The sequence below is a fragment of the Rhamphochromis sp. 'chilingali' genome, assembly GCF_963969265.1.
Source record: "Rhamphochromis sp. 'chilingali' genome assembly, chromosome: 14".
Classification (NCBI taxonomy): domain Eukaryota; kingdom Metazoa; phylum Chordata; class Actinopteri; order Cichliformes; family Cichlidae; genus Rhamphochromis; species Rhamphochromis sp. 'chilingali'.
This window is the reverse complement of record NC_137941.1, coordinates 14,114,721-14,185,579: the sequence shown is the minus strand read 5'-3', so window position 1 is coordinate 14,185,579 and position 70,859 is coordinate 14,114,721. Positions and strand designations below refer to the sequence as shown.

The 70,859-nt window shown below is 39.9% G+C and overlaps 5 protein-coding genes across 6 annotated transcripts in view; 1 reads left to right on the top strand and 4 right to left on the bottom strand.

Moving 5' to 3' along the window:
• Positions 1-20,966, bottom strand: part of LOC308409991 (sacsin-like) — a gene marked incomplete at both ends in the record, with an annotated part of 26,192 nt that extends 5,226 nt beyond the window's left edge. Inside the window, 7 exons of the mRNA XM_080903033.1 lie at positions 1-5,732; positions 5,845-5,933; positions 11,805-13,236; positions 13,320-13,466; positions 17,546-17,657; positions 19,610-19,697; positions 20,938-20,966. The exon at positions 1-5,732 is cut by the window's left edge and continues 5,226 nt beyond it. Of these exons, the coding sequence (XP_080759159.1) occupies positions 1-5,732; positions 5,845-5,933; positions 11,805-13,236; positions 13,320-13,466; positions 17,546-17,657; positions 19,610-19,697; positions 20,938-20,966 (7,629 nt within the window). The remainder of the gene's footprint in view (positions 5,733-5,844; positions 5,934-11,804; positions 13,237-13,319; positions 13,467-17,545; positions 17,658-19,609; positions 19,698-20,937) is intronic.
• Positions 20,967-29,133: 8,167 nt separating this feature from the next.
• On the bottom strand, positions 29,134-49,041 carry LOC308409785 (sacsin-like). Its single transcript, XM_080902762.1, has 8 exons — positions 48,987-49,041; positions 48,382-48,427; positions 47,079-47,166; positions 42,514-42,625; positions 42,148-42,294; positions 40,627-42,058; positions 40,359-40,447; positions 29,134-40,247 (listed from the first exon to the last, which is right to left on the bottom strand). The coding sequence occupies exons 2-8, from the start codon at positions 48,408-48,410 to the stop codon at positions 29,278-29,280; spliced, it is 12,867 nt and encodes a 4,288-aa protein (XP_080758888.1). The 5' UTR covers positions 48,411-48,427; positions 48,987-49,041; the 3' UTR covers positions 29,134-29,277.
• Positions 49,042-49,830: 789 nt separating this feature from the next.
• On the bottom strand, positions 49,831-56,414 carry prmt2 (protein arginine methyltransferase 2). The gene is made up of 9 exons (XM_080903404.1): positions 56,163-56,414; positions 55,869-56,066; positions 54,944-55,105; positions 54,444-54,608; positions 54,123-54,298; positions 52,378-52,507; positions 52,155-52,291; positions 51,896-52,070; positions 49,831-51,691 (listed from the first exon to the last, which is right to left on the bottom strand). The coding sequence occupies exons 1-9, from the start codon at positions 56,241-56,243 to the stop codon at positions 51,659-51,661; spliced, it is 1,257 nt and encodes a 418-aa protein (XP_080759530.1). The 5' UTR covers positions 56,244-56,414; the 3' UTR covers positions 49,831-51,658.
• Positions 56,415-57,234: 820 nt separating this feature from the next.
• On the bottom strand, positions 57,235-63,511 carry ercc1 (excision repair cross-complementation group 1). The gene is made up of 9 exons (XM_080903405.1): positions 63,319-63,511; positions 62,643-63,056; positions 61,880-61,983; positions 61,522-61,621; positions 58,613-58,689; positions 58,357-58,456; positions 58,075-58,146; positions 57,785-57,853; positions 57,235-57,696 (listed from the first exon to the last, which is right to left on the bottom strand). Exons 1-9 carry the CDS (start codon positions 63,376-63,378, stop codon positions 57,634-57,636), a joined length of 1,059 nt encoding a protein of 352 aa, XP_080759531.1. The 5' UTR covers positions 63,379-63,511; the 3' UTR covers positions 57,235-57,633.
• Positions 63,512-64,355: 844 nt separating this feature from the next.
• sona (SON DNA and RNA binding protein a) overlaps positions 64,356-70,859 on the top strand; it is a 13,788-nt gene continuing 7,284 nt past the window's right edge. The window contains exons 1-5 of one of the 2 annotated variants that reach the window (XM_080902666.1): positions 64,356-64,513; positions 66,699-66,794; positions 68,658-68,865; positions 70,055-70,128; positions 70,239-70,859. The exon at positions 70,239-70,859 is cut by the window's right edge and continues 1,191 nt beyond it. In XM_080902666.1, the coding sequence (XP_080758792.1) occupies positions 66,767-66,794; positions 68,658-68,865; positions 70,055-70,128; positions 70,239-70,859 (931 nt within the window). In that variant the 5' untranslated portion in view covers positions 64,356-64,513; positions 66,699-66,766. Of the gene's footprint in view, positions 64,514-64,590; positions 64,732-66,698; positions 66,795-68,657; positions 68,866-70,054; positions 70,129-70,238 lie in introns of those variants that run through there. The other variant, XM_080902667.1, reaches the window with a different exon arrangement.

Genomic DNA, 70,859 nt, shown 5'->3' with positions numbered 1-70,859 from the left:
TAGTCCTACAGGATCTTCAGACAGGGCAGAGCACAGTTCTTTCATGTCACGGTCAGTGACTCCTTGCTGTGATATTTTGGAGGCATTTGCATTTGTACCCATTCTCAGAGGTAATCTGAACATGGTGCCGTCTTTAAGAGAAAATTTGTCTGGAAGAAATGATTTGTAGACATCTACGTACATTTCTTTGAAAGTGTCAGCTAGTTTATAGCCAATGCCATATCGCTGGTTATTTGAATGATTTTCAATGTATTTTTGATTGGGGTCAGAAATGCAAAGTACTTCATCTCCTGTAAGGATCGAAGGGCAGTCAGTCAGATGGTAAACAGAGTTGAATCCAACTCCGTACTTGCCTATCTTCCCTGGGGTGCTGTGCTTTCCTCCCTCTCCCAGCTGTTGAATTCCCTTAATGTCAGCATCAGAAAACACTTTGTTGTTGAACACACAAAGTGCTGGACCCTGGAGATTTTTCCATTTCTTCCCAAATGTTTTTTCTTTTCCATGTTGTCTTTTGTCCCAGATGAAGTGAATTTCTGTTGCTTCTGCATCATCAGCATTTTGGATGAGCTCTTTAAGGATATCCTTCTTTGATGGATAGGCTGAAATTATGTTTTTAATACGAACAGTCAGCTGTTCCTGCTGTTCAAAGTCAAAAGCAAATGGTGACATGTCATCAACTATGTGGTTTTCCAGAGTATGATGCCTTGTTGTTTTGATTCCAAGGTGGCGAGCCATAACACGTGGGATATTCTCGTGACACAATGTGACACCTGAAGTGAGTGGCATCCATGGGCTGTCATTGTAAAATAGCTCACTAGCAAACTGCAAAACTCCATGCTCATTGGGTATCAGAAAGTCATCCGTGATTTTCAATTTGGCCTCAAAAATCCCTTTATTTAAAATTGTGAGGACAACTGAGAGATCACTTTTTGGTAGGGGCTTATTTACATGTTGAGCTTTTAATTCTTGCAACACAGTTAGGAATTGAATTTTTGTGAAATGTTTTTCAACACCTATACATGTCCAGAGGTTCCTGAAGCTTGTGAAGGCAGCTGGAAGTACGTGGAGATAGGGCTTTGCTTCAAATTGCCCGTTCTCAGCTACACGGTCGACATTCACAAATGTATCGCCAATGAGGATAAATGGAAATGAACTTGCCCAGTGTGGGATGCAAACTTTTCCAAAATGAGAGATCCACTGATCCAGAAACTTATAGCACTCAGATGCTATTTTGTAAAGCATGGATCTGTCAATAGAGTGTGCTTGTTTGCTTGTTTGGTGCAACTGCATAAGAACCATTTCTGGTTTCGGAGTGCTGTGAACTCCTAAAATCAGTAGAACTGGATCTGTGTTGTGTATGTTTAGATTAGTATGATCCAACACTGGTTGTGTCATGTTAACGAGAAGGGAGCATTTGTCACTAAAAACATCAGTGGGCCTTTTAAGTGATATATTTCCTTCCATTTTTGCATCACCAGGTGAATATGCTGGAAGAAATGCAGTTGTCCTCAGTGTTTTCCAGTGGTGAGACTCTATATCATAAATGTGATTCTTCATCAGTTCAAAAAGGCACCTCAAATGCACAAATGCTTTCTTTTTGTCAATGCTCCAGGTTTTATCAATTGTGCCCGCTTTCTCTGTGATGTCTTCCAATGGGAGATGGTCATTTGCCATACCGAGTTCCAACAAACGCTGAATCCTTTTTGGAGATCTGTAGTCATTCTCAGATCCATCAAGCAAGCGTCCCTCTTTTGGTTCAAAAAGACAGGCCACTTTCCCTGTAGGATTCACAAGTTTCCTGACATGTTGGAGCTGTCCACCCTTTGTGGGTATGCATGAATAGCAGAGCAGCAGATTGTCAATTTCTTTGATATGAAGGTCAATAGCATGCAGCACAAGGGTATCTCTACTCTTTGAGTCCATTGTAGTTAGGTTACTGAACACTGCTTCTCTGTAGAACTTCTCCCAGTTCCAGGTCCTGTTTTGTAAAACCTTTTCTAGGCCAGCCTGTTTGAAGCTATTTCTCAGCCAAAGTGGAAGAGGAACAACATGATTGGGTCCTTTTGCATATTTCTGACAAACTTGCACTGCAAGGTCACCAATCTTTTCATCATTTTCAATGCTCTCATGAAGAAATATGGCATTGTTCATTGAGAACCATTGTTCTCCATCACTAAAGAGCTCTGGACCAACAGAGTCATCAACAATGGTTGAGTAAAGTGCATCCACTAAAGGCTTGAAAGTTTCACTCACTTTCTCTCTATCAGGCCAAAATGTGTGATAACAGTAACTCACTAGCTGTTTATTTTCTGACATTTTCTTTAGTGCCTTGAGTACAGTAACATATGCTGTCACTACTGGATCCTGAAGGAGAGCTTTGTTCCAGTCATTTTTCACTCCAGTTTCCCACAGACCTTTTCGGTTGCTTGTCACAGCAAATGTGCCATTTACATTGACAGGAAGACCTGTGTGAATGGGAAGAGGAAGGAAGCAAAAGGCCTGTCCAACAAGTTCTGTTTGTAATGTGGTGAATTTTCCAGTTTCTGGATGATTTTGCAAGGGCACAGCAATCCCTCCAATGGGCAAAGAGAAACTGGCCTGCTTGTTTTTGTGAATGGCCATTTTAAAGGACTCATCTGTCCCAAAGCAGTTGTACAGGAGCCAGAACTGAAGTTTAGTTTCATTAGACTGCTGACTGGATATTTTCACAATGCTGATTTTGCAGCAATTGATCACCTCTTTGCATTTACCATCAAGTTTCATTAGTGATTTCTCAGCATGACGTTGCTTGGACACACTGGTGTCATCAGGAATCTCCATTGCACTCACAGTGGTTTTGGACACAGAGAAGATGGTCTCCATTTCATTTTCTCTTGGTGGAGTTGATCCATTGTGTGGGATATTTTGGAGGGATAATGTAATGATGTTCTTTAAAAAGAGCAGATGGGTTTGTGAATTCTTAGAAAAGAGATGTTGAAAATCAAGGATATGGGGTTTTTGATACACATTTGTGCTTATTTCTGATTTGACAGCTTCTTCTTCACTTCGGAAAGGTAATTTGATCAGAGTGCCTGGATAGGGTTCAGGAGGACTTTTTCTGGTAAAATTACAGTCAAAAATGTTTTCATATGATCCAAACTGACCAGGAAAACAATGAAAGAGTCGCTGTTGAGAGAGATCCAGCTTGATTCCAGGATTTGATTTATGTTTGATATGTTTTGTGAGATGAGTAACATTTGGATCAAGTATGAGAAGAGTGTTGCCACTAAGGATGGAGGGGACATCTGTCACATGATACACAGTGTTGAATCCAAGTCCAAACTTTCCAATTTTTTCCACTTTGTTTTCCTTTGAGGCTGAGCCAACTCTGACAATATTTTTCCAATCCTCTGCTGTGAACTGCTCATTATTAAAAGCCCAAAGACAAGGTCCCTGACAAAGAGCCATGTCAGGGTCAATCAGGCTTTCAGGTGCATCTCTGTGTACTCTGAAATCCACCAAGAACTTGCAAACATCTGCCCCAGCATCCTCTGCATTCTGGATGAGCTCTTTGAAGATGTCACTGTCTTCATCGTACTCTTTAAGAATGTTTTTTATTCTCATTGTTATTGGTTCAGATTGTCCACACTGCTCTATTCCTATCTCCTCTGGATCAAGGATGTGGGTGCTGAGAAAACGAATTTCCAGCCATTCAGCCGCTGCTTTTGGGATTTCCTCATGTATGACATAAATTTCCTCTTCTCTGCAGTTTAGTTCTTTCAGTCCATTTTTGCTTACATCACAGAAAAGAGCTGTTGATCGTGGTTTAAGGGTAAATTTTCCTCCCTCAGCAGTGACTGGCACTGGGATGTCATCCTGAACTGTTTTCTTCTCTTTCCAGAGCCAGTTGAGAATTTCTATTGACACTTTGACCTCTGAAGAACTTGCAATCGGCTGTTGTCTTGCTTCAACATTTTGCTGGACGGAGTACAGAATGCCCAAAATGTCTTCATTGGAAAGTACTTTTCTCAGGCCAAACCTCTGGAACAATGTTCTGTATGGCAAAAATTCACTTGGCACCTTCCCAATGTAAGAACTCAGATCTAGATTATTTGGGTATTCAAGAACCAGATCCTGGGGTGCAACAAACTCGTTCTGGGCCCATAGCCAACATGTCTCATTGCCCATCATTGTAACAAATACAAAGAGGTTGTCTTGCATGTGTTTGTAAATGCTGTGCAGCTGTCTTTTGAAGTCTACATCTGTGTCAGGATTAACCATTTCCAGTGCTTTTGATTTCAAGACTGACAGATTTTCAATCACTTTTTCAGGTGGTGGTAGGTCTTTGAGACCAAGTCTGTTGCTAACTCTGTCACTGAGCTTACCTGTTAGTGGCATTACATGTCCAACAATGTCCTTATACACAGAATGTCTTATTTCATTTGGGCAAAACAAACAATACTTCTGAGATTTATCACTGAATTGTTTCTCACTTCCAGGTTGTTCACATGGGATCCATTTTAGCATTTTGAGGCAATGAAGTTGTTTGTGAGAAAACTTTGTCAGTAAATCATTACTTTCCACCATTTCCAACAGAACCTGAGCTCTTCTCAGAGCCTCGATTTGTGAGTTCATGCATAGTTTGTCAGTCAGCGTGGCAGCATGTAGCAAATGTTCAGGTGAGACATCCATCTCTTTATTCAGTAATCCGATTTCTGTTAAGCTTTCCAGCATCTGCAGTGAATGAGTGTATGAAGGCGGTGGAAAGAAGTCTGACTCAAAGATGACTTTAAAAGTCTGAATTCTTGGATCAAAAAAGTCAGATGCCTTTTTCAGCTGTCCATTCACCTCAATGAAGCTCAAGTCCTTACAGCTACATTTCAGGGATTCGTTTTGTGAGAAAAGCACCTTACCATGCTGTAAAATCCAAGTCATTGTTTTGTTAGTGTTGTCACTGCTGCAAGCGCCTTTCCTTATGCTGTCAACAAGAACATTGGCTGCTTCGGCGGTGTCCAAGAGATGAACTTTGAGCAGCTGTAACAGTCTGCGGTCAGTCTCAGTAGAACACTGGATTATGGAATCAGGCATAGGGAGCTCTGTTGGTACTGTTAGGCCTGAGATCAGAAGCACAGCTTGTTTTGATTGAGCTGCAACACTGAATCCTTTCATGGTTTGAAACAAAGGCAACTTCAAGAGAAAATCTTTCTCTTTTTTTGAGAGCGAATCCAGATAAGAAAGATAATCTTTCAGTTCTTCTCGTGCTGTGTAAGAGGCGGATTTGAGTTCTGTGACAAGATGCTGGAAATCTAAATTCATCAGGACCTTCAAAACACTCCTTGGAGATGGGCACAGCACATATGAGTCAAGGTCTACATGCTTGAGCCACTCATTTCCTCTCACCACTGTGCCACCAACTTTGTTCACCAGCTGAGTTATTTGGTCTGGCAAATTCAGCTGTTTATTTTTCTGAAAGATCAGAGTTGTGTTCTGCTGTAGTTTTGCTACTGATACAGTCTGACTGCCAGACAGAGGACTAACTGGTATTAGAGGTATGTCAGTGAAAGGACTTAACTCATCAAAATGATTGTTGAGAAACCTCCAGAATTCTTGAAACCAGTCCAAAGGTGGATGCTGAATGTTGCCGTTTTCCCATGTAACAACGTTCTTCCCTGTCTGCTTCCAGTCTGGTGGCAAATATCTTCTTGTATATTCAGCTACACGGGATGCATCAACATTGATGATCTTGAAGAAATCTAAAGAACAGATCATAAAAATAAAGAGAGATTTTAAGAGCTGTGCTGTTTAAAAATGCATGTATGGTAGGTACAAATGACTTTCAGGTCTCTGCATACTACTTTGACCTACTTCTTCTGGCCATTTTTTTCAGATGGGCACTGCAGTCTGGAGTCAGATCATTTGGGATGAAGAGGTGCTTACAGAAGGGCAACAAGAGTCTGCACAAAATATAATTTTGTTAATTCAATTTAACAAAAACAAAAGTAGTGATATCTGTTGATCAAACTGTTAGGAGTCGTGTAATGGAGGCGTGGTCTTTTGCTCCACAGCAGGGGAGGGATGGTGCAGCAAGCCCGAGGACTAGTGCCAGTTCTCTTTCATAGCATTCGTTTCGTGTCTCATTATGGGGAACGCCTCCTGCGTGACCTCATCAGAAGCTCAAATACCATTACGCCAGCCCTTACAGGCTGGCTAGGTGACGCCCATGTCAGGAGGGGCCAGTGCCTCCCTATATAATAGGCTGACATAGCGTCAGATGCCATTCAAAAACCTCTTCTCGCTTCTCACAGAAGCCTGTAGACAACTGTGCTATTGGGTGCTAAAGCTAAACTGTCTACAGACTCGAGTGAACAACTCGGTCGCCGGCGCTTTGTTCCCAGCTTTTCAGTTGTCCACTAGCATACAAGCAGTAGCAATACTGTTCTGTGACTAGTGCGGGTGCCAAGTAGCAATACTTTCACCCAGCGAAGTAGCAATACTTTCCGAAGGCGAAGTAGCAACACTTTGCTAATAAAGGTACCCCTAGCTTCACTATCAGGTAGCAATACCCTTCGACGCTAGCGGTCTTACACATTAGGTAGCAATACCTGTAGAAAAGTAGCAACACTTTTCACCCCACGTTAGCGAGGAATAGCAATATTCTCCGCTCTCGGTGTCAGCCTCGCTAACTTGCGCGACCCTCTAGCTAACCATGGCTACGAACCCTCAGCCCATCGCGACCGCTTTCCCGTCGCTGGAGGCACACGGAGATCGGGTGTTTTTCCGCGATGCTGGAGTCACCTGGGGAGGAGATGCTAACGAGGACGGAAATGAGTCGGCTGACTCGGAGCTCCTGCTGTCTGACGACGGTGAGGAGGAAGATTCCGCCTCCTTGGCCATACAAACGGAGGTTGTGAAGTCTCGTTTTGACGGTAAGAAATTGCCGAAGGCGAAAAAGACCGGGAAGCATGTGTTGCCTGTTTTCCCTGAGCTACTCGATGAGATAGCGGTGACGTGGAAAGCAAAACCTTACAGCGAGAAACACCCCATCGTGGGGAGCTCCCTGCTGGATTGTGAGGGGATGGAGTCTGTCGGCCTCCGCCAGATGCCACAAGTGGAGCCTTTGGTGGCGAGCCATCTTCACCCGAAGACGTCTCTGTCCCCATCGGCCCCATCTCTCCCCTACAAAACAGACCGCTTCCAGTCTAGCCTTACAGATAAGTGCTACAAGGCAGCGGCTCTGTCAGTAAGAGCCCACAACGCCTCTTCTATGCTAATGGCTTACCAAGCTGAGCTAGAAGAGGACATGACAGCTAACACAGATACCACAGTGTGGGAAGAAATCTGCGTTATAACTGACCACGTCCTCCGCCTCCACAAGGTAGCCATACAGGCTACTGGGAGAGCCATGGGCCTCATGGTTCTTCAGGAGCGAGCACGCTGGCTCGGGCTCACCAACCTGACGACCAAGGAAAAAGAGGAACTCCTCGACACCCCTGTCGTCCCTCACGGTCTCTTCGGTGCGGCTGTTACATCCATGCAGAAGAGATGTGAGGAGAAAAAGAGAGATGATGAGGCTCTGAAACTCTGCCTACCGAGGAGGGCCCAGCACGCCACCCCAGCAGTGCCGCGCCAGTCATTCGCGCAGGCAGAGTCTCGCCTGGTCCCCGCTTTCAGGATTCCCAAAGTGCCTAAGACGCAGGCAGCCCCCCAGGCTGCCGGGGCCCCTAAGAATCCATGGACTCGGAAGCAGCCTCCCCAGGCCAGACCTCAAGCGGCCCCTCCTCCTCCCCCCGCTACCGCGATCGTGGGAGAAGCGGCCGGCCTGACAGCCTCTCCTCTAGGCGGGAGCAAACCCAGTTTCCCCCCTTCATGGGCCACCCTGCCGCCTCCCAGTTCAACGGGACATGTCCCACACTGAGTGCTTAACTCGGGCCGGCGTTCCTGTCACCGGACCCGCCAGAGTGAAAGAGAGCCAAAGTTCGCAGTGTTGTTTCACGAGCACTTCTCTCATGCATTCTGTATTAAAAAAGCCCCGACACGCGCATCCAGGCAGTTTGCCGAGGGCGCTGTCGAGTGTTGCAAAACACATGAAAAAAATCAAACATGCTGAAAAACAGAGCACCGTCTGCCATGACGCAGCCCGTGGAGACTCGCGTTTCCACGGCTGTGATGATGCAGATGAGCCCGTCACCTTGCTCGCCTGTGACAGAGGTGACGGGACGCCGAAATGGCGTATGTTTCGCGCTGCGACCACAAGGGGGCGCCGAAACGCCATATTCGGTGGAGTGGCCAGTGAGCGCTCTGTCTCTAAACATGGAGAGCTGGGCCGTCTGCACTCAGTCAGCATGGGTGCTGAGGACACTGAAAAAGGGCTACAGGCTGCAATTCAGTGTCGCTCCACCACAATTCAAAGAAATTGTTTACTCTTGTGCTCCGGGCGAGTCTGCCAGTCTCCTCCTGGAGGAAATTTCCACCTTGAGAGACAAAGGAGCTGTAAGAGTTGTCCCTCCCGAGGAAATGCACAGCGGATTTTATTCAAGGTATTTCCTTGTGCCAAAGAAAGGGGGGAGGGGGATGAGAGCCATTCTGGATCTCCGTGCCCTGAACCGACATTTGAGGACATATAAGTTCAGGATGTTGACGCACGCCTCACTGCTACGGTTTGTACGAGCGGGCGACTGGTTCACATCGATCGACCTGAGGGATGCTTATTTCCACATCCCCATATATCCCCCACACCGAAAGTATCTGAGATTTGCTTTCCAGGGGATGGCATAGGGGGGTCTGGGGTCCCCCAAGTTACACACACTGGCACACAGACTGATAGTCTGGAGCAGTGTCCACCTGCTGTCACTGATAGCAACTCACGTGCCGGGGATCTTGAATTTTGGAGCAGATCTTCTCTCCAGGGGCAACCCGCTGTACGGAGACTGGAAGCTTCACCCGGAGGTGGTGAAGCAGATCTGGCTGCGGTTCGGTCAGGCGACGGTGGACGTTTATGCATCCAGGGCGAATGCCCAGTGTCCCCTGTTTTGCTCGCTGCACGATCAGAGAGCCCCACTCGGGGTGGATGCTCTGGCTCACGAGTGGCCGAGAACCCTCCTCTATGTTTTTCCCCCAGTGGCCCTCATTTCTCCAACTCTGGCCGGAGTGAGGGAGAGAGGTCACTATATGACCCTGATAGCTCCGCACTGGCCAGGGAAACACTGGCTGACAGAGATTTTTCAGCAGCTGTGCGGCCCGCCTTGGCCGTTGCCACTACGCAGAGACCTCCTGTCTCAGGCACAGGGGGAAATATTCCACCCCCACCCAGGGAGGCTAGCTCTATGGGCTTGGCCCGTGAGTGGTTTAACCTGAACACGGTGGGGCTCCCTCATAGTGTTATCGACACTATTCAGTGTTCCAGAGCATCGTCTACTTGGACGCTATATGAGCACAAGTGGCGTGTGTTTGAAAGCTGGTGCTTAGAATCACGGGCCATCCCTTTTCAGTGCTCTGTGGCTGTGATTCTGTCGTTTCTTCAGGCCCTGATTGATAAGGGTAAAGCCTTCTCCACCATCAAGGTGTATTTGGCAGCGATTTCAGCCTGCCATATTGGTTTTGAGGGTATGACTGTTGGCCAGCATCCCTTAATATGCCGTTTCATGAAGGGTGCACGGCGTAAATTGCCTACGTCTAGGCCGTTGGCTCCATCGTGGGACCTTCCCACAGTATTGGCTGCGCTCTCCTGTTGCCCATTTGAACCCCTGGAACAGGTTGAGTTGAAATTTCTGTCCTTGAAGACGGCTCTTTTAATTGCTCTAGCTTCTGCTAAGCGTGTGGGAGAGATCCACGCTCTCTCAGTGCATCAGTCATGCATTCAGTTCTCCTCGGATAATACGAGGGTCAGTATGCGGCTCAATCCTGCCTTTGTCCCAAAGGTTGTCGGCACATGTTCCCCTATAGAACTGTCGGCCTTTTGCCCACCGCCTTTCTCCTCAGAGGAGCAACGGTGGCTGCATACCCTGTGTCCAGTCCGTGCCCTGCGCATTTACATGGACCGAACCCAGAGTGTCAGACAAAGTGACCAGCTGTTCGTGTCCTGGGCTAAACCACATATGGGGAAGCCTGTGTCTAAACAGCGCCTCTCCCATTGGATAGTAGGGGCAATTGCCCTGGCCTATACTAGCAGGGGCCTTCAGCCCCCTGCTGGCTTACGTGCGCATTCCACTAGAGGTCTGGCAACCTCATGGGCTCTCTTTAGGGGAGTTTCTATTCAGGAGGTGTGTGCAGCTGCATGCTGGACCTCACCTCATACATTTGCTAGGTTTTACAGGTTGGATGTGACAGCACCTAACCTAGCACATTCGGTCCTCGGTGCAGGTTCTTCCCAGGTGGGGGCCTCTCCCCTGTGAAGTGCTGTTGGGGACGGTTGTCTTCTTAACAGGCATGTCTGGCAATCCGGGAGTCAGTATTTCTCCCATAGTGAGACACGAAACGAATGCTATGAAAGAGAACTTAAGGTTATGTATATAACCCCGGTTCTCTGAGTAGCATGAGTGAGTGTCTCACCAGACCGCCCTCCTTGCTATGGAAGCGAGGAAGAGGTGGGCTTGTTTTGAATGGCATCTGACGCTATGTCAGCCTATTATATAGGGAGGCACTGGCCCCTCCTGACATGGGCGTCACCTAGCCAGCCTGTAAGGGCTGGCGTAATGGTATTTGAGCTTCTGATGAGGTCACGCAGGAGGCGTTCCCCATAGTGAGACACTCACTCATGCTACTCAGAGAACCGGGGTTATATACATAACCTTAAGGTAGCCTGGCAGGGCACGTGCATTCCAACTAGAAAAAGCTCCCCTTTTTTAGTGACACTGGGACTGGGAACTGGAAAGTTTGCTGGCCGTTGTCAGAAACGTAAAAACGAAACTGTTCACTGTAAATGAAACTCTTCACAAGCACCCTGTGCCTCACAAGCAGTGTTGGTCAAGTTACTTGAAAAAAGTAATTAGTTACTAATTACTGATTACTTCTCCGCGGCGGTCAGTGGGGGTTGGGGTTCCTGTGAATTTCACATTCCCATGGCAGCTTGCTAGGTGCTTGCTCAGTTTAATTTTTCGCTGTAGAAAGAAGTTTTCATCCCACACAAAGTGTACAGCGGATGCTAATGTTTTTGTCATTCTTTACAGAATCTTAAAGTAATGTCAGTACTTCCAAGTTTTAAACTCTACATGGTCGTTCTCTCTCCTGCATTCCATACTATTCATTGTTGATCTAGGAACGTCTGTTGCTGCCACGGACATCGCACATGCTTACATCATTGTCATGAGACACTCTCACAAACAAAATTACAGTGGTTTAGTAATGCAGTAATGCAGGGTGTTTACGGGAAAGTAACGAATTACTTTTTTTGCAATAGTACTCCTTAAATTACTTACTACAGATTACAGTAATGCGTCACTTGTAACGTTTTACTGCGCATCTCTGCTCACGAGTCATGACTTGGGTTTACAATTTCATTCAATATATGAATATTCTTCGAAATCTTATAAGCCCAGTGGATCTGTCCACCTTTTTTGGTGAACATAGTCGAACAGTAAATCAGGTCTTTTTGGATGTCTAATTACCAAAATTTCTGCTGCAATTAAAATGTGGCACTATGTCACACTATTCAGCTTATGTATGCTTTATTTTGGTTTTATCAGACGTAACAATAAGTGCTAGTTTTGCCTTAAATGTAACAAAACAATGGAAAAACTTGCCACTCAAAATAATAAAAAAAATGACAACTTCAGTTATACTTTATGTAACATTTATTTTAAATATTGATAGATGTATGAAAACCCTACCTTGGAAATTCATGGCTGTCAATCAAAGCAGTGTCTTCCTCTTCGTATGTGAAATATCTGAAAGTGCCATCACTGAGTGGAAGGAGCTGAAGACCCTCAAGTTCTTTGTATTGTTCATCCCCTAAAATGTACTCCAAAAGACTGAGTTTGTCATCTTTAGTGATGTTATCCACACCGGTCCTGTGGAGAATGGCCCTGAGGAATGCTGGAGTCACATGTTTTAGGGTAGTAGGGTTTGGGTAGGCCTCATTTATAGCCTTTGCAACACTAGCTGGTAAAGTGACAAGATTTTCTCCACATGACACTAAAGCCCTTTTAATGGCAGACAATATGTTGGTGCTTGTTGGACCATTGCAGGGGAAAACAGCTTCTGATGGAGAGATAAACTGTCTTTCATCTTTAGCAAGAGAGAGGATGGCCACGTTCTGTCTGAATAAGTGATGAAAAACATCCAGAGTGAGAGCATGCCATTTTTCTTTGTGTTGTATCTGAGTGAGATCTGGCCACAGATTGTACACAGAGGAAACAGGGAGGATAGATTTTTGGGCAAGTTTAATGGCATCTTGAATGATCTTGATGTATGCTTGTGGAAACACCTTCTTCATCAGCATTTCATTCCACAAAGCATGTTCATCATGTCTCTGGTCTTCCTCTTGCCATTTGATGTGTCTTCTATTGTCTGTGAGGCCAAAGCATGCATTGACATAAACTGGGAGTCCTGTCTTATTGGATTCATTGTTTGGAAGGGGGAGAAAGCAGCTCAGTCTGCTCTGGCTACAGTCTCTCTTCTCACCACAGGGGAATGCCAGGTCAACTTGAGGTAAAAAGCTCAACTTCTTTGTAAGCAAATCAAGATCTTCTGCAACGCCCTCTTTCATGGTACATGTTGTCAGAAGCCACTTTGTCTCTTTTTGGTCTTTTGAACTCACAGTTATAACTTTGAACCTTGTTAGACCCTCAGTGACTGACTCCTCTTCTGGCTCCAAAACACCATCTGTGGGGACTGAGGATTTCACTTCAAGTCTGGTGTTAACAGCTCCATCTTCACTAATATGTAACAAGGACACGGAGGTGACATTTTTCAAGAAGAGGAGGCTCAAATCTGCATCTGCAATGAAGCTATCAAAAAGCTCAACCACTTTATCTGAGTCATACAGATTATCAGAAATCTCTGATGCTTCATTACGTAAAGGAAATCTAAAAATTGTCCCATTGAAGTGCTGATCCTCCATGACAACTTTTGACCATCCATGGTCACACACATGTGAGACTATATCTCTAAATGGTTGAAACTGATCATGCATATTCAGCAGAACTTCTTGGTCTTCAGCATCATCCAAAGACCACCAAAACCCTCCATTTCTCTCTCCAAATATTTTTTCTTGGGGATCCATCATGCCAAGATGCTCTGAACTGAATATACTTGGTACATCTGTGGACAAAGTAAAGAAAGATATGTCAATGTCAACTGTTTATGTTTTCCTTGCCATGTGTGCTAATTATAGATAGTTTCACCTGTTGTGTGATAAACGGAGTTGAAGCCGATTCCAAACCTCCCGACTTTGTTTGGGTCATCACGCTTGACACTCCTTCCAGCCATCTGAATTCCTTGCCAGTCTTCATCAGTGAATGTGGCATTGTTGTAGGCATAGAGAGCAGGACCTTTGCAAAAACAAAACATGCTCATGGTGTATGTTTAAGGTATCTCTGCATTACATTGTTTTCGGAGCTGTGGTCTGTGGGTTCAGGAGGTAGTGCCAGGAGGCTGGCAGAGCAGCTGGGACTGATCTGGCAATTGGTTGGGCTATTTCAATAGCTAGCTGGGTCCAGATGAGAGAGGAGTGCCAGGAGCAAGTCAGCTGAAAATCTGAAGACTTGGAAAAACTATAAATGAAACAAGCCTATCCTGACCGCAAAGGGGCATTAAAAAGGATACATCTCTACACAGGTTGGCAGTCTGTTGCATAACCATTCAACCTCATTGTCACACCTATGGCCAATTTAGAGTTGCCATTTAACCCAGCGGTCCCCAACCCCTGGGGCACGGACCGTGAGTCGTTTGGTGAGTTGAGTCTCAGGTGTGAAATGTATGTTTTTCAGGGTTTTAATCGGTTTTATTCATTATTTTTTTTTATCGTTTTTATTGTTAACTCTGTTTCACTGGGTCTTTTCCCATGTGTTATGAACAGTGATGGGAATAACGGCATTACAAGTAATGGCGTTACTAACGGCATTACAAGTAACAGTGTCAGTAACGCCGTTACTAACGCTGTTACTTTTTTCAGTAACGAGTAATCTAACTAATTACTATTTCTATCGTTACAACGCCGTTACCGTTACTAACATGAAAATGTGGTCGGGTTACTATTTGTCAACAAACAGACGGCTGAAGCTGTGTTCAGCTTACAGCATCTTATATCAGTTGCATGGAAGTAGCTGTCTACGTAAGTAATCCGGGCGCAACAGCTTTAAGCAGCTCCGCGCGCCCTCGTGAGTGACTATCACTTTTTTGGCACAACACCTGGAGCTAAGGGGGCAAAACAATCGCATGAGTGCTGCTGTTTGGCTGAGGAAGAATAAAGTAGTCGTGGTAAGCCAATCATATGACCACTTCAAGATGACAAAGCAACAAAGTGATATATACCAGTTTTTAATTGTGTTGATAGGCCATGTAAAACCAGAGTCATGATAAACAATATATACGTGCCGTTTTTCCCCCAATAGTTTTGTCACGTTAACTGTCTAAGGACAGCGCTAGCAAGCACTCTCTGCTTATGACCAAACAAAAAATAGCCCGTTCCTGTTGGTGGAAAAATGCACCATGTCGACCACTCAAAAGTCATATGGCAACATGACATTTGGTTGTTTAGGAAGAGGGGGAAGTTTTAGGAGTGACGGCAGGAGAGAGAGAGAGAGCGAGTTTTGAGTTGTGAGTTGCGAGAGATTTGTGACGTTTAGCATGTTTGGAGTGTGTAGTTAATGTGTTGTCTTGTGTAGTTAGTGTATAGTGTTGTGGATAGTTTTGTGTTGTGTGTCAGAACAATGAGGCGACTGCTGTCTCCAGGTAGAGAACAGGAGTGATACACCTGCTGTCAGGCCTGCAGGTATCAGGCTGTGATGTTCTCCTTTACAGGGAGTGCAGAATTATTAGGCAAATGAGTATTTTGTCCACATCATCCTCTTCATGCATGTTGTCTTACTCCAAGCTGTATAGGCTCAAAAGCCTACTACCAATTAAGCATATTAGGTGATGTGCATCTCTGTAATGAGAAGGGGTGTGGTCTAATGACATCAACACCCTACATCAGGTGTGCATAATTATTAGGCAACGTCCTTTCCTTTGGCAAAATGGGTCAAAAGAAGGACTTGACAGGCTCAGAAAAGTCAAAAATAGTGAGATATCTTGCAGAGGGATGCAGCAGTCTCAAAATTGCAAAGCTTCTGAAGCATGATCATCGAACAATCAAGCGTTTCATTCAAAATAGTCAACAGGGTCGCAAGAAGCGTGTGGAAAAACCAAGGCGCAAAATAACTGCCCATGAACTGAGAAAATTCAAGCGTGCAGCTGCCAAGATGCCACTTGCCACCAGTTTGGCCATATTTCAGAGCTGCAACATCACTGGAGTGCCCAAAAGCACAAGGTGTGCAAAACTCAGAGACATGGCCAAGGTAAGAAAGGCTGAAAGACGACCACCACTGAACAAGACACACAAGCTGAAACGTCAAGACTGGGCCAAGAAATATCTCAAGACTGTTTTTTCTAAGGTTTTATGGACTGATGAAATGAGAGTGAGTCTTGATGGGCCAGATGGATGAGCCCGTGGCTGGATTGGTAAAGGGCAGAGAGCTCCAGTCCGACTCAGACGCCAGCAAGGTGGAGGTGGAGTACTGGTTTGGGCTGGTATCATCAAAGATGAGCTTGTGGGGCCTTTTCGGGTTGAGGATGGAGTCAAGCTCAACTCCCAGTCCTACTGCCAGTTTCTGGAAGACACCTTCTTCAAGCAGTGGTACAGGAAGAAGTCTGCATCCTTCAAGAAAAACATGATTTCCATGCAGGACAATGCTCCATCACACGCGTCCAAGTACTCCACAGCGTGGCTGGCAAGAAAGGGTATAAAAGAAGAAAAACTAATGACATGGCCACCTTGTTCACCTGATCTGAACCCCATTGAGAACCTGTGGTCCATCATCAAATGTGAGATTTACAAGGAGGGAAAACAGTACACCTTTCTGAACAGTGTCTGGGAGGCTGTGGTTGCTGCTGCACGCAATGTTGATGGTGAACAGATCAAAACACTGACAGAATCCATGGATGGCAGGCTTTTGAGTGTCCTTGCAAAGAAAGGTGGCTGTATTGGTCGCTGATTTGTTTTTGTTTTGTTTTTGAATGTCAGAAATGTATATTTGTGAATGTGGAGATGTTATATTGGTTTCACTGGTAAAAATAAATAATTGAAATGGGTATATATTTGTCTTTTGTTAAGTTGCCTAATAATTATGCACAGTAATAGTCACCTGCACACACAGATATCCCCCTAAAATAGCTAAAACTAAAAACAAACTAAAAACTACTTCCAAAAACATTCAGCTTTGATATTAATGAGTTTTTTGGGTTCATTGAGAACATGGTTGTTGTTCAATAATAAAATTATTCCTCAAAAATACAACTTGCCTAATAATTCTGCACTCCCTGTATAGTAGACAGAAATTTTTGGAGTTGCACAAATAATTTGTGTGGCATCTTATTGAAAGCAGAACACCTGATTGTTATGTAAATAGTTTGAAATGGTTATAAAAAAAAGGGCTAAAAGGTAAATAGCTGCAAATAACTTTGTTGTTTGCAAAACTTGTGCCTATGATTTTAAAAATGACAATTTATATTTGCATTTAAAGTTATGAAATATGATTAATTAAACATGTTTGTGGTTGTTACAGTAAAAAATATAACTTTTTCTACTTAGATTTTATGCTTTTTGTCTGATTTTAGATCAATTGTGTTAATACACATGAGGTTGTGCTGAAAAGAATGATACCAAACAAGGCAAAATAAACAGTTTTTAAAGGTGAAATGTAGAGGTCAAATCAAAAGTAGTCAAAAATGGCAAATTATACCCTGGACCCCATGGTTAAACATTTTTTTTTAAATAACGCAATAGTTACTTTTCAAGTAATTAATTACTTTTAGAATCTTGTAACTCAGCTACTAACTCAGTTACTTTTTTGAAGAAGTAACTAGTAACTATAATTAATTACTTTTTCAAAGTAACTTTCCCAACACTGGTTATGAATAAATCTTTTTTTTTGTACCAGTACTGGTTTTATTTTGTTGTATTTATCTGCAACACCTTACTGTCGGACATAAACCAGTCCGTGGCGCAAAAAAGGTTGGGGACCGCTGATTTTACCGATAAGTATGTCTTTGGACTGTTGGAGGAAAACAGTGTGGAGCCCTTCTGGGGCCCTTCTGTGTGGAGCTTATATTTTTCTCTGTGCCAGTTTGGGTTTCCAGAGGGAATCCACACTGGGACAGAGAAAACATGACCGCTGACCACTGTTCTATAATAGGACATAAAAAAAGCCAGAGTACCTGGAGAGAACCAAGGCTGCACAAAGTTTAAAAAGACAACTGAATATTGTTTTTTTTTTCCTGTGAAGCAACTAGTTTATATTTTCTATATTCATCTTTTTAAATGTAGAAAACAAACAAAAAAGGTTTCAAAACTTCAGTTTTCAGTGAATACCTTGGTATTTTCCCAATTCTTCCGTCCAAAGGCTCTCAGTCCCATAGCTCCGCTCATCATGGATGAAAACCACTTCTGTTGCTCCAGCATCATCTGCATTTTGAATCAGTTCCTGATTGACAAATAAAAATAACACAAAAGTGATATGATCGATGACTTTGTTCCAAGAAGTGTCCCATCTCTCCAGTGAATCAGCATACCAAACACTGAGAGTGACTCATCTAAATGGGATCTAGCCCTGTTTTTATTAGAAATTTAGAATTCCCACATTAACATCAAAATATCTAGAGTGAAAGGAGTTTCAGATTCTGTTGTTAATATTTATCTGCTGTGTATAGTTGCACATTATTTCTTATTCTTTATTCTCCAACAATGACAACCAAAAGTGTTTTATGCTTTGTCACATGTTCATTATGTGTATTGATTTAAATCACTGGTAATAATGAAGGCTACATATATTTTATTGTTGAACTCTACTGCATTATATTTTTTCATATTTCACCTACCTGAGTGACATATGAAGGATATCTGATAAAATGTCAGCTCAGTGTGGTCAAATACTTAAGAGTATACATATTAGTATAGTACAGTATTATGTTTTTATTTACAGTCAACATCTAAGTTTCCATTTAACTCACCAAGTCAAGTATCTAAGGAATGTTGCTTGCAATACATATGATGAAGTGCCTTGATGCAAATTTTGGGTTTGCCATTATTTTCTATATAAATAAAAAGGTATTTGTCTGGACACTGTTATAGTTTTTAAGATCTCTGAAACCAGTGCTAATGTCACTAACAAATCATTTTTGACACGTTTTTCTTTTTTTTTATCAACAAGCTGTTTTGCCTGATGAGAACAAGATGATGTCTAAATAAAAACTAAAACCAATCCATCCAATCAGAAGTAAAGTAAAATGTCAACACTTGAGAGCAAGAGAAGAGTAGACATATGGACACATTTTGAATTTGATGGCAAGGAAAACAAGGTGCTTTGTAAACCGTGTAGAGTAACTTTTAGAGGTGAAAACACAACAAACTTTTATACTTTTTTGTTTTACTCACCTTGATCAACTTTAGATTTATACACACCTAAACTCTCTTAGTTTTAGTCAAGACTAAAACTAAGAGAGTTTAGGTGTCTAAATTATCACAACCTAAATGAGGTTTTAGTCAAATGACTATGACTAAAACGAAATTCAAGAATCAAATTAAAATTTGCTGTCAACATGAACAAATTGAAACAATAAAATGAGCATGTCACTTGTGCTCACATAACAGAACACAAATTTGTAGCCTCAACAGAAGACAGAGCTTCAAATATGAATGTTACTGCAAAGTGTTTTTGTCACTGTAAACTACATATTTTGTTTTCTGTTCTCATGCTGACCTCCCATAAGGAACCCAGTATGAGTAGAGGTCTCTTTTTTCCCCTCTTCCACTTGCCCATTGTTTTTTCCAAATTACTACCTGTCTCTGACCTGTCTTCCCACATCATGTCTTTGCTATATATGTATGGTCCGGGGGGTCCAATTTCACTGCAGGTGTAAACATTGCATGTGACAAATAAAAGGCTTGATTGATTGATCGATTGATCGATATTTGATCCTTTCAGTATGAAATATCGCTTCTTTTTAAAACTGACCAAAATTAGTTTATGAATTAAGGAGTTAAAAACATGAACATTATAACATTACTCACTAAAGTCCATCATGAGGCCTTGAGCTAAGCATATTTTGCTATCCTCATTTTGATGTTTTTTAGAAACCGCAAATGGTGGATCTCAGTAGGAAACCACACAGCTGACATTTTTTTAAACACAAGTCATTAGCCAGTTTCCACACCCGAGCCAATCATCATTTATAAAAGTTAGAATGATTATGTTTACAAAATACTTTTTAGTTAGTGTGGTCCAAAATGCTAATTAAGATCATAAACCTATAAGCATTTACTGAGGTCACGACCAAGGGTCTGGTTCCCGCAAATTTCTAAAGAATAAGAAGTTTTTTGTGAAGTATTTTGTGAAGTGGCTGATATGATGGGCTTTTGGCAGAACATTACACCAACCTTCAAAATCTGTCCACCATCTGGATATCGACGTAGAATATCTTTCAGGTAGTCAATGAAGGGTGGTGCTGTGGCCCCAAAAGAAGTCCTAAAAAAAGCAAAATTGATGGTAAGAAACTAAAGAACATATAGTTTGAACTAAAAGTAACCCAAAATGAGTCCTCATACATTATAGGTGTAGATAATATTGTATTACTATACAAGTATATAATTACTACCTAGTATTTAGTATTTTAGGGAATTGGTTACAAATATACTATTTCATGGAGATCATTGAAGTTGTGCACTCAAAGACTAATAAAAAACATTTCATATAGGGGTTTGAATCTTTACACACTGAGCAGTAATTCACACTGTGTGGGAAAACAATTCCATGTCTTATCCAGTCTTATCTCTGTAATTGATTACAGAGATAAGACTGGAAGTGTAGGGTGTAACCGTGCCCCTCCCTATAAACAGGCACACAGTCATTATCGATTGCTTTCACCACGCAATTTCAATAATACTGTCAGTCAAACACTAGAAAACCTCCATGCTTATAATTTCCTTTTACCAATACTGACATGTTTTTTTCAGACACTTTTGCATCACAGAACAATTGTCTCACATTCATGTAATGCAGCTACACTGAGTTTACATTAGGAGGTAATAAAATGTTGCAACATTGGTGAAAGCCTTTTTTTTTAATTACAGAAAACAAACCAGTCACCAGTAAGGCAACTGATAAATAATCTGACCTACAAGCAAACTAAAAAATAACATTAGTGACAAAATCATATCAATATCCATCACTGTTCAAGATGCAGGAAGTGCTGCATACCATATCGTCCACTTTATCTGTGAAGCACTTTTAAAACCAACAGTAATAGGGCAAACCAAAGTGCTGTACAATACCACCAAATATAAAAGACAAACACAGCTTGCTTATATCAGCCTGTTTTTTTAAACAACAAACTGATGTCTGACCTTTGATCTGGCTTCTATGAGCTGTAACAACTTGACATTTTAGGATGTATTCATGAAGTGTGTGATTTAGCAAAGTTTTATCATTGTAATGTCAAAGGTCAACTTTGATCTTGGGCATAACAATAGAGGTCAGGTCAAGGTCAAATCCTTAGCCAACCTAGGTAGTCATGTCCCCCAAGGTCTAGTACATTGTTAAGTTTTGAAGGCGATCCATAAAAAATTGTGGGTAATATAATGTTTTCAATGATTTTCACATTTGCTCCGATCTGATAGACTGCTAACAAACACACAGACAAACAAAAGAGACTTAATACACAATCACTCCCTTGAGGGTGGGGTGGGGTAGAATAAGGAAAACTCACCGAGCTTTCTTCTTTGCTTTCAGACTCATAATTCCTGCTTTGGTCCTTGTAATAACTTCGGGGTATTGTGACACATTCTGAAAAGTTTAAAACTTCTAAAACTTTTGCAATTACCTGCAAATATTTGCAATTATCAAAGGAAAAGAAAACAAAATAATTTGAAAAATTTGCAGAGAGTAACTGTTATTTAAAATAAAGCAAGCAAAACTCTGCCAGGGATTAAATTCTGCAGACTTTTCAGTACTATCCCTGATAAGCAGCCAGCCTCCTGGAAGACAGAAAAACAATCAAATATTAATCACCTAAAAAAAGTCCAAGACTGAAAGCTTGAGATTTTTTTTATTTGTACTTTAAAATTGCTTTTAGACACAAAGAAATGCCACAAAAGCTTCACAATTAAGAGCCATATATTTACTTGTACATCTTTTTAGGAGTATATGGCACAGAGTGGGAAACTGCTATTTACTGATGACATTAAAATATTAAAATTATAGTACCTCGCTCGTGAAAGTGAACGGTCCCATCTGTTTCAGTGATGATAGTGATACTACATTATTCTGCTTTATATAAAGACTGCAAGTGTCCAATCACGACGTCGCACGTTGGCTCCAGTCAAGTTTGGTCCCGTTTTCTCCGTTATTCATTTGGAAACGAAACTAAAGAAACAAAAGGAGCCACTGAGGTATTTTTTTCTCTAATGTTCCAGTGAAACGAAACTTTCTGAGCTCCAACAGGTTACCCTACTACCTGTTGTTGTCCCGCCGCTTGCTAGATGATGCTGCAAACCCATTTAAAAAAAAAATGGGGGCGCTTTTTCAGCTTTATTGGACAGAACAGACGGAGCAGACGGAGCAGACACGCGGCAAACGCGGACGCTCCACGCCATGCGGCATATGTTCGTCCGCTCATCCTAGTGAACTATACCGGGCCCTCTCCTGCTCCCCTTTTTATTATTATTTTTAGTTTTTCTTTTTTTTTAAATCACAAAACGGGCTACAGCATGTTCTTGCAGGAAAACTATCAAATGTAACATTCAATCCTGCGCCTTTATTTTATGGTTTTTTTTTCTTACTGCGTTTGTAAGTACTTACATTCTGTATATGCACGGCTCTGATATTCGCCTGTTAGACCCACTGAGAGCCAGCATCGGCGGTCCAAAGGCGTTACTAGGTTTTTGAAACATTGGGCGCTTAGCCCAGCCCTATAATCTTCTGGTTTTTCACTAACAATGTCATTCGTTAAGTAAATTATTCAGGATAGTTTATCTGAATTTTAGGATCACACCTTTATACATGCTCATTCTGGTTCTTCCACAGAAGTGGGTCGGACTGTACTTAAGTAGTTTTCAGGTATCTATATTTTACTTGAGTACTTATTAACTTTTTACTTTTACTCCCTATATTTTAACACAAATATAATTACTTTCTACTTTTTACATTTTCATAACGGACTTGTTACTTTTGGTTAAGCGGTGTCATTTATAACGGAAATGTTTGGGAATTAAAGTGGGTTGAAAGTAGTTCATATGATGTGCTTTAAGAAATTACACATTTTAGTTAGTTTGCAGGACTGTGGTAAATTCACAGTAAAGATCTGTGTTAGACTGATACACAGTGGCTGTGGTTGTGATGGTCAGACTTATGTTACATCAAGTGTAGCAGGGATGAATTTGCATTTAAACTGGTGATGCTTCGATTCATTCACTGAATTCCAACTTTATACTGTCTAGTGTAAACACTATAGTGTCAGTTTAGGAAATGGAAATCAGTGCATTTAGGCATGTAGACATGGCCAAGATGACCCAGCTAAGTTCAAAGTGAGCATCGGCTGATCTGAGTATTTCAGAAACTGCTGATCTACTGAGATTTTCCCAGACAACCATCTCTGGAAGGACAAAAGTAGAATTAGCAAGCCTGAAAGAACTCCTCTAAAGCAGAGGAAAGCATACAGTCTTTACTTGACTGTGTACAGAAAAAGAAAAGATGGATTTTAAGCCTGGTTACCTCATTTACCTTTTTACTCTGTACATTTTTATGCCTCAACCTGCATAATTTGTGTCTACTACATTAATGTATTGCACTGACCTCTTGTGGTAAGATCGAATCATGTAACTGCTATGCTGTCTTATTTGTCAGTTACTGCCTTATGATGACTCTGAATGTCTCAATGTCAGCGACCTCTATCTCTGTATTTGATCACCGCTCTACAAAGGCACTATATTTTTTTGTACTATGATCAATTTACACATGTACTCTGCATACTGCAACAGAGCATTGGTCTTTTCAGCCATTTCAGAACTGCTGTGTTTGGAGTGCAATATATGATTTTCCATTTATAATATGTTCCATACTTAATCCTTTTGGAGCTTTTTAGGTTGTTAGGCAGGATAATGGTATCACATTGAATTTAAGGTGTTAAAAATACACAGTAACTGATGCTCATGTTAACAAATAAATAAAAATTTTAATGAGGAGCCACCAAATAAAGTATTTGGAGTAATGCTCAGCAGTTATTTAAACAGGTAATAGTTGGTAGACATGCTATTAAACTTGTGAGAAAATCTGTAGCTTTTTTTTTTGGTACAGAGCCATCATTAAGGTTCCCAAATCACTTTTTTTCCAAATACAATTTCTTATCAAAATGCCTGAAAAAAGATCTGTTGCAGTATGTGAGTGCTCAGGGGTAATAAAGATCAGGTGTAAAGAATAAATTAATAAGACCTATTTATGCTTTACTTACAGGGACATTTGACTAGAACAGAGCTGGAGGCAAATCCATGACGGATACTTTTCCACTCTGTGTTTTTCTATCCAGGTATGAATTTACTGCACTGGCAGTGTGTTTGGGATCATTGTAAGGCTGAAAAATGAAGCTGTTGCCAATCAGACCCTTACCAGATGATACTGCATGCTGGAACAAATCTGACAGTATTTTTCTGTGTTGTTAATTCCACAAATCGTGACAAGATTGGTGCCTTGTGAGTTGCCAAAGAGTTTTGAACAGTATTGTACACCCTCACATGAATTTAAGATTATTGTCACTATTTAACTGTTCTATATAAATATGCTGGCTTTTTGTTCGAGAATCTTAAGTTTAAACCTCTTTCAAACTCCACAATCACATAATACAATCATGCATGTTTAACGTATGTAAGTTACATCCAATATTTTTCTGGTCAGGTACGACAAACCCACCTGGGTAATCTGCAGTTTCCCTGGTGGGTTTTCCTTTTCTCATTTGTGAAATATTAAATTGCTGGTATCCGCAGAAAGTTTAAGTTTGGATAAAATAAAAAATTATGAATAAATTAACCAAATTCTATAGTGACTCTATTTCACACATGCGTATAAGCAATTATTAATGAATTAAACTTCAAAGTTATAAAGACATTTTTTTAATCTAAATAGTTATTTTTGTCATGCATTCATTTATGATGGACACATTTTGAATTTGATGGCAAGGAAAATAAGGTGCTTTGTAAACCGTATAGAGTAACACACGGTGTCCTCAGGCAGCTTCAGGTGTTTTTAATGAAGCTTTTCCACCGCTATTTCCGTGTCCTCTCCAGCAGATTCTGGAATACAAGAGAGCACAAGGTTATCTCTCATGCTACGGGCTTGTAAATGATAACAGTCTCTCTTTTTTCTTCTTCTATGTTTAGCTGGGTCACATTTTCGGTAAAAGATCTGACCGACTCCCGTAGCGTGACGTTTTCAGCAGTCTCCAGGGATTCTCTCAGAGATTTAAATTCCCGGTGTGAAATCTCCACCAGGGACATCCTCACATCAAAACTGGACAATCGCTTGTCGATTGACTCCAGGATGTCTGCAAAGTCATTGCCGGTGTTGTGCCGAAAAGTGATTGTCTGCCAGAAAGTGATTGCAGCTGCTTAAAGCTGTAGAACCCAGATTACTCACGTAGACAGCTACTTTCTTGCAACTGATATAAAGTGAAAAAAAAATAAATAAGCAAAACATTTTAAAAAAACGTTCATGCATTTGTTATTAGGCAAAGCTATGGAATTATGGAACTTCTTCTTGTAACCAAATTATGGCACTTGTCACAGGTTTGTTTGCAGTGTATAGCACAGTCATGAATAAATACGGCAGCATGATGTAATAATTAATGAATACAGGTTTAGTATATCTACTCTTGTTGTTTATATTTGTTATGAGACTGCAGAATAGTAGTTAAAACAATAAAGATCTATTGTGCCAATATCCCCATGACTCTATGGGCACATATTGCTCTTGTGGACAATTGTTCTACTTCAGCAGCTCTTCATCAGGAAATGGTCTGCAGTTTTTTCTTACAGGAAAACGGAGCTGATTATTTCATTCCGATAATATGGTGTTGCACAAGGTAAGTAACATATTTTCTCAGTACGAAGGAAGACTAATTAAAATCTATGTTTATCCATGTCTAGTATCTTTCCTCCTGTGGAATGTGGAAGCTCCACATTGTTTAAAGTGAAGTACAGCTTACAGTAATTCATAGGCTGTTCCCCATTTGACTAATTTTACATGTCATGGCGACTGTATTTGATACAGTAACAAAGCTGATTTGTCCATAAGCTGGAGAGATGTGATTTAGCTATATCATCTATGTCAGTCCTAAAAGCTGTATCGCTCTCAAGTAAAACAAAGTCTATGTTATGTTTCTCTGAGATTTTCTCATCAGCTCTTCTGTATTTATGCTTTCTTCTAGATAAAATAAGTGCTGAACTTTCTGTCAATACCCACCCTATTACTGAATATAATACAAAAAAATTTGTAAGACTCATTGTAAACATGTGTTTCATAAAACAAATGACGACTATATGAGTGAATATATGAGTCGCTAAAGCAACATCCTCCTTGTACTACTGTATGGATCTTCTACTTGTACAGGCAAGAGATGTTGAATCAAATGTAGATGGCAGAAAATCCATTCATTTATCAAAGGCTATGACAGACACTGGAAATATGGGCACATATTGCTCTTGTGGACAATTGTTCCACTTCAGCAGCTTTTCATCAGGAAATGGTCTGCAGTTTTTTCTTGCAGGAAAACAGAGCTGCTTATTTCATTCCGATAATATGGTGTTGCACAAGGTAAATAGCACATTTTCTCAGGAAGAAAGAGGAGTAGTAAAAGTAAAATCTATTTTTATCCACTTCTAGTGTCCTTCCTTCCCGTGGAATGTGGAAGCTCCACATTGTTTAAAATGAAGTACAGCTTACAGTAATTCATAGGCTGTTCCCCATTTGGCTAATTTTACATGTCATGGTGACTTTATTTGATACAGTAACAAAGCTGAATTGGCCATTAGCAGGGGAGATGTGATTTAGCTATATCATGTATATCCGTCCTAAAAGCTGCATCACTCTTGAATAAAACAAAGTTTTTCTGAGAGATGTTCTCATAAGCTCTGATGTATTTTTGTTCTCTTCTAGATAAAATAGGTGCTGAACTTTCTGTTAATACCCACCTGGCAACAGAAAAGTTGCCAGGTGGGTATTCAGTAATAATACATGGTGTTCTAGCTAAACCGGTTTTCATGTTGCCTCGTGATCAGCTATTAACAAACTGCAGAGCTCGTGATTCATCACATTTATAACAACTCTGATGTGTCCACCTCAACCTTCACAACTTGAACCTAAGCTCCAAAACCCAAAACATGTCTTTGCGTTAATGAGTTGAGTCTCTTCAACACAAAATATACCAATAGAAGAATGTACCTATTGCAGTTCCCTCCAGGCTTGGATTAGATGTGTCATTAAGGCAAGTGTCTAATATGCTTGTAACACCTTGAGCTCCCATTGTATCGCACTAACTTTGTAAAGATCCTTACTTCTTTTTTCTATCGACCGTGGCTCAGGGGGTTGGGAAGCGTATCTGTAACCGGAAGGTCGCCGGTTCGATCCCCGGTCATGGTCGTTGTGTCCTTGGGCAAGACACTTTACCCTACCGCCTACTGGTGTTGACCAGAGGGGCCGATGGCGCGATATGGCAGCCTCGCTTCTGTCAGTCTGCCCCAGGGCAGCTGTGGCTACAACCGTAGCTTACCTCCACCACTGTGTGAATGCGAGAGTGAATGAATAGTGGCATTGTAAAGCGCTTTGGGTGCCTTGAAAAGCGCTATATAAATCCAATCCATTATTATTATTATTATTATTATTATCTTCACATCCCTTCAGTTACAGGCGCCACCCTGCTGTATGTAGAGATTTAGTGTAAATTATCAGTTGAAGGAAGAGAGAATAGGAGGCAAAACACAAGGACCAAATCTGATATATATGTGAACTTTTTCCTTACAAACAATATATGGAAACATGTATTGGCCAGATATGTTGTTAAGGTGTCATTATATTCATAACATGACTTTACAATGAATAAAAAAAAATGCTTTTAACTTTAACTCGTGCTCCTCTTCACTGACAACTGAACATCCAAATGGGGTCCAATGACATTTTTTAGATTTAGGTTCATTATCTGCTAACACCCAAATTAGAATTTCCTTTGTGAAAACAAGATTCTCGTGGAGACCATATAGACATGTTACGTAGTTGGGTTGATTATACTACTTGTTGGTTTGAAGGTGGTTGGAGGTACACTTGGAATTCTAATTCAGCAAACTCCATTTACTAATATGGATGATTAAGATTCACACAGACAATTTTTGAGAAACTTAAGTACATTTAATGATCATGTACAATCATTTCTTATTCTTTCTAACGGATCTCGTCTCTAATTACGTTTCTTTGAGTTCAGTATATGTAAACGTAATCTTTAAGTGAGCATCACTGTCTTTAAACTGCCCAAAACACTTTGATTCAATGGTTTGTCTAATCTTGTGCAGGGCTGATCTCATCTTAGCATAGATGTCTTTTGTATGTTCATCTCAGCCGCAGCTCATGAATTGCAGAGCTCAAGTAATCCTGAATTTGAGCAATCTTAGGCTACGTCCACACGTACCCGGGTATTTTTGAAAACGCAGATTTTTCTATGCGTTTGCACCTTTCGTCCACACGTAAACAGCGTTTTCGGTCACTGAAAACGGAGATTTTTAAAGACTCTGGCCAGGATGGATATTTTTGAAAACTCCGTTTTTGCGTTTACGTGTGGATGAGAAAAACGGAGAAAACGCAGCATCAAAGGTGTGCGCTGCTTTGGCATGTTCCTAGCAGCGTTTTCCTTCATTTCTGCCTTTACGTGTGGACGGGATTATTTTTTAAAACGAAAACGGAAAATCTCCGTTTTCAAAAAAACCCGTGTACGTTTGGACGTAGCCTTAATTCTACATTGCCATAGATGGTGGTCGAAGTTTAGGGAGAGAGTCAAAGTCAGCAAACTTCAGAGATTTTTTCCTGTCAGATTTTACTGGTATTACCGGGTACAGTTTTTATGTCACACTGGCCACTGACACATTAAAATTAAATGATACAGTGAAAAAGTGAAATCACATTAAACAGACACAGTTAGTGTAAAGTAGGTAATCTTTATTCCTTTAAGAACTCCTGAATATACAGTAAATGAACAAGGAATGAAATGAAGTAATAATCTTAAACTTATTATATAATTATACTTAATTATAGTAATATTAGCTAACCCTTGACCCCTTTTTAGAAATATGACAGGCATTGCCATTTCTTTTCTTTCATAAGAAAACTTTTATTAAATGATAATAATAGGTTGGGACAGATTTCTGCCAATTTCATTTGCATTTGCACTTAACATAACAAAATTACATGCTGAGTGTCTTCTGTCACCAAAAGTTATGGATGTCAATAGTAATAACTGTTTAAAATGTAAGAAAAATAAGTAAGAAAATCTCTAAATACATTAGACAGAACTTCTACAGTAGTTGCAGCTTCAATCAGTAAGTAGTCTTCACATTTGCCTTTTCATAAATGTTATATTACAGTAAGTATATTGCTTCCCAGCAGGTATTTACCAAACAACAATGAAGCAGTCCAATGACCTACTCCAAAGAGTAGTCAAAAATCCCAACTAAGTTGCATACAAAAAATACTTGATATACGCATTTTCAAAATAAAACAAAACACATAATATATCAATATCACAAATGAGCAGCTTCAAAACGAAAGCAAAGCAAAACAAAGTCATACAGTCATTACATGTTTCCTAGGTGAATATTCATGAAAGTGCACAAAAACCTTTGTTGTTTATACTTCATACTAACATCATTCAGTGATCATTACTCAAAAAAAAAAAAAAATACAACTTAAATTCCTTTTTGGTTGTGATGCTAAATAATATTTCAGTTTTCCACTGTGGGAATCATCCTTTTAACATTTAGAAAAACAGTTACACTGACCAATACCTTGTCTTAAATCCTTAATTCACATATGCTTCTATTTTATTAAGGAGCTCTGATGCCTTGTTCAGTGCCAGCATTTCATTCTCTGATCTGAATCGTCCGTTCGGTATGTGAGGATATGGATGGCAGTTGGGATATTGAGTCTTTTTGGGATCCACTCCGAGTGTCTGCAGGTTTTTCACAATCTCAGGCAGATCTCTCAGTTGGAGGCTGTAGCGGGAAACTTGTGCAGCAGTGGCTGAAATTGAGCTGCTGTTGGGGCGTTGTCCATTTCTTTTATAGCATGCTGCTATGAGAGACTTTTCTACTGCTTGATGGACCTTAAACAGACACCACTCTGTGCTCCCTCCACCAGTGTCTTTGTGAGCTGCATTGAGATCGCAGCGAGCCTGTCTACACCAGCGCCTGGCCTCTTCTCTGTCTGGCCTTGGGACATTTTCATTATGGGTCCAGAAGTTGTAGGAATGGAAACCTCTATAACCTCTAGAGAACCTCTCTCGACTATTTCTGTGATACCTGGCCTCCTGATTCCACTGTTGATAGAAGCCTCTGAAATTTGTGTTTCTGCTTGAAAAGGTCGATCCTGCAGCTTTGGGTTTGCTAAGCTCATCAATTTGATTCTGTAAATATTTGAATGCCTCATTGGCGAGAGACTGGCAATCCGGATTTTTGTCAGGGTGCCACCTGAGGTACAGTCTCTTGATGGCTTTGTGCCTCTCCTCCTCAGGAAGCCTCCAGATCTCTGCCAAACATTTATCAATTTCCCTTTTAGCTTCCTCAACAGAGGCTGGTAAAGAATTTGTTGATGATTCAGAAGAATGTGGCACAGCTCCTGTCAGTGGTTCCAGCTCCATGCAAGTGTTTTCTTCTGGTTTTAGCGTCTTCTTCTGTGGTCCTGGCTCCATGCATTTCCTCCTTTCTGTTTTTACCTTCTTTTCTCGTTTAAACTGAAACAGATCAACACAGCTGACTTCAATGGGCTCATCTTCTCCTACTTCTATTTTGTATCTCCATGAATATCGTCCATTGTGACCAGGCAGTTCTTCAACAATAACTGCATAAATGTACTTGTCATAAATGCTGTAACCAACATATTCCCCCTCCTCAAAGTTGTTGAGGACATTCATGTCCAAGCAATCATGCCATTCTTCTGGAACCTCTGTCCCAGGGGCTGCTGGACTAAAAGAGGAACTTTCAGTTTCAGCACTGTCAAGGATCTGATTTTTAGCCAGAGTTTTCCGAACATCTTGCAGATCGTCACACATGAGGAGTTGTCCCAGCACTGGAAGGTGAACCGATGCAATTCTGTTCCCTAAAAGAGCATTAATCTCCTTTGTCAGTGTCATGATGACTTCATTTATTACCTTGAGAGCCATGTCATCATTGTGCTTTAAGTAAAAGGTACACCCTTGTTGCCCTCGTTCCACAGATACATCTGTTTCTTCATCTGTTTTGGGAAGGGGCTGTTTATCGAGCCAGAGTGTTGTTTTCAATGTTTTGCAGCAGATAATTTGTATACTGCCAAAAGTCTTCTCACACATTTTAGTGGCATCCTCTTGTGTTATTTTGCCTTGAGAATTCTCTCTAATAAGACAAATTAATCCATATTTAAAGGCTCCTGAGGAGAGATGTTTATCAAACCATCCACTAAATTTACAGCCAGTCCCAAGTTCACAAAGCTGCATCTCTGATTCCACAACTCTTTCCTCTGTGAACTCAGACAGCATCTTTGGCTGAAATTTCTGAGGCAGCAGTTGCAACAGCTGATGATGCTTGTATTTGTCGTTGCCCAAATGACATTCACTGAGTTTCTGAAGCAGCAGGAACTTGTTCTCCAGCGCTTCTTCCAACCTTTTGGTCTCAAACACTGTGTCGTTGTAGCAGAGTGTGGATGATGGGTATAATTTACCATCTACTGCAGGAAGATACAGAGTCTCAACATTTTCAAGAAGCGTCTGGTTTCCCTGAGCATTGATTAACTTAAACAACTGCTCAACAGCTCGTTTCACAGTTATCAGCTGGTTTGAATGTAGTTCCTGTTTATCACAGGAATCAGCGTAAACTGCTGCCAAAACATTACAATATTGCTCTGCAGTAGCTTCGTTCTTCACACCAATTTTCTGAAAGAACGGTGCATACATTGCATCTTCTGGAGTAATCTTGTACAGATATGGTCTGAAGTCCAGATCATAGAGCGACAGACACACGTCATCAGGCCTCATAAGTTTTGTGTCTTTTTCAACCAACACAACAGGAAGACCAGCCAGCTGGTTTCCTTCAAATCTTTTTGCTTGCAGGTAAGCGTACGAACTTCTGAACACTTTAGCTCGTGTTTTGATCAGCTGGTCAGTTTCACATGGTGACTGACAGATGTTTCTTATGTTACTGGTTACACAGTTTGGAGGTGGTTCTTCATGAGCTCCTGCATTTTTCATCATCTGCATAAGTTTCTGTGCTGTATAAAATGGTAAGTGAATAATTGGCATTGAGGTCCAAATCAAATCCTGATGCTCTGGATTTTTCTCAATCAACGAGCCTCTAATTTTAACAGTAGTTCCTTCAGCAGCAAATGGTTGGTGGTAGTTGGACAGTTCTTTTCTAATATTAACTGGAAAAATGAATTTGATGTCAGCAATGCTTTCCAGCAAACTTTTGTTGTTGTCTTTGACATCACATGCTTTATTCAAGGCTTCCCTGAAAAGTAATGATGATTTCAGTTTCAGGTCTTCAATTTTTCCTTTTCCTTTTGCTTCTGATTCCAGCTGGTACGCGAAATTTATTATTTCATCGTTTGACACAACATGCTTCATTCCAAGTTCTCTGACCAGCTCTTTTGCTTTTTCTGTTGTGTAGTCATCTCCTTCACACAGTTCAGACCAAAATGTCTCAGGAACAAATTTCTCTTGAGGCAGCATTGTTTTGTACAGCTCCACACTCTCATCAAAGTAGTATGATGCAGGCTCTAGTCTACCTTGGGAACTACGAATCAGTTTCTCTGTCTTCAGTGAGGAGATGATAGTTTTCTTGTCCTCTGAAGAGTAATGTAGTGAGAGCAACAGCTTGAGGCTGTGAAGAATCTGTGTCTCTGTGAGTTGGTGTACAGCAGGCAGTATAAACTTCATGAAATACTTCAAATCATCCAGGACCTGAATGTTGACTGTTTCTGACAGTGTGCGGTTCTCAGAGTTGAACTTGAGAAAAATGCTGCCGGTGTTGGGCAGGTTGAACAAATCTGGAAATTTCACTGAATAAACGCTGTTGAGAACATAAACCTGTTTAGTTCCATCAACCCTCACTCGTTCACCTTGTGTTGTTTCAAATATTGGTAAGGATTTAAGTTTCCTCACATACTCTTGATTGTCTTTGGACTTGGATAATCCTGATTGCAGGAACATCTGAAACTCTTTCATATTATCATTTGAAAGGTGGGAAAACTCTGAGCGATTAATGTTGTACACTTGATCCAACACTGAGCTTTGATCATCTACATCAAGAAGTTCATCTTGTAGACATGAATATATCCATCGGTCCATCTCAGAGAAGAAAACATGATCAAACCTCATAAAACCAAGTTTGAAGAGGATGCCTGATATGTCTTTGTGTTTCTGTGAGGCAAACACAACACTTGACATGTGTTTCATTGTTTGCAGGAAGAGCTTGTTGTTCAACCTTGGACACACAACAGGTAAAATGTAGCAGTCGCTGAAGAGTTTCCTCACATCACTTAGTGTCAGACTTGACTTGTCATCGCTAGATGTTGGTAGTCTAATTTCACTTGTTATGAACTTCCAAAGTGATTTCAGCCACTCCAACATTTTCTCATTGGGGACATGAAAACCACTGTGTGGATCAATGTCACAGTCATAAAGAAGATGCTGAATTAATGGTTTCAGATATTTCTCTGAGTGGTGCAAAGTCATATTTCTGACAAGTTTTAATCTTTGAAGAAGGTCAGTGTGCCAAATGTTGATTTGATAATCTGCAAATTGAGCCTGGCAGTCAAAGAAGAGATCTTCATACCTTGATATCCACGTGGGTGTTTGGGAGTTGAAGAGTCTTAAAACTTTATCTCTTGTGAGAAGAAGTGGAAGGCCATTGAGTAAATTCTGTGTGACCTTTTGTGAGGAGAAATCTTTTAAACAAAAACTCAGGAGCTCTGAACATCTTTTCTCATCTTTGATCAAAGTGGCACTTATGGGTAAAGGCAAATCCTCATCTGTTTGGGTTGGATCATTTAGAGGTTTTGCTCGTAGGAAAGTCTGCACAGTGGAGGGACTGACCTCTTTCACTTCAACCCCAGCAGATCTGAAACTTGTCCAAATCCTCTGCATGTTTGTGGAATAAGGAACCAGCTTCATTCCAAGATCTTCCAAAATGTTATTCAGCTTGAAATTTCCCAAGGTTGTCAAGTAAGGTGCCTCAGTTGAGTCTGTTTCGCTGACATTACACCAGTCAAAAGAGTGCTGTTTAATTTCTCTATATGTAGTTATACGTGTTGAGCTCTTCATCACAGGGATTACATCAAGGCCTTTTTCTTTCAGTGATCTGTATACTTCATGTATCATTTCATGCCAGTCTGGGCAAACATCCTTGGACACAGTTGGCCAAAAACACAAATATTCTGTATTGAAACATGAGTTAGTATTTTCTATTAAAGTAAGTTTTCTTACTTTCGAGAAAACTTTCTTGACTGTGATCATTCGCCTGATGTAATGCAGGAGGTCTGCATAAAGCGGAGCAATGACGTTCTGTTTCAAAATCTCATTCCAGTTGGATTTCTTACTCTTCCCATCTTCTTTCCAAAGGCTTCTCCTGGCAGAATCAACCTCAAAGTTTCCATTGACATGTACTGGCAGTCCAGTTTTCCCTGGCAAAGGAAGTGAACAAAAGGCTTCTCCTTTAAAATCCATGACGCTGGATCCTTTTGTGTTCACACGTGCAGCTAATGATGCTTGGGGAAGTTTGTCTGACAGTTTTAAATCGTAGCTGTCTTTGAAGGAGCCAAATTGTTCTGCAACAATCCACTTACTTTGTCTTTTATCTGAGGTGGAAATCACAGTTTCATAGAAAGTCTTTTGTGTTGCTAATTTGTCTGATTGCAGTGCATTTTGTAGATGTTTCACAAAAGCATCTTTCTCGTCCCGACTTTTCTGTGGCAGATTTTTTTCAACCTCAAAGATGGTTTTAAGTCCTCCTGAATAGTCACTGATTTCATGGACTTTGATTTTGCAGATGTTTTTCAGAAAGAGAATTAGTCCTTCAGGATCTTCAGACAGGGCAGAGCACAGTTCTTTCATGTCACGGTCAGTGACTCCTTGCTGTGATATTTTGGAGGCATTTGCATTTGTACCCATTCTCAGAGGTAATCTGAACATGGTGCCGTCTTTAAGAGAAAATTTGTCTGGAAGAAAGGATTTGTAGACATCTACGTACATTTCTTTGAAAGTGTCAGCGAGTTTATAGCCAATGCCATATCGCTGGTTATTTGAATGATTTTCAATGTATTTTTGATTGGGGTCAGAAATGCAAAGTACTTCATCTCCTGTAAGGATCGAAGGGCAGTCAGTCAGATGGTAAACAGAGTTGAATCCAACTCCGTACTTGCCTATCTTCCCTGGGGTGCTGTGCTTTCCTCCCTCTCCCAGCTGTTGAATTCCCTTAATGTCAGCATCAGAAAACACTTTGTTGTTGAACACACAAAGTGCTGGACCCTGGAGATTTTTCCATTTCTTCCCAAATGTTTTTTCTTTTCCATGTTGTCTTTTGTCCCAGATGAAGTGAATTTCTGTTGCTTCTGCATCATCAGCATTTTGAATGAGCTCTTTAAGGATATCCTTCTTTGATGGATAGGCTGAAATTATGTTTTTAATACGAACAGTCAGCTGTTCCTGCTGTTCAAAGTCAAAAGCAAATGGTGACATGTCATCAACTATGTGGTTTTCCAGAGAATGATGCCTTGTTGTTTTGATTCCAAGGTGGCGAGCCATAGCTCGTGGGATATTCTCGTGACATAATGTGACACCTGAAGTGAGTGGCATCCATGGGCTGTCATTGTAAAATAGCTCACTAGCAAACTGCAAAACTCCATGCTTATTGGGTATCAAACAGTCATCTGTGATTTTGACTTTGGCCTCAAATATCCCTTTGATTAAAATTGTGAGGCAAACTAAGAGATCACTCTCTGTTAGGGGCTGGTTTCCATGTTGAACTTTTAATTCCTGCAACACAGTTAGAAACTGAGTGGTCGTGAATTGTTTTTTAACACCTATACATTTCCAGAGGTTCCTGAAGCTTGTGAAGGCAGCTGGAAGTACATGGAGATAGGGCTTTGCTTCAAATTGCCCGTTCTCAGCTACACGATCAACATTCACAAATGTATCACCAATGAGGATGAATGGAAATGAATTTGCTTGTTGTGAAATGTAAGAGGCATTTCCAGAGTCACAGATCCACTGATCCAGACACGTATAGCACTCAAATGCTATTTTGTAAAGCATGGATCTGTCAATGGAGTGTGCTTGTTTGCTTCCTTCATGCAGCTGCTGGAGCACCACCTCTGGCTTCGGAGTGCTGTTCACGCCCAAGATCTTTAGGACTGGATCACTGTGGTGTATTTTCAAATTACTATTATTCAGCACTGGTTGTGTCATGTTAACAAGAAGGGAGCATTTGTCACTAAAAACATCAGTGGGCTTTTTAAGTGTTACATTTCCTTCCATTTTTGCATCACCAGGTGAATATGCTGGAAGAAATGCAGTTGTCCTCAGTGTTTTCCAGTGGTGAGAGCCTTCATCATAAATGTGATTCTTCATCAGTTCAAAAAGGCACTTCAAGTGGACAAATGCTTTCTTTTTGTCAATGCTCCAGGTTTTATTAATTGTGCCTGCTTTCTCTGTGATGTCTTCCAATGGGAGATGGTCATTTGCCATACCAAGTTCCAACAAACGCTGAATCCTTTTTGGAGATCTGAAGTCATTTTCGGATCCATCAAGCAAGCGTCCCTCTTTTGGTTCAAAAAGACAGGCCACTTTCCCTGTAGGATTCACAAGTTTCCTGACATGTTGGAGCTGTCCACCCTTTGTGGGTATGCATGGATAGCAGAGCAGCAGATTGTCAATTTCTTTGATATGAAGGTCAATAGCATGCAGCACAAGGGTATCTCTACTCTTCGAGTCCATTGTAGTTAGGTTACTGAACACTGCTTCTCTGTAGAACTTCTCCCAGTTCCAGGTCCTGTTTTGTAAAACCTTTTCTAGGCCAGCCTGTTTGAAGCTATTTCTCAGCCAAAGTGGAAGAGGAACAACATGATTGGGTCCTTTTGCATATTTCTGACAAACTTGCACTGCAAGGTCACCAATCTTTTCATCATTTTCAATGCTCTCATGAAGAAATATGGCATTGTTCATTGAGAACCATTGTTCTCCATCACTAAAGAGCTCTGGACCAACAGAGTCGTCAATAATGGTTGAGTAAAGTGCATCCACTAAAGGCTTGAAAGTTTCACTCACTTTCTCTCTATCAGGCCAAAATGTGTGATAACAGTAACTCACCAGCTGTTTATTTTCTGACATTTTCTTTAGTGCCTTGAGTACAGTAACATATGCTGTCACTACTGGATCCTGAAGGAGAGCTTTGTTCCAGTCATTTTTCACTCCAGTTTCCCACAGACCTTTTCGGTTGCTTGTCACAGCAAATGTGCCATTTACATTGACAGGAAGACCCGTGTGAATGGGAAGAGGAAGGAAGCAAAAGGCCTGTCCAACAAGTTCTGTTTGTAATGTGGTGAATTTTCCAGTTTCTGGATCGTTTTGCAAAGGCACAGCAATCCCTCCAATGGGCAAAGAGAAACTGGCCTGCTTGTTTTTGTGAATGGCCATTTTAAAGGACTCATCTGTCCCAAAGCAGTTGTACAGGAGCCAGAGCTGAACTTCATTTTCATTAGACTGCTGACTGGATATTTGGATAATTCTGACTGTGCAAGATTCAATTAGTCCTTTGCATTTACCATCAACTTTCATCAGTGATTTCTCAGCATGACGTTGCTTGGACACACTGGTGTCATCAGGAATCTCCATTGCACTCACAGTGGTTTTGGACACAGAGAAGATGGTCTCTATTTCGTTTTCTGTTGGTGGAGTTGATCCATTGTGTGGGATATTTTGGAGGGATAATGTAATGATGTTCTTTAAAAAGAGCAGATGGGTTTGTGAATTCTTAGAAAAGAGATGTTGAAAATCAAGGATATGGGGTTTTTGATACACATTTGTGCTTATTTCTGATTTGACAACTTCTTCTTCACTTCGGAAAGGTAATTTGATCAGAGTGCCTGGATAGGGTTCAGGAGGACTTTTTCGAGTGAAATTACAGTCAAAAATGTTTTCATATGATCCAAACTGACCAGGAAAACAATGAAAGAGTCGCTGTTGAGAGAGATCCAGCTTGAGTCCAGGATTTGATTTATGTTTGATATGCTTTGTGAGATGAGTAACATTTGGATCAAGTATGAGAAGAGTGTTGCCACTAAGGATGGAGGGGACATCTGTCACATGATACACAGTGTTGAATCCAAGTCCAAACTTTCCAATTTTTTCCACTTTGTTTTCCTTTGAGGCTGAGCCAACTCTGACAATATTTTGCCAATCCTCGGCTGTGAACTGCTCATTATTAAAAGCCCAAAGACAAGGTCCCTGACAAAGAGCCATGTCAGGGTCAATCAGGCTTTCGGGGGCATCTCTGTGTACTCTGAAATCCACCAAGAACTTGCAAACATCTGCCCCAGCGTCCTCTGCATTCTGGATGAGCTCTTTGAAGATGTCACTGTCTTCATCGTACTCTTTAAGAATGTTTTTTATCCTCATTGTTATTGGTTCAGATTGTCCACACTGCTCTATTCCTATCTCCTCTGGATCAAGGATGTGGGTACTGAGAAAACGAATTTCCAGCCATTCAGCCGCTGCTTTTGGGATTTCCTCATGTATGACATAAATTTCCTCTTCTCTGCAGTTTAGTTCTTTCAGTCCATTTTTGCTTACATCACAGAAAAGAGCTGTTGATCGTGGTTTAAGGGTAAATTTTCCTCCCTCAGCAATGACTGGCACTGGGATGTCATCCTGAACTGTTTTCTTCTCTTTCCAGAGCCAGTTGAGAATTTCTATTGACACTTTGACCTCTGAGGAACTTGCAAATGGCGGTTGTCTTGCTTCAATTGTTTGCTGGATGGAGTACAGAATGCCCAAAATGTCTTCATTGGAAAGTACTTTTCTCAGGCCAAACCTCTGGAACAATGTTCTGTATGGCAAAAATTCACTTGGCACCTTCCCAATGTAAGAACTCAGATCTAGATTATTTGGGTATTCAAGAACCAGATCCTGGGGTGCAACAAACTCGTTCTGGGCCCATAGCCAACATGTCTCATTGCCCATCATTGTAACAAATACAGAGACATTGTCTTGCATGTGTTTGTAAATGCTGTGCAGCTGTCTTTTGAAGTCTACATCTGTGTCAGGATTAGCCATTTCCAGTGCTTTTGATTTCAAGACTGAAAGATTTTCAATCACTTTTTCAGGTGGTGGTAGGTCTTTGAGACCAAGTCTGTTGCTAACTCTGTCACTGAGCTTCCCTGTTAGTGGCATTACATGTCCAACAATGTCCTTATAAACAGAATGTCTTATTTCATTTGGGCAAAACAAACAATACTTCTGAGATTTATCACTGAATTGTTTCTCACTTCCAGGTTGTTCACATGGGATCCATTTAAGCATTTTGAGGCAATGAAGCTGTCTGTGAGAAAACTTTGTCAGTAGATCATTACTTTCCAACATTTCCAACAGGACCTGAGCTCTTCTCAGAGCCTCAGTTTGTGAGTTCACACACAGTTTGTCAGTCAGCGTGGCAGCATGTAGCAAATGTTCAGGTGAGACATCCATCTCTTTATTCAGTAATCCGATTTCTGTTAAGCTTTCCAGCATCTGCAGTGAATGAGTGTATGAAGGCGGTGGAAAGAAGTCTGACTCAAAGATGACTTTAAAAGTCTGAATTCTTGGATCAAAAAAGTCAGATGCCTTTTTCAGCTGTCCATTCACCTCAATGAAGCTCAAGTCCTTACAGCTGCATTTCAGGGATTCGTTTTGTGAGAAAAGCACCTTACCATGCTGTAAAATCCAAGTCATTGTTTTGTTAGTGTTGTCACTGCTGCAAGCGCCTTTCCTTATGCTGTCAACAAGAACATTGGCTGCTTCGGCGGTGTCCAAGAGATGAACTTTGAGCAGCTGTAACAGTCTGCGGTCAGTCTCAGTAGAACACTGGATTATGGAATCAGGCATAGGGAGCTCTGTTGGTACTGTTAGGCCTGAGATCAGAAGCACAGCTTGTTTTGATTGAGCTGCAACACTGAATCCTTTCATGGTTTGAAACAAAGGCAACCTCAAGAGAAAATCTTTCTCTGTATTTGAGAGAGAATCCAGATAAGAGAGATAATCTTTCAGTTCTTCTCGTGCTGTGTAAGAGGCAGATTTGAGTTCTGTGACAAGATGCTGGAAATCTAAATTCATCAGGACCTTCAAAACACTCCTTGGAGATGGGCACAGCACATACGAGTCAAGGTCTACATGCTTGAGCCACTCATTTCCTCTCACCACTGTGCCACCAACTTTGTTCACCAGCTGAGCTATTCGGTCTGGCAAACTCAGCTGTTTACTTTTCTGAAAGATCAGAGTTGTGTTCTGCTGTAGTTTTGCTACTGATACAGTCTGACTGCCAGACAGAGGACTAACTGGTATTAGAGGTATGTCAGTGAAAGGACTTAACTCATCAAAATGATTGTTGAGAAACCTCCAGAATTCTTGAAACCAGTCCAAAGGTGGATGCTGACTGTTGTTGTTGTCCCATGCAACAAGGTTCTTCCCTGTCTGTTTCCAGTCTGGTGGCAAATATCGTCTTGCATATTCAGCCAAATGGGATGCATCAATGTTGGTGATCTTGAAGAAATCTGAAGAGCAGATTAAAAAGATTTTTTTTTAAAGTTAAGAATAAATGTGTGTGCTAAAATGTGTAGCTGTGTACAAATGACTCTGTATTGTTTAAAATTACTTTCACTTACTTCTTCTGGCCAGTTCTTTCAGATGTGCACTGCAGGCTGGAGTCAGATCATGTGGGATGAAGAAGGGTTTACAGAATGGCAGCAAGACTCTATAAAAAAGTGCAATGGATTCTGTCAAACTGTTAGGAGTTCATTCAGTATAGAAATATTCCTGAACCTTCCAAATATTCAGTTACAATCAATATGTGAATAACACATAAAAATGGCAACTTTAGTCATAATGAATATAACATTATTTTAAATATTGATAGATGTATGGAAACCCTACCTTGGACATTCATGGCTGTCAATCAAAGCAGTGTCTTCCTCTTCGTATGTGAAATATCTGAAAGAGCCATCACTGAGTGGAAGGAGGTGAAGACCCTCAAGTTCTTTATATTGTTCATCCCCTAAAATGTACTCCAAAAGACTGAGTTTGTCATCTTTAGTGATGTTATCCACACTGGTCCTGTGGAGAATGGCCCTGAGGAATGCTGGAGTCACATGTTTTAGGGTAGTAGGGTTTGGGTAGGCCTCATTTATAGCCCTTGCAACACTAGCTGGTAAAGTGACAAGATTTTCTCCACATGACACTAAAGCCCTTTTAATGGCAGACAATATGTTGGTGCTTGTTGGGCCATTGCAGGGGAAAACAGCTTCTGATGGAGAGATAAACTGTCTTTCATCTTTAGCAAGAGAGAGGATGGCCACGTTCTGTCTGAATAAGTGATGAAAAACATCCAGAGTGAGAGCATGCCATTTTTCTTTGTGTTGTATCTGAGTGAGATCTGGCCACAGATTGTACACAGAGGAAACAGGGAGGATAGATTTTTGGGCAAGTTTAATGGCATCTTGAATGATCTTGATGTATGCTTGTGGAAACACCTTCTTCATCAGCATTTCATTCCACAAAGCATGTTCATCATGTCTCTGGTCTTCCTCTTGCCATTTGATGTGTCTTCTATTGTCTGTGAGGCCAAAGCATGCATTGACATAAACTGGGAGTCCTGTCTTATTGGATTCATTGTTTGGAAGGGGGAGAAAGCAGCTCAGTCTGCTCTGGCTACAGTCTCTCTTCTCACCACAGGGGAATGCCAGGTCAACTTGAGGTAAAAAGCTCAACTTCTTTGTAAGCAAATCAAGATCTTCTGCAACGCCCTCTTTCATGGTACATGTTGTCAGAAGCCACTTTGTCTCTTTTTGGTCTTTTGAACTCACAGTTATAACTTTGAACCTTGTTAGACCCTCAGTGACTGACTCCTCTTCTGGCTCTAAAACATCATCTGTGGGGACTGAGGATTTCACTTCAAGTCTGGTGTTAACAGCTCCATCTTCACTAATATGTAACAAGGACACAGAGGTGACATTTTTCAAGAAGAGGAGGCTCAAATCTGCATCTGCAATGAAGCTATCAAAAAGCTCAACCACTTTATCTGAGTCATACAGATTATCAGAAATCTCTGATGCTTCATTGCGTAAAGGAAATCTAAAAATTGTCCCATTGAAGTGCTGATCCTCCATGACAACTTTTGACCATCCATGTTCACATACAAGTGAGACTATATCTCTAAATGGTTGAAACTGATCACGCATATTCAGCAGAACTTCTTGGTCTTCAGCATCATCCAAAGACCACCAAAACCCTCCATTTCTCTCTCCAAATACTTTTTCTTGGGGATCCATCATGCCAAGGTGGCCTGAACTGAATATACTTGGAACATCTATGAACAAAGTAAAGATATGCTACTGTCAATTGTTTATTTAAAAAAACATTACTCTTATCAAGTGTGATAACTATACATAGTTTCACCTGTTATGTGGTAAACAGAGTTGAAGCCGATTCCAAACCTCCCGACTTTGTTCGGGTCGTCACGCTTGACACTCCTTCCAGCCATCTGAATTCCTCCCCAGTCGTCCTCAGTGAATGCGGCATTGTTGTAGGCATAGAGAGCAGGACCTTCGTAAAAATAAAACATTCTCATGGATTGGTGATAATACATAAAAAAAGAAAAAGAAAGACTGAAAAAAAGAGTTATCCCCCCCCCCCCCCAACAATCTATTTTCCTTATTGTCTATTTTTGTTCTTTTTAACATTTTTTCATGTAAAAGTAAAAGAAACGTTAGAAACATATGTTTTAGAGAAAAGGTTTTTTATTTATTGTTAATCAATCAATACCTTGAAATTTTCCCAGTTCTTCAGTCCAAAGGCTTTCAGTCCCATAGCTTCGCTCATCATGGATGAAAACCACTTTTGTGGCTTGAGCATCATCTGCATTTTGAATCAGTTCCTGATTGACCAACAAAACCAACTATTAACATTAGACAGCCAATGGAAGCTAGTAGGGCTGCAAAAATTCATCAAGTAATTTAATTCTAAAAAACATTCGACACAAATTCTTCTATGCTGTGTTTAACGCAAGGCTCTGTAGCGCGCTCATTTGCCAAAACAACGTAAATGCTAGCTTTTCAAAAACACTGATAACACAATAGCAGCAGTGATGTTGATGTTGGCACAGTTTAATGTGGAGCCAGAGTCTGTTTACACAGAGCAAAGAGTCAGAGTCATTACCAAGAACGGTGAGGTCAGGATGAGCGTCCAAAACAGCAGGGCTGTTCATGTAATTACCATTAAAACCTTTACTGGAAAAAAGCTCCTGGGAGTTTAGTCTGACACCAGACTGGTAAAATCATGATTTAATTTCATAAAAGCGATACCTTCAGCAAACAGGGGTGAGGCTAAAGGGGGAGATGGGGTGTACCTGACCTGAGGGTTTTTAAACTTACCTTTTAATAATGTCAGAAAATCTTCCAACAAGACAGAGAAAAGGTACATTTTTATTCCTTAGTTTACTTTGTGATTGAGATTTGAGATTTTTATATATCTTTTGCATTTAAGAAACTGTTTTCTTTAAAAGCTAAAATTTCAATATAGATTTTATTTTATTTATTTATTTTTTACAGATCTTGTATGCAGTTAAACTTTAAAACATTGCAGTATGTAAAATTGAAACCAATGCACTGCTGGTTCTTTCTCTTTTGATTATTTATTATTGCTCATTAATAAGACAAAAGTATTTCTTATCAATTACTCGAATAATCAATTGAATAATCGATAGATTACTTGATCCCTAAAATAATTGATAGCCGCACCCCTACAAGCAATTTTTCCTTACTTTAGCAGGAGAGGTGATGTGAACAATGGTTTTGTTCCAAGAAGCGTCCCATCTCTCCTGTGAACCAGCATACTAAACCCTGAACGTGACTCGTTTAAATGGGATCTAGCCCTGCTTTAATTAGCCATTTAGGTTTCCTACTGTAACATCATATATTTTGAATTATTTAAAAAACAAGAATTGGATGCACAAGGTTGAATTTATTTTAGATTTTCTCTAATCCACAGAAGGCCAAAATATAACATATAATATATATATTATATACATACAGTAACTTAAATCTTTTAAGTGCTACTGAAGATTCTACAGTGTCTTTTACAATGCCAAGGCCTATTAAATTCTTATCATCATTATTAAATCATGACTGGCTATAACTGAAAGTTTACAGGATTTACATTTATTTCTTACAGACCTTGGTCTGTGAGAAGACCCAAAGACCCATTTCTGCCTTGCCCTGGACTTAGACGGTGCTAACAAAGAAAAAAAGCACCTGCTCCAAAATTGGCACCTTCTGCTCAACTAAAATTTGCAGCTTCCCACAAGGACAAGCCAAATACATTCAGGAGAAAAGTTTTATAGTCAGACGAAAACAAAGATTCTGGTATTTGGCCACAATGAAAAGCAGTGAAGCTGAGTCTTTCAAACCTAAGAACAGTGTGCCAGTTTGTCAAGTAGGGCTGAACGATATATCGCATTTGCGATAATATCGCGACATGATCAAGTGCAATTTTCTAACCGCAAAGGCTGCGATTATACTGCGATTATATTATACAATTCATGGGCTGCATCCTCCTGAGGCCGCATTTGTAGACCGATTACGTCACAGCGACGCGCCGAAGGCTGTCCAAATTACTACCATATCCCAGAATTCATAGCGCGGCCCAGCCAAACTCCAGTTTCCAGCAATGGCGGCCGCTACTAAGTTTTAAAATTACTCATACTAATCTTTCTGGGTCACAAAATAAACTTTTAACATATTTTCAGGCGAGAAAGTAGTTGTGTAAACATCAAATATCTGCTCGGTTTATCAAGATATCCCATATTTGCAAAAGTGCTTCGACGTTTTCAGAGGCGTCTGCTACCCACCAGCTCGACAGCTAGCCGGGAGCTCGAGGGTTACTGATGCGGCCGAGAACGGCACAACTCCCGGCACATCATTTTCAGATCACCGCGGAGTTTCGCTGCTCGGGTTAAACGTAATATATAAGTCACTTAGACAACCTAAAAATGTTATTGTTGGGCTTTTTTCAGTGTTTTGTTTGTTCGTGAGTAAATCGGTTTGGCTGAGATTAAAGTTATTAGATTAGATAAAATAAAACTTTATTAATCCCCCGGGTGGGTTCCTCCTTGGTTTTCACACAGCTGACTAAACGTCAAACAGAAAACTTATTAAACAGAAGTATGAGACAGTCGAGAATTTACACCAGTGTCTGGTTATATTTTAGACAGCAAGAAGCAGACGGCCGAGTTTATTAAACTCCACCGAGACAGCGGTGACGCTAATCAGAACTAGACCGTCCAATTTCACGCCTTTAAACTTTAAAGGCGTGTTTGTGTGTGTGTTTATACAATTGCTATTATGTTTGCACTTTATGTGTAATGTTACTGACTGCAGAGATCAGTAAGATGTGTGTATTTTTTATTTATTAGTTTTATTTATTTAATATTATTTTTTAATTGAATGACTGTCTAGTAGTTCACAGATGTCGAAAAACTGAGTGTGGTAAAGCCACTGATTTTTTTTTAATGTATATTTCTGCAATCTGCACATTGTACTGACTTTCATTTTAATGTTTACACCAGGGTTCCTTGTCAGCACTTTATGCTCAGATGTTTGTAAGCTAAAAATAAACTATTGTGTATGTTCAAATATACTGTTGTGATTGAAGAAGTTAAATAAAAATGTCAGTCATCAATTCATGCATCACCTCATGTCATCATAACAGAGGTCTGTCTTCCAGGAAAGAACAGTTTAAAATTAATGTAATATAGTATTGGCCATACTATATGATGTATTGCTTGTCTTTGTTTAATAATACAGAAGACAAATACCTTAAAAAAATAATCGCATATCGCATCGCAATCGCAATATTGGGGCAAAAAAATCGCAATTAGATTATTTTCCATAATCGTTCAGCCCTATTGTCAAGCATGATGTCAATAGCTTCATGCTTTGGGGCTGTTTTGCTATGGTACTGGTACATTACACGAAGGGGATGGAATATTGAAAATTGACTTCTTCAACTTTACATCCAATCAACAGTCAGACAGTTAAAATTTAAACACCATTGAGTGTTCTAACATGACAATGATCCTAAACGCACATCAAAACCGGTTTTGAGATGGATAAAGAAGGCTAACTTAATATATATCTTTGACCCTTGGTGGATTAGGGGAAATCCAAAATAAATCCAAACTTGTGCATACAATTCTTAGTTTTCAAAGAAAAATTTATCCTGACATTCATGCCCCTGTGTATGTAAACTTCTGAACACAACTGTATACTATTAGTGTTGAATTGTACTGTATTATATTTTCACATTTTCTTCCAACATTAAAGCACACAAAAAAGGCAACTGAGTATGTAGAAGAACCCTAATGCACATGGTGCTTATGTGGTGCAAGTGGTGCAAAACCTCAGAAAAAACAGAATTATAGTAATGCTTGCAGTCAGTTTGCAGTTTACATCCATGTTTCCAATAATCCACTAATTTGATCCCTATCCAAGTCAAGCATCTAGGATAGAGAATGTTGTTTGCGGTACAGATCTTGAAGCTCAAAAAACATGTTACATGTGCTCACGTTTGACCTGTAAAGCTGATTCCACACACAAGTTTATAGCTATGATAGCCAAAAGAGTTTTAAATATATTTGTTACTAAAAAGAAACTGTATCCAAGCAGCAAAAAGGTTCAAATAGTCGGACAATACTCACAAGGTACACATCCAGGATTAGTGTTGCAGTATTGAACAATAGCCAGAAAAGTGTTTTTTTTTTTAATATTATGTTACTGTAAACCAGAAATTTGACCCTTTGGATATAAAATATCATCATTTCCTAAAACGTATCCATTTGTGTGAAATTTGGTCAAAATTAGTTTATGAGTTCTTCACACTATGAAAGTTGGACAGAACCACAGTGACATTAGTCATTGACGTCTGTTATGAGGCCACAATCTTAGTGTTTTTTTGCTGTCATTATCTTGTTATTTTTTGGAAACCGGGTGCACAATGGTGTATCTTACTGTGAAAATAGTGTTTTTTAATAACAAGGAGTTAGCCCGTTAGCACAGACTAGATAACCCTCCTTTGTGACAGTTTAAATGATCACATAATGATTTATTTAAAAGTTATTTACAAAATGGACTTCATGTTTTTTTATCAGCAAGGTACAAAATGTCAAAATGAGTAACTGAGACAATTCAATCATTAGGAAAGCATTTACTGATCAGAGCCAAGGGACAGTTTTGAAACCGGATTTCTAAAGGACTGAAAATCCTTTTGCAACCCTATGAAGTACTTTAAGAAGTAACTGATGAAATGGACTTTTGGCAAAACATTACACCAACCTTCAAAATTTGTCCGCCATCTGGATATCGACGTAGAATATCTTTCAAGTAGTCAATGAAGGGCGGTGCTGTGGCCCCGAAAGAAGTCCTATAAAAAAGCAACAGTATCAGCAGAGAAATTAAAAAGCACCGAGTTTGAATTTAATTTAAAACAAAGTGAGTCCTCCTGATACACTGATTATAGGAAAGAGCTAATATTAAACAAGCTTGTGTATTTTACTTGTATTCTTAGCCATAAAGTTCTCAACTTTAAATCAGATAACAGCTTGTGATGAAATCAGAAGATACTTTATGAGACAATAAATTGAAAAGGGGCAGGTACTTGATGTAATTTGGATGATAAAACGTTGAATACGAACTTTGCATTTAGTATGTAATTGTAGGGAACTGGTTACAAATGGAGATGAATGAAGATGTGCACTCAAAGATTATTAAAAACATTTCATATAGTGATTCAAATAATTACACACTGAGCAGTAATTCAATTCAATAAATAATTTGACCTACAAGTAAAATGAGAAAATAACATTGGCGCCAAAAATCATATTAATATGTATCAGCACTTCCTACAGTACTATAGAGCCACACATTTTTTGCGTACAGTACTTCCTACAGAAATACTGTTCTGTAGGAAGTGCATAGCAGTATTTCCTATTGTTTTATATACAGTAGGAAGAACTGTATAGGCAAGGCAAGGCAAATTTATTTGTATAGCACAATTCAACAACAAGGTGATTCAAAGTGCTTTACAGAGACATTAGAAACAAAAACAAATAAAAAGCATGATTTAAAATTGATTAAAACAAGCAAACAAACAAACTAACTAAACACACACATTTCACACCTGTTCGCGCGATCTGAACCCTTATCGTAAGGGGAGCTACCAGTCCTTCTGTGGACGAGCTACTTTCTATTTTAAATTCCCTGAATTTAAAATACTCTCTAGACCCAGTCTAGACCCAGCTGGGGAGCTACCCAGAGCTCTAAACCCACTTAACAAACAAACAAACAAACAAACAAACAAACAAACAAACAAACAAACAAACAAACAAACAAACAAACAAACAAACAAACAAAACAGTATATAAAATCAAAACAGATAAAATCAGAAATAGATAAGATCAGTAGTTAGTGTAAGTTTTGAAATTTAAGCTTAAAAGTGTGGATTTGGTGCTTTATTCAAATGCAGCTGAGAATAGGTGAGTCTTCAACCTGGATTTAAATAAACTATTTGTATACATTTACTATTTGTATACATTTTTTAATGTATACATAACATTAAAGTAAAATCAAAGTAACTCACCGAGCTTTCTTTTTTGCTTTCAGACTCATTGTTCCAGGGTTGGTTCCTGTAAGAAATTCAGGGTATTGTGAGCAGAACAAAGTCATATAACATATCCTCTTGAGAACCAGCCTATTCGTTTATGTCCTCTGTAATAGACATTTGTTTTTTGGTCTATATCTTTTGACTTATTTGAGATATCCCACTAAGTCCTGATGTACTAAATAGAGGACATTCTGGGCTTTTTATTGATATCTCATGTGTTTGGGTGGCCTCTAAGAGGAAGGAAATATACACGATCGCTGAATAGCAGCCAACTTCCTGTTAATCAGCTGGAATTTAAAAAATCAAATATCAGCTACCTACACGCTGCACTGTTTTTAGATACAATGCAATACTATGCAAACTAAACTATGAATACTCTAAGTTGTTTTATTATGTATGTTGCATTCTTGTACAGCACTTTGGTCAACGCTTCTGTTGTAATTAAATGTGCTATAAATAATTAAACTATTAAACTATTAAAGAGCCACACTTTGTACATATCTGTACATCCTTTAAGGAGTACATTATACTAAGTAGGTAACTGCAATACCAATGATATTAAAAGATTAAAATCATAGTACCTCGCTTATGAAAGTGAGTGGTCCCATCTGGTCCAGTTAAAGTAATGATCCTACATCAGTCTGATTTATATAAAGGCTGCTGATGGCCAATCACAGCGTGGCACGTGGACTTCTGCTCAGGTTTTGTCTCATTTTCGCCCTTATTCTGTTAGAAACGAAACCGAAATAAACAAAAACAGCCACATTCTTCAAATGTTCTGAGTGAAACGAAACTTTCAGAGCATCTCGTGAAACTCATTCAGAGCTTCCCAGTGAGGACAGTTGTCCCGCCGCTCGCTAGATGATGCTGCAGCCCGTTTTTATCAGAAAACGGGCTGCAGCATCATCTCAAAGGAAAACGATAAAATGTAGACGACAGTGTTCCGCCGTTATTTAACTCTGGTTAATATGGTGTTTTTACCGCGTTCGCACGAAAAGTACTTACATTCAAGCACATTGCTTAGGAAGGATGAGAACGGTATGTGAAATTGTTGTTTGTGTGCTGCTTGCGTCCTCAAATATCTTCCGCATTGTTTAAAACCAACCACGGCCTACAATAGTTGGTAGGCTGCTAAGTAAGCTAGTGCACATACTTGTTATATTCGCACAGGTCTTGTTGTCGCCTATTTGGCCGACAAGGAGCGCTAATGCGATCATAACCTATACAACATGCCCAAAAACCGATGAAGGATATCCGGCTTATATTTCACCTGAAACAGCGATAAAACTGTTTGGTCAGTAAGCAGGGGGGGCATCGATTAAACAGTGCGTTTCCCCCACAAAAAATAACAATAATTATGTCATGTTTGTCTCTCAGATGCTCCCATCATCTGTAGGACCGTGAAAACCCCTCCCCTGCTGCTGTGGGCGTAGATGGCACCATGCTGGATAACACCGGTGATCAAGTGGAGCAGCAGTCTGGGCGCTGCTCAGACTGTGGGTGCAGTTTTAATCTTTCACATCCTGACTCTGAGCCTGATTCCGATGACACTCCAGCCGATCCTAAACAGCAGAATAAAACAGACAGTTCTTCCAAATGCCCATCCTGCCAGGCAGGCAGCAGCCCCCAGAATGGACGCCGGCCACACCGGCGCATCCGCCTGGACCCTCACAGCTGCAGCCTGTGCTCCAAAACCTTCATCTCTTCCGCTCACCTGACCCTTCACCTTGCTTCTCACAATAAGGAAAGGAAGTTCAAATGTAACACCTGTGGCAAGTTCTTCCATCAGTCCTCCCACCTAATGGCACACAAGATAATCCACAGCGGAGACAGGCCGTTTAAATGCCCAGATTGTGGTAAGACCTTTGGGCGCGCTTCACACCTGAAGACCCACCGTCGACTCCACACAGGCGAAAAACCTTTTAAATGCACTTACTGTGACAAGTCCTTCACCCAGAAGGCTGGGCTACTGGCACACGTTCGTCTGCACACCGGGGAGAGACCATACAAGTGCGAGCAGTGTGGCGAGGGCTTTCGCTCTTTGTCACTGCTGCTCTCTCACAAGGCTCAAGAGGCTTCCGGACAGGCCAAGTCACTGTCGCCACCACCGCTCAGCCAGCCTCAGAAAACACAAACCAACGGCGAAGATCTGAAATGCGGTGTCTGCTGTCGCACTTTTGTCAGGTCATCTTATATCAGGCTGCACATTCGCCTCAACAAAGGACAGAGACCTTATCACTGCAAAGTGTGCAACAAGACTTTTGTCAAACTGGAAACATTTGTGAACCACTGTGACAAACACCTGAGACAGAAAAAGGATAAAAATAAGGGGGTGGAAGACAAAGTCGTCAAACCTCCCCTGTTTGTTCCGCTCTCCAGGCCTTCTTCTCCTGAGTCCTTACCTGCTCAGCAGCTATCCCAGGAGGTCAACACACGCTCCAGAGCAAAAGCAAAGATTAAAACAGAGCCATAGCCAGAAGGAGAGCGTCAGCTGAGACAGAGATGGTGGCAGTAGTATAATGTTGGTGTTTTAAAAGGTTAAATGTTTACAGATGATGGTAAGAAAGGGACAAACACCAGATTGGTAGTTGAAACAGTTCCAATTTTTATTTAATTTATATCAATGTGAGTTCACTAATTGTTATTTTAAGATGGTGATTTCCATTGTGAGCAGTTATCTTTAAGCACTATAATATTTTTATTGAGGTATCTTTTAGGCTAATGTTTGTAACATTTCAGAGGCGTACATTGTTCTGATCTTACAATGTTAAAATGAAAAAAAAGGTCATATCTTAAACCATTGTAATTTATGGTTTTCATTAATCTGTTCTTCTAAATGCATAAAAGCCTAGTGGCATGTATGTACAAACAATAAAAAATGTAAGTTAAATGCTTATTGTAAAACAATATGCCATTTGATGAAAAGTAACCTAGTGTGACTCAACTTTGTCTTTTTTTTGCACCTCAGTAAACAAAAAAAACAACAACTGATGTTCCAGCTGTGCGACACAGTGCTGCTTTATGTAAAGTACTTTTGCCCTTCAATAAAAATGAGCAGTAAACGTGCTCTTAGGGTGGTGTGATTGCAGCAATCGGGCTCATCACTATGATAGCAGGAATTCCTCTGGCACATTCATTGCAACATGTGAGCAACACACCAGTCCGCTTCAGCAGCAGTCTCACAGCCGAACAGTTTAATTTTATTAGACTGTTTTTCTATTTTAGATCTTCACCGGTGATGAGCGAATATGTGTCACCTCCACATGGGGAAACTCTTTGTTCCAGCCTAAGGACAGAGGGGAGGGGGAAACAGCAAGTGAACAACTTTATGGGCAGGGTTAAGTTAGGAGGTTGTGCAACAACAATGCAAAAGACAAACAAAAGACCCTTCCAAAGAACACTCATATAAAAAGTAATAAAGAAACCTTCCAATTCCTTATAATCAATACATATCTCAGATAAAGTGCATATAGTAAATGAAGATGTTTGCCTGGGAGTTGTCTGGATTGTCTGTGCTCCCTTTAATGGTCCAGTGCAGGGTAACGGTCATGTGGCGCCTCCAGACAGGATTTCTCTGGAGGACAATGGTTCCACTGATCGAGTCTCCTGCGCATACACTTACTGGCCTGTCTAGCATGAACAATGTCTGCTTCCAGTGTGTTGGCCTGTAGGGAAAAGGGACTAGTTAGTATAAAATCATATTTAACTAATTATGCATCAGATTGTTTTTGTGCTTTTCATGTTTTCACCCAGAGTTGGGGCCGGTGTTTAGCTCCACAGTTGCGCCTCCTGCCTCCAGGCTCTCGAAGCAAACAGTGAACCAGGCGGTGAATCCATGGAAAACTCCAGACTTCTCCACACAAAAATGAAACTGACCCTTCATTTCCTGAGAAACGAAACAGTCAAGCATTAGTAATAAAATCCAAGTTGGCTCATTTATAACTTTCCCATAAAAAATAAATAAAAAATGACCTCGAGATCTCCCACTTGTAAAGTGTACATGTCGAGGGAGATGACATCACAAGGAGCAGCGAGGCAGTCACATGGTTCAATGATGTGGCTGAACTTGGGCTTGGTGAAGAACTCCTGCTGTGCCAAAGGCCTCCAGAAACAAAAGTATTTAGCACAAGGGTAAAATGAATTATCAGTGTACTCGTAAATTATTCTAACCTTATATATTTCTAGCCAATATGTGATGAACTCTGATATATAAAAATGTTAAATGCAGGAGCATCTTAACCTCCAAGTGCATTGTATTTAGTCAGCTAAACAAAATATTATTGTAAATACTGATGAACAAAAAACAAGTCCCCAGATGAAAAAGTTTCACGTTAGATTTCAATTGCAACATTAAAGATAAGTCAGTTATCCCTATTTCTGTATTGTAAAGCGCTATATAAGTAAACCTTATTTACTTGTTACAGAAATTTGTGGTAAAAAACCTGGCTATGTTACATTGTAATTGTAATTTACATACATAAAACTGATGATGCCAAATTTTGTGTTATTATTTCAAAATTACAACTTACAAGATAATAACCTGAAAATCTGACATATCACTTTTCAGTAATGGACACAAGCTTTCATAGTTTGGTCCTAATACTGCCAGGTTTTTTTATTTTACACTAGTGGAAATGTAGTAATGGGAACACACATTAAAAGAGTGATCACTTACATTTTGGGGCTATTTATCACCAACCTATCAATATTCAATCAATAAAAGTAATTTCACTTTGTACTGGTGACAAACTACAGCAATTCCTACGTTTAATTGATCGGGCAGCGGGACAGAACAAGAGCTGAAACTGACTCTTCATTTCCTGAGAAGTTTAAAGTTCTAGAGCTCTAACGTGCTGCTGACATGGTAGAAACAGCAACACAGACAGCTCACTGAGCAGTAATACAGAAATATATTTATTGTACTGCTCTGTGTGCTTGTGATGATCAAATCACCAGAGTAGAGTTTTTGAAGAAATAATCTCATATTATTTGCAGCTCCAGTGCTGCATTTTGCTCTCATCGTTTTATAATCTTTACATATTGAGGTTAGATGCTCTTATATTGTTGATATTGTCCCTGATTGCACCATGCTGTCCACAGCTGATTTTGTGTGGAAAAAGAATGATGTGTAAAAGACTTTTTGTGTGAACGTGCACAGAGCCTGAAGCAGAAAGACTGGCTGTTGATAGCACAGCATAATGAAGCCTCTTATCTCAGACTGGGGTTTTAGTTTCTATCAAGCCAGCTAAATCAAGAAAGCCTGGATGTGTTGAACTTGCTTTGCAATATAAGTGTTTAAGGCAACGCATGAACTGGCACAAGGCTGTCTCTCAGATATGAATCAGAGAGGATGATTCATTCAAAGCTGGCCATCTAGCGGTAGAACAGATTTTGACACAAGCACATAAAGTAAGAAATCAGCCATTACTGGACTTAATAAATAAAACAAACAAACAAACAAACAAACAAACAAACAAACAGACAGACAGACAGACAGACAGACAGACAGACAGACAGACAGACAGACAGACAGACAGACAGACAGACAGACAGACAGACAGACAGACAGACAGACAGACAGACAGATAGATAGATAGATAGATAGATAGATAGATAGATAGATAGATAGATAGATAGATACACATACACATACACATACACATATCTGTAAGTGACAGGACATTCCTCACTGTCAACTGTGAACTAATGGCTCTTACTGAAGAGGAGTGAAGTCGAGGCCATATGGCCGCTCCCAGAAGGCCATTTTCTCGGCATAATAGCTGTCGGCCTGACATGGCACAAAGGTGAGGGCCGCAGAGGAGGGCCATATCGTGCCACCATCTCTAAGCCAGCGGTCCCTGGCCAGCAGAACTGACTCCACCATGAACTCAAACTAGAGCATGGGGAAAAGGCAAAACAAACAACAATGAAAGAAGCAATGTGGTATAGTAAAACCTGAACATGGGTAAGAGCAGAAAAGGATGTCCCACAACAATGTATTTTTTTTAAAGTAGCAGGACAGGAAGTGTTATAATTACCAGAAGGCAGTTACCCATCCACTCAGAAACCAGGACGTCCACCTGTTCAGGCAGCTCGATCTCCTCAGCCCGCCCCTGAAGCACCGTGACCACCTCATCATAGCCGTTCTGCTTCACCAGCTGCCTGGTGTACTCTGCCATTGAACTCGCCTCCACAGCATACACCTACAACACCACAGATAATCTCCTTCCGTGCACTCTATACATCATGCTGTTTCCTCAATGCAGCAACACTCTTTGTCCAGCAGATGGAAGTAGAAGTACACCAATGTTCAATACCTAACTGGTGATTTTGCTCCTCTAAGTAACCACATTTATGTGAAAGATTTTACTTTTGGACCCTTAGATTCTAATTCGTTTTTGTTATTTGGCAGGAAACTTAAACTTAACTCACAATATATGCAGATTTTTCCTCATTATTTAAAAATGAATGCAATCTCATTTCATTTCAATCTGATTTCATTTCTCCTTATAACACAAAATCCAAGATTCAACATTACCATTGAGGGGCGTGCCAACTGAGCGCAGAACAGACTGATGATGCCAGTCCCACAGCCGAGGTCCATTACCCTCTTGCTGCTGAGAGAAGCACTGTTGCTGAGAATAACCTGCCGGTATGCCTCAGTGCGGCTCTTGTCTGACAGCATCTCCAGGTGAAGCCTCTGTGTCGTGAAACATGACTAAATGAAACACAGTGCCTAAAAAAATGTATGTACAGCAAACTGACAGGTAGCCACTGGCAGTTTATTTAATGCTCAAAAGTTAGACATTTTTTTAACTATAATAAAATACTGATCAAAGCAGTGATCAGTCACATAACTGTGCCCCTGTTAAACCTAACTCTTTATAATGAAAAGTGGCTTCATAAAATAAAACGTTAATTTCTAAATGGCAATATGAAATAAAATCAGACATATAAAATTTGCTTGAATTAAACAAGAGTTTTTGATAATTAATCGACTGATAAATAAACGACTCCAAATGGGATCCAAATAAATTCCCAAAACACAGCAGGGTCTAGTTACATGCTTTCCCCCCCTTGTTTATCAGGGGTAATGCATTCAAGAAAAGGCTTACATGTGTATATTTGGAAATCAGGGTCTAAAAGCAATCTTTTATCTATTCTGAGCATGGTTTCCCAGCATCTCAAGAGTAAATATATCACTGGAAACTCTGAATCATGCACCACTGAGGACCATCATCTTAAACCAGCACAGCTACATTGCAGGGTAGTGTCGACAAAAGACGATGCTTACTTAAAGTCTTAGTCGTTGCATGCTATAGTTACAATGTAAGACGCATGGCTGCTTAACGCGCTGGGAAACAGTTTATACTCGCATATTATGATCAAATCATCATTATCTTCAAGTTCATGATAATAATCTGGACATATGCAAAGCAATACACTTCTTTAAAATGTCCAACCAGCGTTCCATAATTGCCAAAGTATTCTTCATCTTGCCACGGGTCTTCTATTGAGGGGTCCTCCTCCTCCTCCCCTGCAGCATCCTGGCTCATGTAGCTGGCAGGGACATAACCTATGACCCCCTGCAGCTCTGCCCACCACCACTCTGAGGAGGGCTTCGCGTGCACGAGCAATCTGTCCCCTCTGCTGAAACTAAGCTGTGAGACCAAAAAAAAAAAGTCACACGGTTATTGCTGATACCCCCACCTCCCATTTTAAGGCTAGGATCTCGGAGGTCTGCGGGTCTCTCTGACCTGATCGGTGCTACTTCCAGTGAAATCTGACCGGGCAACGTACTCCTCACAGGACGCCTCATCCTCATCCTCCGTCTGCATATTTGCTTTTGACACTTTCGCTGGTTGTTTTTCTCTAACAAACAAGCCAAACCATTTCACGTGCAGAGCAACTAAAAAAAACTACAAAAAAACCCCCACTGTGTGTTTAGAGTGAATCGAGCGGCGAAACTCCTACTTTCAGCTACAGCGCGCACTGCAAACACTTCCTGTTTCGACGTAAGGTTGCGTTATCAAGCCTTCACGTGCTGTCGGAAGTTTCGAAACTGTAAGTTCATCTCAAACGAAATAACACGACATTTAACCCTGCATTTACTGCATTGTGCACCAAATATTATTAAGCTTCATTATGAGATACGTTGGTCTTCATATTCGGTTTGTTTCACAGTTGCATTTTCGTCCTTCTTCTGGTGTCATATTCACTTCTATTTCCAAATGGCCTCTATGTTAATATTACGTTAAGTAACTGACCGACTTGAAGCTTGTGTAAAGCGACCCTTCACTGAAAGTTTCCTGAAAGACCAAAGAACAGAATTTCACAATTTCCTGGACAAAATGTTTGACTTAAAAGAAAATGACTTGAGGGTATGAAAAATTTATTTTTGATCTGCACGCTTTTCCCGTTGCCTCAAATTTAAACATTAGGTTCTTGATTAAAAATAACCCTGGACCATTCATGCAAATACATTAAAAAATTTTTTTGCAAGAAGATAAAACAGATTTAATATACTGCTGGACATCTCAAAGAATTTTAGATATCCTTCCATCCACTTTCTCAAAAACTTAGATCATAAAAGCTATAAAAAGGAAAGCATCCCGGACAAGTCGCCAGTTTATCCATACCTCTATATCAGACTTTAAATTTTTTTTGCCTTATTTATTCCTTTTTTGAATGAGTTTTTTTTAAAGCACTAGTTTTTTTCTAGTGCACTTTCTGCAGAGATTCAAGCAAAATCATTGTTGTCTTGTGTGTCTGCAATGAAATATTAAGATATATTATACAGTTAAAAATAAAATAATGTAAAAACCAAAATATAACAAAAATATTTATTAACAAATTATACAAATTAATAACACACGCACACACACAGAAAAAAAAATACATAAGTTTGAAGCTCAAACAGTTCACAACTTAAATTCCTAAAACACATCCACTGATTCCAGCGAGGAAGAAGGTACATTTTAAACATGGGCCACTTCAAACTAACCAGTTCATGTCAAGAATCCACAAAAGAAAAGCCATGGCATGAAGTTTGAGGTCTAGTTGAGTTTGTATGGGATAAACATGTTTCTCCCTTAACTCTGTAAATCGATAGACTTTGTAGTATTCAGTCCTCCTGAGTGTTTTAGTTTGATGTTCAACATGATGATCAAACATGTAGAACTGTTTTCAGAAGCATATCACATTCTTGGTAAAAAAAAAACAAAAGTCTCAGCTGTCTTTTGTCTTTGCCTTGAGAAAGGGCTTATGGAGGACGTCAAAGAGTCGTCTTGCCTGTAAACACAAAATGTCAACGTGTTAAGTCATCAAACACTTCATCTACGCCGTGTATATTTATACTCAGCACATGTGTTTTCCTCACTTTTTGTGGTCCAAGTCCTGGGCAGACAACCAAATCTTCCTTAGAGGCACTGACGATTCCTTCTACAGACTGAAGAATACATCATGTCTGTTTATTGATTGGATCATATCCACTGACAACATGACTGAACTACAATTACACACTCGCAGTTGTTCATGAACCAATCAAGTTGCACATCTCCCTTTAGGCTTTGCAGACTCTTGTGGTATATATAGTGAGTCTTTAAAGAAATTTAATAAACATGATCAATTAATACTTGAAGTGAAAATTGTGAAAAATGAGGCACTCACAGAGAACGCAGACAGCAAAGTAATGGCATCAGTTTTGTTGATAGACTTCACAGTTGTCAGGCAATCTGTAACCTTGAAGTAAGCAGAGATCCAATCAGCATTTTCAGTATTCATGGTCTTAAAGCTACTGCAACATTTTGGCAAATACTGTACATTCCCATGTTATCATATCTTCCATGACATTTCTATAACATCTATTTCTTTTATTAAATGGGCACAAGTAGGCGAAAAGACAAAAAAAGCACCAAGAGCTCACATAGAAAACAGTGACTCTACACACACCTTTGACAGGTAGTCTTTTTCGACTTGCTCCTTCAGCATGTCAGCTGGCTTCTTTTCATACGACTTATACGTTTCCAGGTAGCGACCTGCCTCTTCTGGACTGGCAGTTCAAAATGAAAACGACAGAAAACAACAAAACACATTTAAAAAGACAAGAAGTGTTTGACTTTGTCTTTGAACTATAGTTTTTAGATGTTGGAGCCAGAATCACACTGATTATTTATTTTATATATGTGTCTTGTAGCAAGCTGCTTACCTCCAAGCCAAGATGAGAGTGCAGTCAGCCATGATGCACATGCGAGCCAGCTCTTTTAACGCATGATGAGGATCTTTCTGTAGTTGAACAGATGTTAGGGTTAAAACAAAATACAACAACAATTCATTCTTAAAGACTTCATGAAGTCACATTATTCCTTTAGATTTGCTACAAATTGAGATGTTGTAACATTTTTTCATTTTGACCCAAATCTGAGTCTTCTTACACAGTATCTATTATTTGGCAGCTCTGAGATCTTTATTTTCCTACGCACAGTGCCAAAAATAGTCTCCAGCTGCACCTCTTCACACTTCATTTACACCACTGTTAGCGAAACTAATTCAGCTGAGGCAAGATATACTTCACAAATGAGTAGATCTGCATTGATCACTTACATTAAGCTGCTAAAGGAGAGCTGTAATGTCCTGAAAAGATTGTTGTCTTGTTAATATATAAAACTTTTGGATGTTTACATTTTTGTCAGCAATTCATAAGGCCAGCTGACGTTACCAACCTGACAGCTGTTATCGTTAGATAATCCACAGTTTCATAGAGGTAATTTGTTTCCCCGTTTCTGTTGTTCACTTGCTTAAAAGCCTCAAATTTTGTTTCTAGTATTACCCAGATGTCCCAAAGCGGCCCTGGAGACACGAACACTTGCAGAACTATCACAAATTTACTTTTGAGTTCTGTGGCAGATGTTTACACAGTATTTAACAAAGGTGAGTATAATCCTTTGAAACAGTGTTTAAATGATAAATGATGTAAATTATATCACCTTATGGCACTTGCATTCTCCTGAGCTGACATTTAGAGTAGTGATTCTTATGAAAAGTAACACTCTTTGCTGGACTTTCTCAATTTTGGACCTGTGGGTTTTGTCTGATCTGTATGTCTGCCTCATGGTTCCACATAGAAAAGAACTGTCAGAGGAACTGAATAATCTCAACACGAAGCTCCACAAAGATGGAAAAAACATAAAGAAAGATTGATTTCCACCTAAAAATCAGTGGAAGCACAGCTGCTGCAGCAGTAATCAGGAGGTACAAAATGAGCCATATTGCCACTCATCAGAGCTGCAGTGGCTGTCCTCCTAAAATGATGCCACCAACAGTGCACTGCTTGCACAATCCAGCTCTGAGAAACAGTTGGGTAAGTGCTTAAGACTTGGCACAGGGGTTATAAATGGAAATCAGAGTTTTTGTGACAGCTGTGAAGGACAATGCATAACATTAAGCTCAGTGGATGGCGTCCAAGTAAAAGAACTTGCTTGTTCTTCAGTACAAAACTGTAATATTAAACTTAGAGGAGAAAAAAAGGACATGGAAAAAAAAAACCCAAAACAAACCGATGAATATTGGGAGCACGTTCTTTGGGCAGTTGAGAACAATATAAATATGTTCAGTTCAAATGGGATCAAACATGTTTGATGAGGTGTGGATACATTGGTGCAAAAGGTGCTGGGGAGATGACCTTTATAGTTTGCACTATGAATGTACCAAAATACTGTCTGACACCATGACTCCTAATCTCCAGAAGCCGGCAGAAGAGGGATATTCCAGCATAATAATGATCCAAGGCACACTGCCCACATCACAATAGAGTTTCAAAAGTAGAGGGAAAAAACACTATGACCTTCCCTTTTCAGGTCAGACCAAGTATGCTGCCTGACTTGAATCCAACTGAACCAGTTTAAAGAGAAAGGATAGAGCAATACAAACCATCCACCTAATAAGAAAAAGAAAAAGTATACTCCATGAGGAGGAGGACTGAGTCTGTCGTGAAAAATAAAGATGGACACAAAGTATTAAAGTATAAAAAGATCTAAAATGCAGTAGCTGCACTGATTCTGCTTTTATTATAGTCGATCTAAACAGGATCTAAAATGAGTTACTTTAAGAGCAAATTCTGTTCAGCATAGATGTAATCCAGTTACAAGAAAACGACACAATTTTAAAACCAAGTGGTACTGCACAGGTGTGTACCCACGTCTGCTGTCTGTGTGCAAATCTTCTGAATGTAATACCACACAGCTGTGCAAAATGCAGTCATTATATTTCACAGATGTGTAGTGCACAACAAAAGAAAATGAAGCATGAGCGCAAATTAATTTGCATCACCACTGTTTTGATCCTGTCACAAGACGGCTTCTAGTTGCTTGGAGGAAGTGTAAAAGATTTAGATGAAAACAAAGAGAATAAGAAGATGGTATCAGTCTTGAAATCCTGTAGCAGGAAACTTTGTACAGCCTCCTCCTTTCCTGATATGTACAAACTGAAGCTATTCAGATATAGATTTCACAAGAGTAATGTTCAACAGCTTCTGAGGTACTGAATGATTAAAAAAGATGCAGGAGCTGCATTTGAAATAGAAAAAAAGTGCCTTAATGCATTATTTATGTGACTACAGTTTCAAATCACTTTGACGCATTTCTCACATCAGGAACACCATTCTCACCGCTCTTCTCAAATTAATAACACGCTTCCCCACCAACCTTAGCATTTCCCATTGCGTCTGTACAAACTGCTGTTGTTTCTGCACATACACTCCTTTACATTCCTTTTTAAGAATCTGAACACTTAACATTAGGCTCATGTTTTTGCAGTCAGTAAGGTTTTGATAAAAGTAGAACAATAAACACATTAAGACAATTGAGAAAAAACTCTAAACTGGACTGTATATTATAAGCATGTGCTATTTTTACTTTATCAGAGGAAATGACACCTTAGAATAGCTGCTGCAGCCATTCAAAGATCTTAATTTGATTAGATTTGACAATGACTGACACAGAGCATCCCCTAATGGTTTGATAAATAGTAATAATCTCCAAGTTACCACAAAGAAGTCAGGCCACTGAATGTTGAGAATACTTTAAATAATCAGTAATGCTAAAGAGCATCTTTACTTACCACGTCTACTTGAACCAGTAGCACTCGTAGTGTGAATGTGTGTCCAAGCTGTTTCAGACGGTCATGGATATAGTTTGGGTTGAGATTGTGATACCTCAGACTTTATGTCGAGTCAAAAAACAAACAAACAGAAAGAACATAAACCAACATCAAAGCAAAGCAAAATACACAATAGAAATAAAGCAAAGGAAAAAAGCATATTTTTTCAACAAATATAAGCATAGAAACCTTTTTTTTTTATAACAACATGATATTACAGTAACAGAAAAAAGTAAAACAAAAATGTTCCAGTGTGTGTGCAGTGACAACAACTTTTTCTTGCTCACATAAACAGAGTTTGTGAAGCACAAAAACCCACCTGAGGAAGAGAGCACAGGTTGTCTGTCCCAAGACATAATCTGGCACAACATCTCCAAACTCCCATGGGACACTCCTAACAAACTTCAGAATGGGGTTTCCTCTCTGTAGTGTTAGAAATAAGTTTTGGGGTTTTTGGGTGTCTTTTCAACATCGACTGCAATATATGCTCATAATAGAGTTGACACACTCCTCATTAAAAGCATTAACCCCATGTTGTAAAGGATGAACTAAGAGAGATAGAAAGAGTTGGGTGTAGAAGGTAAATTGCTACACACTTACAGAACACAGTATCAGACAAGAAAGGTTACTTGACCTTGAGTGTATAATAACAGGGTGCTATAGCCAACAAGAAATAGAGACTTCATTGTGTCAATTAAAGCTGACTTCAACATGAAAATAAAACATCGCTGGTAACAACTGTAAGGTAGGGAGCGGTTTTCTCACAAGATCCCTGACTAGAGGTTAATGACCGTTGCCATGCGGAAGAACCCTGAGGAGAACAAATCAGGGGGCGACAAGTCTAAACCATCGCATCTTCCCATCAACAGCCAATCACAATTATTTCCTGTTTTCATGTGTCTAATATATACTTTGAATTATGAATTGTACTTCACTTCTCCGTGTGCAGACTGCTTGACACTGAGGAGTCCACAGCTGTGCAAGCCAAAATCTGGGACACTAATAGGAATGCATGAAAGGACGCTACGGTTTTCTGTAAACCATGACCTGTTGGATCAAAGCTATATAGTTTTAATACATACCTGTCGAGGACTGACAATAATGGTGCTCCCAGATCCCACTGGTTTAGGACCGGAGCTGATGCCCGGTTCTGACCTTTGGCCGCTTCCCTCTATTTGACCCGTTGTAGCCTCTTGTGCCTCTTCACTCAGTTTGACATGGGGCCCTTTAGCCAAGTCCTGCACTGTTTTACATTTTTCTGTGCTGGAGGACACTGTAGATGGTTCACTTTGCCTCACACAGGTAACTTCAGCATTATCGCTCCTGGGCAACTTGGAGGCAGCATCTCTACGTGAAGCAGCAGCCGCATTGCTTTTACTCTGGACGATGTATTCTGCGTAGGAGACCGGCTGGGTCACTGACTGAGCAGGCTTTGTGGTAGCTGAAGCTGAAGTGCTTTGTCCAACTTTGGAAGCGAGTTGAAACTGTGGCTTTGGCTGAAACGCAATCACAATGATCAATCAACAATCACAATCAACTCTCTGAGAACCGATAATTTAACTATGAATTAAATCATATCAAACCACCATTCACGAGTCTGGAAATCCACCTGACGAAAACCCTTTATAGATACGTTTTTATAGCTCATTTTTAAACGAATCTTACGTTAAAAATTTAAATTGTATGCTTGAAGACTCGTTTGCTAGCAAGCCTGCTACGTAACCGTGAACTTATTTTTTTTTTTAGCAAAATACAGACCGGTGTTCTTTCTTTAGTGAAAGCAGAATCGTCCAGGTTGATGTTAAATCTCTTCTTCATGTCTGTTGACAGCTGGAGAATTCTCAAGTAAAAACATTAAGTTGAACTTGCAAGAACTCGCTTTCTGACACACAATGCAAGGTTGCAACGGCACTTCCGGGCCAATCCTTTCAGAATAAAAGCACAAACACACAGCCTTTTCAGTTCCTTCTGTCACAGGATAAAAACAAGCGTTATTACGCGATAATTATGCACTAAACTAGACTGTTGGCATGACATGCAAGTAAGTTAAAACAACTTTATCAACACGACCTTAATTTGTCTTGATGTTTCCGAATAATTAGTCCACGTTCACACAGACCCGCAACTGATTTGAAGGTTTTTTAACATTCATTTTAAGGACATTTTTAATGCGTGTCATTCCTCATTAGTGGGATTAGGTGTCCCACTTTAGCATTCGTTCCTCATGTCAAAGCATTGCCCCTAATTCTGTTTGGCTCTGATTTTCAAAGTGAATACATGTCTCAAAGAAACGTGTCTGTGATAAACCACCTATGCATCCCTGTTGAAATCCAAAGGCGATTCAAAGAGAGAACGGTGGCTTAAATATATGTTTTAACTGTTTTTTACCCCTAAATTGAATGGATACAAGAGTCTATGAAGACTATTTATTAAAAATCTTAAAAATAAATCTAGCTTTCTATTCATACCAAATTCTGGAAAAATTATGAAAAACACTTCAGGCCGAAAATATTTCTAAACAAATATCAGCAGAAGTGCATCAAAACCAAAATCCAAGTTTGTTGAGTAAATAGCGTTCAAGAGAGTAGCTTAAACTACATGCCTAAACTATGTGTGCAGTGGACTAAATTTCCACACCACCACTTATGTACACGATATGGCTATATAGGGTTTTTTGCATTGCAAGCTAAAGTAATTAATAAATAGGAAAACACCGAGATATAAACATGTCAAGTTTTAATGCATTTGGCTGCGCTTGGAGTTGCCTAGGAGACAGTGACGCCGCCATTCAAACCCGCGGAGCATGGCATGTTGGGATACCTTCCCCATCATGGCGGGGCATCTAGTTGGCTAACGACTACGGTTAGCATATTCAGTGACTTCTTAGCTTCGGGCAATTTGCATTCATTTGGCATCCTCTACGCGGGAAGCGCAGCCATCCAACATTAACACAGTAAGTTTGCGTCACTGAAAGGGCTGTATGATGAACGAACGAACTAATCTGTTTTGTTGAAAGAAGTAGCAGCCAAGTGATTAGCAAACTAAGCTAACGAGCATGCTATGGCTAGCGGTAATGTCCTCGCTGGAGAGCAAGCGGGCAATGAGCCGACATTGAGGCCGAGGTGTGCAGGCAGTATAGTTGTCTTTTACTGCTTTCGTGTTGCCTAGCTGGTAAGCGTTTAGGTTAAAGGGAATAATAGTTTGACAAACATCGGAATTATTGTTCTTTAAAAGTAAGCTAACGTTAACTAGCAGCAACCAGCTGCAGTCATCTGTGAATGAACGTTAGCTTTAGCAGCGCAGGCCCGACAGCGGCTTATCTAACGTGTTAACGAACTGTCGCAGTTTGAAACTTTGTGTCCCTTGTTTTCGCCATTCATTTAGCTTTTGGTAAAAAAAAAAAAAAAATTTAGCTTTTGGTCTGCGAGTACAGGAGGGTTGTATTTCGCAGTTAATCAAAACTGTATTATAATATATCTGTTGCTGAAAGGCCAGCTAAACTAGCTCAAGGTAACTGAATCCAAAAATAATGTGTTCTCTGGCGTTAGCCTTAGCTTTAATAGAGAAACGTAATGTCCACTAAACGTGTTAGCTATTTAACACCGTGTGCATCTTAGCGTAGTATCGTCTTTGTTTTCGTTGAAGTAACCAGTTCTGAATTTATCCTTAAGTGAAGCCTTTACGTCCCGAAATTGGCGTTATTAATAATGTTTGTGAGCATTGGTCCTTTTCGCAGGTTATGTATCCATGCTGGCAAGGACTACTGATGGCTTTGTTAAAGCTTTAGCGTTACAAAACCACTTCGTCCGTGAGTAATGTGCAGAGTTTAATGGAAAGAAAAAACCGAATTAAAATCCTCAAATAAGCAATTGGGACCTGATTGTAAAAGATTTATAGAATCGTTTTTCAGATGTTACTTAAGATGTCCGTTGATCTTAGATTTTGGCTAACGAAGCATTATTGCTTAAAACTACGTGGCTAAGTTACACTGTTGAATACTTTTGAAATATGTTTGCCTTCACATTTCAGATTCACCTTTGTGTGGTAGACGGCAAGGGTAAACTACCTGATTCTGGTTATTATGTGCTAAATGGGTTATGATATTGGCTTATAGTAGACATATTACTGGAAGTGCTAGAAAACTACTTTCTTCAGTAGCGGAATAAAAGAGCGATGTTTTGTTCTTTGGACATGTAAATATTAAAGGATACTCATCTGCTAAATCTGTGTTATCTATGTTGATTTTTCTGGTTGATACTTCATTGTTTATTTCCAGAGTAATCTTGAAGAGTGTTAATTGATAATTTTCCAGAAATATACCAGTTTTAATATGGAAGTTGCTGCTCAAGACAAGGGACTTAAGTGTTAAACGTCAGTCTTTTTAAAAATTAGAGAAATGTAGGAAGATGGCCGTTTGATGGTCTGTTGTTGTTTCACAGTAAAACTTGTGATTAAATATAGGCCAAGCTATTCTGTTTTTCTTTCAGAATATTGTCTGATTTTGATGTACTGGTTTATATCCTTTTTCATAGATGAGCTACCTTAGTTTCCTAGTAGAAGGCTATTCTCAAATAATTCATTTGTTTTGGTAAAATCAAAATCAGTATTAATCGCACCATGGCTATATTATTTGTGAGGGAGCATTAAGTTGGCTTGCCATGGGGACTGGGTAGAGTACACTGTCTTTTTTTTTTTCTTTCTTTTGTTTTAGAAAAACAGAGCAGCTTTAATCACAGCCCTACTGATTACTTTGGGGCAGTTTTTGTACCTTTGGATAATTGCAGGGGCAAATAAAACACAAGTGTAGTAAAACAAATTTTTCTTCAGACTCATGTTAGGCATTAAGAATATTTCTCCCACGACATTTAAAACCAATTAGATCGGGCTGTTTTTTTTATTAGATACGTGAATACCACTTAAATGGTATTTAGTCATCAACAGTGGTTGACTCATAACAACCAATGATTACTGTTTTGCTCCAAATCAGTAGAAAGTTTTCATCCTTACATGTAGTTTGAGGAAATATTAGCAGTTTCAGTAGCGTTACCAAAATGTATACTAAAGTATGGTGAATCTATACTTCTGTTGGTATGGCATCCGTTTGTTGCTCAAGTTAAATTACCTTTTTCTCTCCCTAGAGTTGAGAGAGGGAACAGCACAACAGTGACATTGAAATAATCTTTTACAAGATCAGCATAACAGCATAATGGAGTGTGCAGTGGACATCCCCTCAGGTAAGCGATGCACAAGCCCCAAAGAGGTCCGAATCTGTTCAGATTTGACTCATTTTGTTTAAGTTTGTTTTTGCCCCACAGATTTCAGTGTTAAAGTGTACGTATGTGCCTCAGTAAATTTATGTGAAATGAATAAAATATAACTTATATTTATTGTTATCTCTAATTTATGTGAGATTTAAAATAAATGTACAAAAAAATATCAAGTTGCTTTTAATTTCTGTAAAGCTCCATGCTGAACTGGTCTCACTGCATGATTGCGGATGCCTTTTAGTATTCATTTTTGGGATGGATAAACCACAGTATTTGTGCTAGTTTCTCTCCTCTCTTTGTGTAAAGCTCTTTACTTCCCTTTGCACATAGCAAGCCCATTGACATGAAGATAACTAAATGATTAATTAGTCTGTTTACAGTTAATTAGTTATTTTCCCAACAAATAATGATCTGTTCAGAACGAGAGTGACTCACTGGAAACACTGCTTGTTATTAGGCATGGACACAAATACGATCATTGTTGAATATTTGAATAGATAAGATAAGATAGAACTTTATTAATCCCTCGGGTGGGTTCCTCTGGGAAATTCGACTTCCAAAAAAAAGCACAGCAATGACCGAAGTTACAGTTACAATAGTGATTAAATTATTAAAATACAAAAAAAAAAGTAATGGTTTACATGACTGTTCCGTCTGAAAATATTGTTCTTTTGCAATGCTGTGTAAGATGTAATGTCCTATTAGTGCCAGGTGGTGGTAGTATTGATCAGAGCTGTTTACCTATCACTAATAAACAATAAGCAGGCATCTGATTAGTAAAAATGTGTTTACATTGTACAAACAGGAAAATGTAGAACCAAACGCCACTGCAGCTGCCAAAAAGTCGTTTTTTCATCTTGGGTAAAATAATTACCAATAATTAGATCTAGTATTCTCTCAAACAGGTAAAGCTACTATCTAGGTATGCACTGTAATTTGATAGTTGTTTGGGTGGGCTGTGATTGCCAGTGAAAACTAAATTGTGAATGAGATGTCAATCCTTGTATTCCAAGTGTATGGGAAACACAACCTTAAAGCCTGTTGGGAATGATGTAGTTGTTTGGGCACAGGTTTTGCTGCCTGCTGTTCTGTCAGTATCATTGATCAGCTGCTCATCCCATCTACTAGATGCTTGAAACTGGCTGAAGAAGGTTATCAAAACAGACTGAACATTCAGAATATCTCATGCTTCATTATGTTTGACCAGCGCTCTTGAACACCATCTGGCATTCCCCAGAACCATGTACAGAGTTGGTTACAGTTATCCCTCTCTCTAGATGGTTCTAGTTTTCTCTTGAACTGTTTTCACCCAGTGTTGGATTTGATATTGAACAGGATATTCAAGATACCAGCTCCGTGGACACAAAGTCCAGTTTGGAGCACAAAGTCTGTGTGATGTTTTGTTACAAAAGTGTTCGAATTACGCAGGTAATTGTTGAGTGAATTCACAGAGTGTGTGGCCATCACCCTTCCTACTGGGTGCTCTTGCCTTACAAAAAAAAAAAAACAACTATACATGAAAAGTGGTAAATTACCCAACATGGTTCTCTGGGTATTGTCAGTAAGTTTTACCCATATTCTATTGCAATATTTCATTTTATTATCGTTGCCCGACATTATACCGGTATTACCGTGAACGGTATGATATGACCCAACCCTAATGCTGGTGCTAACCAATATCTGTAAACTATCTCATAACAGCTTGCTCACAACATTACACTATAAACTAGATGAACCGTACAGAACTAAATGGTATCTGCTTGCTGTAGATTTTTCATTTTCTGTTTGTCAAAGACTTGTGTAATTTGAAATATTGGATTCCCTGTGCAGGTGAGGGGGAGGCACCTGAGAAAGATGACATGAATGCCAAGGAAGAGCTTGAGCCTTCCCACAAGAAAAACAAGAAACACAGAAAACACAAGAGCAAGAAGAAGAAGAGGCGGAGGAAGGGCGAGAAGGAGAGTAGTTCAGAATCTGGTGCAGAGTCTGATGTTGAGCCTCCACCTCCACCGAGACCTGTCAGGACCACCAGAGCCAGGTTGGAAAAATTTAAAATTCTAAACTAAATGTGAGACTTGATAAGTTGGCACAGTAAAAAATTGTACATTACTTAATATTTAGGATTTTTTTTCTTGCATACAAAAGCAATTGATTAATAAAAGTTTCATTTTCCAAAACAAAATAATCAGTTTTGTTATTCAGAAGTGCTTAGATTTCTGTAGTTGACTCTTTGCCGTTACTGTACATGGACTGATTCATGCTTACTCTTGTGCCTTGAAGGCCTACATTTGACCAAGGAAAATCCTGTATTCAAACCATTGGAAATTATTTGCAATCTTAAATTTTAATAAGAATATTTTCTTCTTCCTGCTCCTTTTCACACATGGTTGTAGTGCTTTATTGATAGAAAGTGTGGTTTGTTTGTTTGATCTGTTGTACCAAGTGTGAAATAAATAAATGAAATGAAGATGTGATTGTTCATTATGTAAGTCACAATTGTAGACAAATGTAATCTGACTAAAACAACACATAGACGTTGCATTTTTCTTTTTAATGTAAGTAGAAATAACTGAAATTGTAAACCACTAAAATAATATAAAAGTTGAAGTTGTTTTAAAAAAGGCCTATATTAAATGGGAAGCTTTTCTAAGAAAAGTCACAAGGTGCCTTTTTTGTTGGGCACAGACTGCACGAATTATAAAGATTTTTGATGGATCTGTTCTCTTTTGATGAGCAGTTTGAGAGGAATCACAACATTTAATCAGCTACCTCAACAACCAATGATCTGTGTCCTCTCTAAACCGTGGTGCAGAACAGACACGTGCACATTATCTGAATTTCCTAAAGGTCTATGTCTACATGTTGTATCTTTCTTTTGTTGGTACCATTCATTCAATTGAAATTGCATGACTGTCTGCATCTCTTTTAAAACACTCATGACAAATCAATTTTGTCTAAATGAGCCCATGGTTGCAATTAGGCTGACCTCCACTTCAAAGCCAGTTAACAGATCTATACATCTGCGCATAAAAGTAGCAGGTTTTGCCTTTGACTAAAGACTTAATGAATTCTGAATCAACCCAGTGTGCTATTTCAATAAATTTTCACTGTCTGTGAACCTTTTTTGATAGATTAGCTGAATTTTTTTGTTTCAAGTGTGTTAATTTTTTTTTTTAGCAGATTAACAAAGAAAAATCTCTTTAACTTAGTTTTTGTTGTATTTTTAGTGCCAGACTGGCAGCAGCTGCAGGAGTTGGAGACCAAGGAATCAAGGAAGAAAGCAAAAAGGATCCAATTACAGGTAGGAGAAAGTCAGACATGGCTATAATTGATAATTGCTTAAAAAGCAATGGTGTAATGTCAACTTTTTTTTTTGTCTTCTTTTTCTTTCTAAATTGTGATTTTCTTCAGATCGTATTGATACAGAGGGAGAGACAAAATCCAAAAAACAAAAAAGGCATGCAGCTAAAAAGAAGAAAAAAAAGAGAAAGAAAGATGAAAAGCAGGAAAGGAAATCCCCATCTCGCTCCCCTTCTGAAAGCAGCTCTGCTTCAGGTTCAGACTCTGAAGGTGAAGGAGGCAAAGCATCTGGTGGTGGTAAATACTCTCCAGCTGTGGCATCTGACCTCAAAGAACCAGTATCCAGACTGGTTCCAAAAGGCAAACGAGGGGAGGAGAAACCCCTTCCCATCATTGAGCAGAAATCTGAATTGCTTGGAGTCAAAAAAGAAGAGACATCAGATATCGATGTGCCCACAACTGAGGCGCAGGACAGTAACATTAATGAATTGGAGGAGAAGCCTATGAGATCACCCCCTGTAGACCAGGAAGAGGCAGTCCAGATGGCAACAGTTAAAACAGAGTGCAGTCAGGGAGATGGTACATTCAGCCATGCCCAGGAATTGCCTGACATAATCCCAAAACAGGAAGGTGCTGCTCAAAGAGATGACCCAGTACTGAAAGATCAGACAAATTCAATTCAAGGGGCGAAAGTCACGGAGGATGAATTGCGTAATTCTCCTTCACCTTCCA

What these genes read in the sequence shown, in the direction of transcription:
- LOC308409785 (XM_080902762.1), bottom strand. Translation starts at nt 48,410, where the DNA reads ATGAGTCTGAAAGCAAAAAAGAAAGCTCG. An exon ending in ATGGCGGACAAATTTTGAAG is followed by an intron (nt 42,626 to 47,078) that starts GTTGGTGTAATG and finishes TTGGTCAATCAG; the next exon opens with GAACTGATTCAAAATGCAGA. An exon ending in GACAGCCATGAATGTCCAAG is followed by an intron (nt 40,448 to 40,626) that starts GTAGGGTTTCCA and finishes ACTTTTTTATAG; the next exon opens with AGTCTTGCTGCCATTCTGTA.
- prmt2 (XM_080903404.1), bottom strand. Translation starts at nt 56,243, where the DNA reads ATGCAGACGGAGGATGAGGATGAGGCGTCCTGTGAGGAGTACGTTGCC. An exon ending in CTGGAAGTAGCACCGATCAG is followed by an intron (nt 56,067 to 56,162) that starts GTCAGAGAGACC and finishes TTGGTCTCACAG; the next exon opens with CTTAGTTTCAGCAGAGGGGA. An exon ending in AGTTGGCACGCCCCTCAATG is followed by an intron (nt 54,609 to 54,943) that starts GTAATGTTGAAT and finishes GTGGTGTTGTAG; the next exon opens with GTGTATGCTGTGGAGGCGAG.
- ercc1 (XM_080903405.1), bottom strand. Translation starts at nt 63,378, where the DNA reads ATGAAGAAGAGATTTAACATCAACCTGGACGATTCTGCTTTCACTAAA. An exon ending in TCACTAAAGAAAGAACACCG is followed by an intron (nt 63,057 to 63,318) that starts GTCTGTATTTTG and finishes ATTGCGTTTCAG; the next exon opens with CCAAAGCCACAGTTTCAACT. An exon ending in TACTGGTTCAAGTAGACGTG is followed by an intron (nt 58,690 to 61,521) that starts GTAAGTAAAGAT and finishes GTTCAACTACAG; the next exon opens with AAAGATCCTCATCATGCGTT.